General features: G+C 37.9%; 1 protein-coding gene across 1 annotated transcript; it reads right to left on the bottom strand.

The window, feature by feature from the left end:
- Window positions 1-432: 432 nt before the first annotated feature.
- LOC108393595 (estradiol 17-beta-dehydrogenase 11) lies at window positions 433-49,251 on the bottom strand. The gene is made up of 7 exons (XM_037021152.2): window positions 48,292-49,251; window positions 42,887-42,994; window positions 39,755-39,886; window positions 38,444-38,550; window positions 31,807-31,944; window positions 10,145-10,261; window positions 433-1,305 (listed from the first exon to the last, which is right to left on the bottom strand). The coding sequence occupies exons 1-7, from the start codon at window positions 49,045-49,047 to the stop codon at window positions 1,215-1,217; spliced, it is 1,449 nt and encodes a 482-aa protein (XP_036877047.1). The 5' UTR covers window positions 49,048-49,251; the 3' UTR covers window positions 433-1,214.
- Window positions 49,252-51,058: the final 1,807 nt, after the last annotated feature.

Genomic DNA, 51,058 nt, shown 5'->3' with positions numbered 1-51,058 from the left:
GACTAAATCAAGAATTTAGGACAGTACCTGATACATTATCGAATAGATAATAGTTTCTGCTTAGAAACAGGATCAAAATCCTTTACTATGAAGTTTCTTAACCTAAATGTGACTCATTCACTGAATTTCACAAGGGTCACTGATTGTGATTTATGTTTTCTGAGTATGACTTTCTGATGTAAGGACCAACATTCCTTACCGCATGTATGTGTTTAACATGATCTTGAAAATATTCTTTAATAGAAACCCAACAAACCTACTCAGTTTTTTCAATTTATAATTCTGATGTATAGTCTCATCTCACTGAGCCTCACTTACATCTGAGAAATTTCCAAATACTAAAAAAAAAAGGACCTTTACATAATCCATTTTCCTTTAATTTGAAGGTTAACTCTTGTTCTGCTCAAGACAAAAAAATGGCAACACCAAAAGTTTAGGTTTGATTCATTTATTATTGTTGCCACTTAGGGGTACATTTTCCCAATTCTGCCTCAAATCCCAGTGATACATTTTATACTTGCATTACATATCCGTCTCTAGTTTCCTTGTGCTGAAATGTTTGGATTGGAATGTGAGGTATCTCAGGAAATAGAGTGGTAATGCATAGGATGAAATGTTTGAGCTATATTTCTTATATTACATGAAATTCATTGTGAAACGCCACAAGATAAAATCCTTTATTATAGAGAGCTTGAAGTTTCTGTTTTTATGTAGAATAGAAAAGGAAACACGTGAATTATAGAAAATTTAAGTGTGATTAAAAATAATATATCTTAAGCATTTAGAATACAAATTCTGCAAAGCCTTCAGATGTGCTACAAAATCTTGGAAATTATTGTAAACCTGTTTTTGTTCTTTTTCTCCATTTTCTATAAGATTAGTTCCTAAAATATTTCTCTGTGTATTATGTAAAATTAGCTTTAGCTAAAGAACAAATGGCAGTAAGTGAAGACTGCCAGGGGCCTCAAAAGGTGCTATTGAAGAAAAAAAGATAACTAGGAAAAGCAAAGTACAAATGCTAAAATTCTGGTTAATATTAGAAGAAATCAATTTAAATCTGGTAAATTAGATTTATTTACTACTTATTATTTAGAGCTAATGTATGGAGAAGAGTCTAAGTTACATTATTCAGAAATAGAGATGTTTTGGAAAATAGGCATTTTTGACTCAGTTACTTGACATCAACTAAATGTAGAATATAGTCCATGTAGGACTTAGTGTCCTTTAGTTTTATATCCAATAACAGCATCAAACCTAACATTGATCTTTTGTTTTAAAATTGTCAGGAAACGCTCAGGAAGGATCCTAAAAGAAAGATACATAAAAATAATTAGGAAATTAATATTAAGTACATTTTAAAAATATATGTTTGTCTTAAACAAGATTAAGAACTTAAACTCTGAGTTGATACTATGTGTCTTTCCAATTAAATCCATTTCCTTTTCAAAAGGAAAAGGAAGGCTTAACCTTCTTTAGGGTATGAGTGACAAAGTATTTAGTTTTTGAAATAAATATACTCATAGTTTTCAAAAGATCTAAGAGAGTAGATGTATAGAACTGAATAGTTGCAAGCTAAAGGCTTTTTAAAAGAGAAACCTGACACTGGAAAGGAAGTGAGAATATGAGCTAATTTTGTACTTTATAACCCATAATATTAATGAAATGTTCCACTAAGAGACCAGGGAAGCAGAATTGCTAAATGAAAATGTAGACAATACCTTGTCTGCATAATGCTGAGCCAGTTATTTAACTTTTGAGTTTAAATTCCTCACATGTAAATGGAAAAATTAAAACCTACCCAACACTGTTCTTGTGAAGAACCAATGTATGAATATCAAATGCCTCAAACAGTCATGGGCACATAGTTGGTCTAATTTTTTTCTCTCCACCCTATACTTTAGACTATTGAAGAACTTGCCACATTCCAGTGAGTCTGAGAGAAACTAAACGTAATATGTAAGTCAGTGTAATTATACACAGACATCGGCCTAGACGGCATTAAAATAGGGTTTGGGCATTGATTACTAAATGTTCACAGTCAGAGCAAAGTCGATGCAATTATAATAATCGTGGTGCTTATAATAAAAGAGTGGTATATAACATTTATTGAGTAGTGTACTGAATACTTTAAACACATTATGTGTATTCCTGTAATTGCCACGTGACAGGTAAAGAAACTGCACTTCAGAGAAGTTAAGTAACTCATACAGTTCATGTTGTGAGCAAGTCACACAAACATAGCTTCATCTAACTCCAGAGCACAAGCTTTGAGCCTCAATGTTAAAGGTCTAGGAAATAGAATTCATTTATTCAATAAACAATTTGGTGCCTCCTATGTATACATTGAGTCTTCAAAGTCTGGTGGATAAAGTGATGAAAAACAGGCAAAACACCTTCCCTCTCACATTCCATGCAGTCACTGAGTGCTCACTTCTCTGACAAAGTAAGTGTAATGCTAAACACTTCACAGATTCTAACTCAGTTATTAACCAAGGAGATCTCTGAACTTTACTACCTAAACCTCTAAGGTATGTATGTATGTATATGTAACCATATTTTCAAACAGAAGGGACTGATGTATATTACTTATGATCAATCTTTTGAATTGTGATCAGTCTCTAGGTCAGTAATTTCAGTGTATGATCTTTGAACCAGCTGCTATGGCAGTTCCTATTAAAATACAGATTTCTGGGGTCCACCTCAAGCATCTTATATTAAAATCTCTAGAGGTGAGATAAAGGAATCTATTTTTTAAAATGACTTCCCAATTCCTGATAACCCACCATTTTGGAGAAGTCCGACTCTATGGACAGGTAGCAAGGTGCTTTTTTTGTTTTACCTAAGGCATCTCTTACCTCATTACTTGATCAGCCTCATTGCTACACAGCTTTCCCAGATAAGAAATGAGCAACACATTATGATGAAGTATTGTTTAAACCAATGATTTCCAATCTGGCTGTACACGACAATCACTGGAGAGCTGTACCTCTGAGAACAGGCCACACTCCAGATCAATTAAATCGGTGAGTAGGTCTCATGCACTAGCATTTTTGAAACTCCCAGGTGAATACAACATGCACCAAAGTTGAGAGTTACTGCTCTAAAGAAATGCTTCTCAATTTTGAATATGCATACAAATCACCTTACGGATCTTATGAAAACACAAATTTTGATTCAGGAGATTAGGAGATTCTGTATTTCTAACAAACTCCCAGTGACACTGCTGCTGCTGGCCTACAGACCAAATGTGAAGTAGCAAGGCTCAAGGATCTCTGAGATATAAAAGATTATTTAGCAAGTCCTATGCTTCAATGTGATTTAATACAACATAAGAGCTCCATGATTATCTTTTATATACTTTTTAAAATTAATTAATTTAATTTAATTTTTATTTTGGTATCATTAATCTACAATTACATGAAGAACATTATGTTTATTAGGCTCCCCCTTCACCAAATCCCCCCCACATACCCCTTCACAGTCACTGTCCATCTGTGTAGTAAGATGCTGTAAAATCACTACTTGTCTTCTCTGTGTTGCACAGCCCTCCCCGTGCCCCCTACACACTATACATGCTAATCGTAATGCCCTCTTTCTTTTTCCCTGCCCTTATCCCTCCCTTCCCACCCATCATCCCCAGTCCCTTTCCCTTTGGTAACTATTAGTCCATTCTTGAGTTCTATGATTCTGCTGCTGTTTTGTTCCTTCAGTTTTCCTTTGTTCTTATACTCTACATATGAGTGAAATCATTTGGTACTTGTCTTTCTCCACCTGGCTTATTTCACTGAGCATAATACCCTCTAGCTCCATCCATGTTGTTGTGAATGGTAGGATCTGTTTTTTTCTTATGGCTGACTAATATTCCATTGTGTATATGTACCACATCTTCTTTATCCATTCATCTACTGATGGACATTTAGGTTACTTCCATATCTTGGCTATTGTAAATAGTGCAGCGATAAACATAGGGGTGCATCTGTCTTTTTCAAACTGGAGCGTTGCACTCTTAGGGTAAATTCCCAGAAGTGGAATTCCTGGGTCAAATGGTATTTCTATTTTGAGCATTCCGAGGAACCTCCATACTGCTTTCCACAATGGTTGAACTAATTTACATTCCCACCAGCAGTGCAGGAGGGTTACCCTTTCTCCACAACCTCGCCAACATTTGTTGTTGTTTGTCTTTTTGATGATGGCGATCCTTACTGTTGTGAGGTGGTATCTTTTTGTGGTTTTAATTTGCATTCCTATGATGATTAGCGATGTGAAGCATCTTTTCATGTGCCTGTTGGCCATCTGGATTTCTTCTTTAGAGAACTGTCTATTCAGCTCCTCTGCCCATTTTTTAATTGGATTATTTGCTTTTTGTTTGTTGAGGTGTGTGAGCTCTTTATATATTTTGGATGTCAATCCTTTATTGGATCTGTCATTTATGAATATATTTTCCCATGCTGTAGGATACCTTTTTGTTCTATTGATGGTGTCCTTTGCTGTACAGAAGCTTTTTAGCTTGATATACTCCCACTTGTTCATTTTTGCCTTTGTTTCCCTTGCCCAGGGAGATATGTTCATGAAGAAGTCACTCATGTTTATGTCCATGAGATTTTTGCCTATGTTTTTTTCTTAGAGTTTTATGGTTTCATGACTTACATTCAGGTCTTTGATCCATTTTGAATTTACTTTTGTGTATGGGGTTAGACAGTGATCCAGTTTTATTCTCTTACATGTAGCTGTCCAGTTTTGCCAGCACCATCTGTTGAAGAGAATGTCATTTCCCCATTGTATGTCCATGGCTCCTTTATTGTATATTAACTGACCATACATGTTTGGGTTAATGTCTGGAGTCTCTATTCTGTTCCACTGGTCTGTGGCTCTGTTCTTGTGCCAGTACCAAATTGTCTTGATTACTGTGACTTTGTAGTAGAGCTTGAAGTTAGGGAGTGAGATCCCCCCCACTTTATTCTTCCTTCTCAGGATTGCTTTGGCTATATGGTGATTCCATATGAATTTTTGAACTATTTGTTCCAGTTCATTGAAGAATGCTGTTGGCAATTTAATAGGGATTGCATCGAATCTGTATATTGCTTTGGGCAGGATGGCCATTTTGGTGATATTAATTCTTCCTAGCCAAGAGCATGGGATGAATTTTTATTTGTTAGTGACCCCTTTAATTTCTCATAAGAGTGTCTCATAGAGTTTTCCGGGTATAGGTCTTTCACTTCCTTGGTTAAGTTTATTCCTAGGTCTTTTATTCTTTTTGATTTTATTGTGAATGCAATTGTTTCCCTGATTTCTCTTTCTATTAGTTCATTGTTAGTTTATAGGAAAGCTACAGATTTCTGTGTTAATTTTGTATCCTACAACTTTGCTGAAATCCGATATTAGTTCTAGTAGTTTTGGAGTGGAGTCTTTAGAGTTTTTTATGTACAATATCATGTCATCTGCAAATAGTGACAGTTTGACTTCTTCTTTACCAATGTGGATTCCTTGTATTTCTTTGTTTTGTCTGATTGCCGTGGCTAGGACCTCCAGTACGATGTTGAATAACAGTGGGAAGAGTGGGCATCCCTGTCTTGTACCCAATCTCAGAGGAAAAGCTTTCAGCCTCTCGCTGTTCAGTATGATGTTAGCTGTGGGTTTATCATATATAGCCCTTATTATGTTGAGGTACTTGCCCTCTATGCCCATGTTGTTGAGAGTTTTTATCATGAACGGATGTTGAATTTTATCAAATGCTTTTTCAGCATCTATGGAGATGATCATGTGGTTTTTGTCCTTTTTGTTGATGTGGTGGATGATGTTGATGGATTTTCGAATGTTGTACCATCCTTGCATCCCTGGAATGAATCCCACTTGGTCATGGTGTACGATCCTTTTGATGTATTTTTGAATTCGGTTTGCTAATATTTTGTTGAGTATTTTTGCATCTACGTTTATCAGGGATATTGGTCTGTAGTTTTCTTTTTTGGTGGGGTCTTTGCCTGGTTTTGGTATTAGGGTGATGTTAGCTTCATAGAATGAGTTTGGGAGTATCCGCTCCTCTTCTATTTTTTGGAAAACTTTAAGGAGAATGGGTATTATGTCTTCTCTGTATGTCTGATAAAATTCCGAGGTAAATCCATCCGACCCGGGGGTTTTGTTCTTTGGTAGTTTTTTGATTACCGCCTCAATTTTGTTGCTGGTAATTGGTCTGTTTCGATTTTCTGTTTCTTTCTGGGTCAGTCTTGGAAGGTTGTATTTTTCTAGGAAGTTGTCCATTTCTACTAGGTTTCCCAGCTTGTTAGCTTATAGATTTTCATAGTACTCTCTAATAATTTTTTGTATTTCTCTGGGGTCCGTCATGATTTTTCCTTTCTCGTTTCTAATTCTGTTGATTTGTGTTGACTCTCTTTCCCTCTTAATAAGTCTGGCTAGAGGCTTATCTATTTTGTTTATTATCTCGAAGAACCAGCTCTTGGTTTCATTGATTTTTGCTATTGTTTTATTCTTCTCAATTTTATTTATTTCTTCTCTGATCTTTATTATGTCCCTCCTTCTGCTGACCTTAGGCCTCATTTGTTCTTCTTTTTCCAATTTCGATAATTGTGACATTAGACTATTCATTTGGGATTGTTCTTCCTTCTTTAAATATGCCTGGATTGCTATATACTTTCCTCTTAAGACTGCTTTCGCTGTGTCCCACGGAAGCTGGGGCCTTGCATTGTTGCTGTCATTTGTTTCCATATATTGCTGGATCTCCATTTTAATTTGGTTGTTGATCCATTGATTATTTAGGAGCATGTTGTTAAGCCTCCATGTGTTTGTGAGCCTTTTTGCTTTCTTTGTACAATTTATTTCTAGTTTTATGCCTTTGTGGTCTGAAAAGTTGGTTGGTAGGATTTCAATCTTTTTGAATTTACTGAGGCTCTTTTTGTGGCCTAGTATGTGGTCTATTCTGGAGAATGTTCCATGTGCACTTGAGAAGAATGTGTATCCTGTTGCTTTTGGATGTAGAGTTCTATAGATGTCTATTAGGTCCATCTGTTGTAGTGTGTTGTTCAGTGCCTCTGTGTCCTTACTTATTTTCTGTCTGGTGGATCTGTCCTTCGGAGTGAGTGGTGTGTTAAAGTCTCCAAAAATGAATGCATTGCATTCTATTTCCTCCTTCAATTCTGTTAGTATTTGTTTCACATATATTAGTGCTCCTGTATTGGGTGCATATATGTTTATAATGGTTATATCCTCTTGTTGGACTGAGCCCTTTACATTATGTAATGTCCTTCTTTATCTCTTGTTACTTTCTTTATTTTGAGGTCTATTTTGTCTGATACTAGTATTGCAACACCTGCTTTTTTCTCTCTTTTGTTTGCATGAAATATCTTTTTCCATCCCTTGACTTTTAATCTGTGCATGTCTTTGGGTTTGAGGTGAGTCTCTTCTAAGCAGCAAATAGATGGGTCTTGCTTTTTTATCCATTCTGTTACTCTGTGTCTTTTGATTGGTGCATTCAGTCCATTTACATTTAGGGTGATTATTGAAAGATATGTACTTATTGCCATTGTAGGCTTTAGATTCGTGGTTACCAAAGGTTCAAGGTTGGCTTGTTTACTACCTTACTGTCTAACTTAACTTGCTTATTGAGCTATTATAAACACAGTCTGATGATTATTTCTCTCCCTTCTTATTCCTCCTCCTCCATTCTTTATATGTTGGGTGTTTTGTTCTGTGCTCTTTTTAGGAGTGCTCCCATCTAGAGCAGTCCCTCTAAAATACCCGGTATAGGTGGTTTGTGGGAGGCAAATTCCCTCAACTTTTGCTTGTCTGGGAATTGTTTAATCCCTCCTTCATATTTAAATGATAATCGTGCTGGATACAGTATCCTTGGTTCAAGGCCCTTCTGATTCATTGCATTAAATACATAATGCCATTCTCTTCTAGCCTGTAGGGTTTCTGTTGAGAAGTCTGATGATAGCCTGATGGGTTTTCCTTTGTAGGTGACCTTTTTCCTCTCTCTGGCTGCCTTTAATACTCTGTCCTTGTCCTTGAGCTTTGCCATTTTAATTATTATGTGTCTTGGTGTTGTCCTCTTTGGGTCCCGTCTCTCGGGAGTTCTGTGTGTCTTCACAGTCTGAGCAACTATTTCCTCCCCTAGTTTGGGGAGGTTCTCAGCAATTATTTCTTCAAAGACACTTTCTATCCCTTTTTCTCTCTCTTCTTCTTCTGGTACCCCTATAATGTGGATATTGTTCCTTTTGGGTTGGTCACACAGTTCTCTTAATATTGTTTCATTCCTGGAGATCCTTTTATCTCTCTCTGCATCAGCTTCTATGTGTTCCTGTTCTCTAGTTTCTATTCCATCAATGGCCTCTTGCATCTTATCCATTCTGCTTATAAATCCTTCCAGAGTTTGTTTCACTTCTGTAATCTCCCTCCAGACTTCATCCCTTAGCTCTTGCATATTTCTCTGCAGCTCTGTCAGCATGTTTATGATTTTTATTTTGAATTCTTTTTCAGGGAGACTGGTTAGGTCTGTCTTTGCAGATCTTCTCTCAGGTGTTGTCTGAACTATCTTGGACTGGACTAAATTTTTTTGCCTTTTCATGGTGATAGCGGTGGCTGTAGGCAGGTTGCGGGTGTTTCAGCTGGAAGAAGAAAGTCCTTTCCTGCTTGCTGGATGCCTTGCCCTTCTCTGCTGCCTGTGATGGTTACCTGCACTCCTGGAGTAGCCAGCGGGTTAATCCCCTAAGCTGCTGTGGGCGGGTCTCTGTCAGAGCAGCATGGAGCCCTGCGGGGAGTGGCAGGCATGCCAGGTGCGCTCCTCCGTGATAGCGCGCCCCTGCCAGGCAGCTGTGTACCAGCAGCAGCCTTTGGGTCTGGCCCAGGTTGGCTGTGTGTTGGGCTGGGATTCCAGTTGGTTACTGGGATCACGCCTGCTCCCTCTGGCTCCACTGCAGGTGCGTGTGGGGCTCTCCCAAGTGGGCCTCTACTGGGCTCCTCTGGCTCTACTGCCGCCAGTGCACGCGAGATGTGCCCAGGCTGTTCGGTTGCTGCCGCTGCGGGCTCGCACAAGTCTCTCCTGGTACCCTCTGGTGCCGTTGGCATATGCAACCTTCTGGCACCGCTGCCCCTGGCATGCACTGCCACTCTCCTGCTACTGGGTCGGTGTGTCAGGGTCTGTGCCATTTGGAGGAACGACTGGCAGGCTGCTTAGTGCCATGAGGGGCTTCAGAGCTGCGCTGCCTCCCCGGAGTTTAGGGTGCCTAAGGTTCCCCGGGATTCCCAGCTGCTGGCTAAGTGTGCCGGGACAACTTCGTCCAGCTATGGTGTCCCTTTCTCTTTAAGACTTGCAGAAAGCACTCGCTTTTCTTTTGTCTCAGGGGTGCCAGTTGTGGGAACCTGCCCACAGGTTTTGCTTTTCTATTTCTCTAATATCCAGCCCCCCGTGCGCTTTGTGTCTGCGCTCCGGGTGCGGATTTCTAGAGCTGGTTGTTTAGCAGTCCTGGGCTTTCACTCCCTCCCCGTTCTGACTCCTTTCTTCCCACCAGGTTCTGGGGTGGGGGAGCGTTGGGTATCAAACCCCTGGCTGCAGCTTGTATCTTACCCCCTTCATGTGATGCTGAATTCTCACAGATGTAGATGTATCCTGGCTGTTGTACTGCATCCACTAGTGTCTCTTCTAGGAATAGTTGTATTTATTGTATTTTCATAAATATATATGTTTTGGGGAGGAGATTTCCTCTGAAGTACTCATGCCACCATCTTCCTGTGATCCCTTATCTTTTATATACTTTAATAAATACCTAAGAATGTAACTAGTCTGCAATATCACTGTCCTATGATTACATTATGCAATAAAGCTTAAAAACTATCATTCTTCATGTTCATTCATTCAAAAGACAAGACTTCCAGAAATATGCAAATTTATTTGTTTAAAAAAGAAACTTGTGGAATTTATTCAGTTAGTTTATCTAATTGCTATAGCAATCTTGCTTTTTAATGATCAACAAATATGGTTTTAAAAATTCATGGATTATTTAAGCTTATTATTTTTATTAATATAATTCCATTTAATTGTGCTTTATGAGATGTCTGGTTTTAAATCTGAGTAAAAACATGTAATAGATACATTTTTTAACATATAATGCTGACAGACATAACTGTCACTTACCTTTCCATCACTGTTAAAAGGCTTATAACAGATGGAACAAAAATCATTTTCTGCTCAGTCAGGATTCCATTCATCAGCCTATTTACTACTTCCTCAGGTTCCAGGGTGGGTCCCAGGCTGAAATCAGAAGCAGTCCTCAGAAACAAAACAATTCACTGAGGCTACAGCTTGGTGCTAAACAAAAAGTTAAATTACCATAGGAACCATAACAGAGCTCACTTGTAGCATCCAGCACATCATAGGTGCTCAAAAATGGTAGATGCTTTAGCCTTAATAACAACAACTACCCTTTATTTAGTACTTATCATGTAGTGCATACCATGCTATACATTCTATGTAAGTTATGCTACTAAAATTTTACAACAACTCTATGAAAGAGCTAAAATTGTCCCTATTTTACAAAGGAGAATTCAGAAGTAACTAGGACTCAAAAATAATTTATCTATATTAGGGCTGATAAATTCACTTTGAAAACCTTTAGAAGTCTTGGGAAAGAAGTCAGATACCATTACACAAGTTTTATTATATACCAAGACTCTTTAGTGAACAATATCTAAATTGTCAGAGGAATTAAAATATAGTAATGTGCCTGGCTCTACATCTTGATCTCCATATGGAACTCTTATATTTTAAGGTCTTGACTTAATTTTCAGCTTTGTTACTTGGTTCCATATTACATCTTTACTCTGTGTAATCAGTTTGGTATATGCACTACTGAATAGCAAGTAGTCCCTAAAAAGTAGCTTTGTTGGAGCCATGAATATACAGTGGGGAAATGACAGCCTCTTCAACAGTTGGTGTTGGCAAAACTGGACAGCTACATGTAAGAGGATTAAACTGGATCATTGTCTAACCCCATACACAAAAGTAAATTCGAAATGGATCAAAGACCTGAAAGTCATGAAAGCATAAAACTCTTAGTAAAAAAATAGGCAAAAATCTCTTGGACATAAACATGAGCAACTTCTTCATGAACACATCTCCCCAGGCAAGGGAAACAAAAGTAAATGAACAAGTGGGACTATATCAAGCTGAAAAGCTTCTGTACAGCAAAGGACACCATCAATTGAACAAAAGGACATCCTACAGTAAGGGAGAATATATTCATAAATGACACATCCAATAAAGAGTTGACATCCAAAATATATAAAGAGCTCATGCACCTCAACAAACAAAAAGCAAATAATCCAATTAAAAAATGGGCAGAGGATCTGAACAGACACTTCTTCAAAGAAGAAATTCAGATGGCCAACAGGCTCATGAAAAGACGCTCCACATCACTAATCATCAGAGAAATGCAAATTAAAACCACAATGAGATATCACCTCACACCAGTAAGCATGGCCACCATCCAAGACAAACAACAACAAATGTTGGTGAGGATGTGGAGAAAGGGGAACCCTCCTGCACTGCTGGTGGGAATGTAAATTAGTTCAACTACTGTGGAAAGCAGTATGGAGGTTCCTCAAAAAGCTCAAAATAGAAATAACATTTGACCTGGGAATTTCACTCCTAGGAATTTACCTTAAGAATGCAGAAGCCCAGTTTGAAAAAGACATATGCACCCCTATGTTTATTGCAGCACTATTTACAATAGCCAAGAAATGGAAGCAACCTAATTGTCCATCAGTAGATGAATGGATAAAGAAGATGTGGTACATATACCCAATGGAATATTATTTAGCCATAAGAAGAAAACAAATCCTACCATTTGCAACAACATGGATGGAGCTAGAGGGTATTATGCTCAGTGAAATAAGCCAGGCAGAGAAAGACAAGTGTCAAATGATTTCACTCATATGTGGAGCATAAGAACGAAGGAAAAACTGAAGGAACAAAACAGCAGCAGACTCACAGAATCCAAGAATGGACTAAGAGTTACCAGAGGGAAAGGGACTGAGGAGGATGGGTGGGAAGGGAGGGATAAAGGGGTAAAAGGGGCATTATGATTAGCAGACATAATGTAGGTGGGGGGGCACAGGGAGGGCAGTACAACCCAGAGAAGACAAGTAGGGATTCTATAGCAACTTACTATGCTGATGGACAGTGACTGTAATGGGGTATTTGGTGAGGACTTGATGATAGGGGAAGTCTAGTAACCAAAATGGTGCTTATGTGATTGTAGATTAAAGATACCAAAAAAAAAAAAAAAAAGTAGGTCTCTGCAACTCTGGCATTTTTTCTCTGTCCTGGTCTTCCCTGATCATTTCCTGCCTGGGACCCACCTTGCTTCCATAACCTCTCACCACCATTCCAGAGCCATGGAATGCCTGCTCTTCAAAGTTAGGTACCAGTGAGCCCTGCCCAGGCTGACCCAATTAGCTCCTCATTAATCAGTACACACCCAAGTCCAGTGTCCGCATTCCCTCCTCTACAGCTCATCCCAGCTGAGTGTTTTGTTTCAGTGATTTTTCAGTCACTACCATCCATGCATACTCTGACTTCTACACTCTCCAAACAAACAAACAAACAAACAAAGAAACAAACAAAAAAGTGGCTCTGTTATCTGGGTATTAGAATAAGTGCACTTACTATAGAACTGCCCAAGCATAGGTCCTGAGTTTTTTTTTTTTTTTTTTTTTTTTTTTTTGAGAGGGCATCTCTCATATTTATTGATCAAATGGTTGTTAACAACAATAAAATTCAGTATAGGGGGGTCAATGCTCAATGTACAATCATTAATCCATCTCAAGCCTAATTCTCGTCAGTCTCCAATCTTCTGAAGCATAACGAACAAGTTCTTACATGGTGAACGAATTCTTACAGAGTGAATAAATTCTTACATGGTGAACAGTACAAGGGCATTCATCACAGAAACTTTCGGTTTTGATCATGCAATATGACCTATAAACCATCAGGTCAAATATGAATATTCATTTGATTTTTGTACTTGATTTATATGTTGATCCCACATTTCTCCTATTATTATTATTATTTTTATTTTTAATAAAATGCTGAAGTGGTAGGTAGATGCAAGATAAAGGTAGAAAACATAGTTTAGTGCTGTAAGAAGGCAAATATAGATGATCAGATGATCAGGTGTGTGCCTATGGACTAAGTATTAATCCAGGCTAGACAAGGGCAGCAAGACATCCACAGATGCAGAAGATTTCTCTCAAAGCAGGGGGGGTGAGGTTCTGAGCCTCACCTCTGTTGATCCCCAAATTCTCACCTGATGGCCCCCCTGCGACTGTGCCTGTCTTAGGTTGTTCCTCCCTTGAGGAATCTTACCCGTCTCTGGCTAACCAGTCATCTTCCGGGGCCATACAGGGAAATGTAAAGTTGGTAAGTGAGAGAGAAGCCATATTGTTTGCAAAGGTTAGCTTTTTACTTCTTTGCAGATTTATGCCCTGTGGCTTCTATGCCCAGCACTTGTCTCGAGGTATCTTTACCACCTGGAGGAATTATGATACTCGGTAAATTCGATATGAGGCACGAATTCTATTTAAGGTTTGTAATTAGGAAGGAAGAAGAAAAGCTATAGATGTAGCATATGAAGGAAACTTGGGAGGATTGATTATTTCTTTGACATATCTTCTTGTATAGTACCTTAAGTATGTATAGGTTTTAAACTACTAACTAATTTGCACACACATATTAACATAATAGGAATACGGTGACCTAAACAAAGCAAATCTATAATTACCAGCCATCTCCAGTGAAGCCAAGAAAACCATTTAGGCACCCTAGGCATTTGTGAAAATTTATCTATGATATGATGGATATTGTCCAACTGTACTTGAACCATCAGACAAATTAAAGCAGCCCATTTCTGGGATCTGTTCACTTCCCATATGTTCTTTTAACCATAGATAGTCTATAGTCATGAGATTTTGGGGTGCTACAACTTGCACCCCTCCCAACTCCTGGTTGAGTTCCAACAGTACAGATCCAGTCAAATTCGTTGTCAGGTCCTGAGTTTTTAACATTTGAGTATATGACTTAGATAAATAGACATAATTAAATACACTCATCAGATTTGCCAATGTCACAAAACTGTGTGACTAACATTTTGGGTAGGCAGATTTTAAACATGTGTGACTCATTAAGAGAAGTAAAACAAAAAGAAATGGATGGGATTCTATAGGAACAAATATAGAATAGTTCATTCAGAAAGAAAAACGTGCAGTAAAGTTAAATTGGGATAACTGAGAAGTGTACTATTGTATTCAAAGTGAGCATGGTAATTGGATACATGAAAGAGAGCAGAGCTTAAAATATATATAATACAATCTTTCATTCTTCACAGAGTCGATCATTTATTCGAATACTGTGTTCATCCCAACACCCTGAAGCAATAGTATTACATATGAAAAGCTTGGAGATGTGGGAGGAGAGGAAATATAATAATGAAAGCAATGGCTTTTGGCTGAATGGAGGTAAAAATAAAAGGCAATGGAAGCTTGAAGGAGACTAGACAGTCCTTTAGACTGTGGCACTGGATTAACAGGTGCCAAGTAGGATGAATAAAGAAGCCGACAGATGCTAGTATCTTGAAAAGTGTTGAGAGAGATTCACATTCTAGCATATTGCTACCAGATTTCAGTATTCCCTAACTCCATGGAAGCTTACAAATGTCTGTGTAAACAGTACAACACATTCCTCATTCACACTGTAGCCTTGCTAACCTATCAACCAAATGGTGCTGCATTGACTGAACTCTTCTTAGTGTACTCCACCTCTTTTCCTAAAAGGTCTTAGCTTCTCAGAGAAAGACAAGTTTCAAATGATTTCCCTCATTTGTGGAGTATAACAACAAAGTAAAACGAAGGAACAAAACAGCAACAGACTCACAGACTCCAAGAAGGGACTAGCGGTTACCAAAGGGGAGGGATGGAGGAGGGAGAAGGGGATTGAGGGGTATTATGATTAGTACACATGGTGTGAGGGGGTCATGGGGAAGATAGTGTAGCAGAGAAGAAAAGTAGCGACTCTGTGGCATCTTACTACTCTGATGGATAGTGACTGCAATAGGGTATGGGGGGAGACTCGATAATATGGGTGAATATAACAACCACGTTGTTTTTCATGTGAAATCTTCATAAGAGTGCATATCAACAAAACCTTAATAAAGAAAAATACAAAAAAAAAAAACGGTCTTAGCCTCTGTCTGAGGAACTTTCATTAAATTTAATGGCTGGCCAATATCACGATTTTAAAAGGACCAAAAGAAAAGGCTTCCAGAAAAATTCAGTTTCTTGGCAGAATAAAATCATAATCATTAAGATATCAGTACATGGGAATACTTTTTTTTTCCATTGTCTAATGTGAACAAGGGTTGAAAATCCTATTATATAAGTATTCATAAAGGATTTTTGTGGAGACTATCCAAAACACTTTGGGCCAATATGTTGGGGTAGAGAATGCATGAATGCATGTCAGGGCAAACTTAGGGAGAAGGAGTATTTTCAGGTAGAAGGACTGTGTTTGATTATTTAGCTCTACTGCTTAAGAAGCTGAGTAATTTTGGGGAAGACATTTCTACTCCTTAAAGTTCAGTAGCATTTTGTATTTAATATGACAAGTGGGGAGAACACAGCTGGTAAAAAGCAACAACTAGCTTTCCAGTGGACAGAATTACCAGTTTTGTAGCATTTTCCAATTCCTGGAAATACTCCCTTCATAGCCAATTTCAAGCTACCTATGTGGTGTCACAATGAGTCTAAGCCAGCTTAAGCACTCACTGGTAATGTGATGGTTAATTGGGAAATGCACATATAAGTACTTCATACAGTTTGACTATACAAATGTTACTTCTCAGCTTCTTACATAACATCTCCTTTTTTACGGTACTTGCCAATAGAAATGAGTATCTTTCTGTAGCACAAAAGAAACAAAATTCTTAGAGAAAACAAACTTTGTTACACATATTACAGATAGAGGAGTAGACATTTTAAAAGGATGGTCAACATAGTGCTTGGCTGTCAAAAAAATTAATCAGAACATCCCATTACACTTATTCTAATAATTTCAGACTATGCTGCATTGTTTATCACTACTTGGAAAGAATGAGGTAACTTATTTGAAGGTAAAACATTCAGTTAAAAGCTGTTCATATACCAGACTCTATCAAAAAAGTATTAGAACTAATAACTGGATTCAGCAAAGTTGAAGGATATAAAATTAATACACAGAAATCTGTTGCATTCCTATATACTAACAATGAACTAGCAGAAAGAGCAATCAGGAAAACAATTCCATTTACAATTGCATCACAAGGATAAAATACCTAGAAATAAGCCTAACCAAGGAGGTGAAAGACCTATACTCTGAAAACTGTAAGATACTCACAAGAGAACTTAAAGACACCAATAAGTGGAAATCTATCCCATGCTCATGGATAGGAAGTATTTATATTGTCTAAATGGCCATCCTGCCCAAAGCAATTTGCAGATTCAAATTCAATGCAATCCCTATCAAAATTCCAACAGCGTTTTTCAGTGAACCAGAACAAATAGTTCTAAAATTCCTATAGAACCACAGAAGACTCTGAATAGCCAAAGCAATCCTGAGAAGGAAGAACAAAGTTGGGGGGATTATGCTCCCTAACTTCAAGCTATACTACAAAGCCACAGTACTCAAAACAGTTTGATACTGGCACAAGAACAGACCCATAGAACAATGGAACAAAATAGAGAGCCCAGATATAAACCCACACATATACAATCAAGTAATATATGATAAAGGAACCATGAATATACAGTGGGGAAAAGATAGCCTCTTCAATAAATGGTGCTGGGAAAACTAGATAGCTACATGCAAGGGAGTGAAACTGGATTACTGTCTAAATCCATACACAAAAGCAACCTCAAAATGGATTAAAGACCTGAATGTAAGTCATGAAACCATAAAACTCTTAGAAGAAAACAGAGGAGAAAATCTCTTGAAGATAAATCTGAGCAAATTTTTCCTGGACGCATCTCCTTGGGCAAGGGAAACAAAATAAAAAATGAACAAGTGGGACTACATCAAACTAAAATGCTTCTGTAGAGCAAAGGACATCATCAGCAGAACAAAAAGTCATCCTACAGTATGGGAGAATATATTCATAAATGATTCATCTGATTAGGGTTTAACATCCAAAATATATAAGGAGCTCATACTCCTCAACACGAAAAAAACAAATAACCTGATTACAAAATGGATGGAGGATCTGAACAGACATTTCTCCAAAAAATAAATACAGAAGGCCAACGGGCACATGAAATGATGCTCCACATTAAACCACAATGAGGTATCACATCACACTAGTCAGAATGGCCACTACCCAAAAGACAAGAAATAATAAGTGTTGGCAAGGATGTAGAGAAATGGGAACCCTCCTGCACTGTGGTTGGGAATGTCAATTGGTGCAGCTACTATGGAAAGCAGTATGGAGGTTCCTCAAAAAACTAAAATAGAAAGACCATATGACTCAGTAATTCCACTTGTAGGAATTTACCTGAAGAAAACAAAATCCCTGAATCAAAAGATATATTTACCCCTATGTTTATCACTGCATTATTTACAATAGCTAATATGTGGAAGCAACCTAAGTGTCCATCAATAGATGAATGGATAAATGTGGTACATATATACAACAGAATATTATTCAGCCATAAAAAGAAAAGAAATTCTGCCATTTGCAAGAACATGGATGGACCTAGAAGGTATTATGCTCAATGAAATAAGCCAGTTGGAGAGAGACAAATACCATAAGATTTCACTTATTTATGGAATTTCAATACAAAGCAAAACAGAAGGAACAAAACAGCAGTAGATTCATAGACACAGAGAAATGACTGGTGGTTACCATGGGGAGGGATTGGGATGCGTGGGTAGGGAAATTGAGGGGGATAAAGGAGCACAAAAATTCTCAATAATAATAGTCACAGGGATAGTACTAGAGCATGGAGAATATAGCCAATGATTCTGTAACATCTTATATTGACAGATAGTAGCTGTACTAGTGTGGGTGAGGTTTTAATAATATTAGTAACTGTTGAACCACTGTGGTGTATATATGAAACTAATATAAGATTGTATATCAGTAAAAAACAAAGTTCATATGCCAAACAATAGAGCTCCAAAATACATGAATCAAAAATGGAGAGGACTGAAAGGAGGTAAGATAGTTTAAAAGTAACAGTTGGAAACATCAATCCCAGTTTCAATGATGGATTGAACAACTAGACAGAAGACAGCAAACAAACAAAAGACCTGCACAATAATATAAACTAATGAGACCTAACAGCATCTATAGACACCCCCCCAAAATAGCAGAATACATATTCTCAATGGTACAAGGAACACTCTCTAAGACAGGCAATATATTAGACCACAAAACAAGTCCATTAAATTTAAAATGAACTCCTACAGTGTATGTTCTCCAACCACAATGGAATGAAATTAGGAAAACTGGAAAATTCATAAATATATGGAAATTAACCAATGAGACAAAGAAAAAAACCACAGGAAATTAGAAACTACTTTGAGATGAATGAAAAAACATAACATACCAAAATTTATGAGATGTAGCAAAAGCAGTGCTTAGAGGAAAATGTGTAGCTATAAATACTGATATTAAAAAATAAGAAAGAACTCAAGTCAATAACCTAACTTTCCACCTTAAGAAACTAGAAAAAAGAAGAGCGAACTAAACCTAAAGAAAGCAAATTGAAGGGAATATTAAAGATTAAAGCAGAAATGAAAGAACAGATAGTAAATAGAAAGAATTAGTGAAAAAGTATCTGAGAAAATCCAACACTTTTTCATGGAAAAAAAAACATGCAACAAGCTAGGAACATAAAGGGAACCTCCTTAAAGTGATTTTTATAAGCACTTGTATAACACAATGGGACTTGAGTAAGCGGAGTGGAGTAAAGAAGATAACAAAGACTTATTAATCAAGAAAAGATGATTTTTACCTTATAATAATAAAAAAATTAATGTAACAAAGAAGTACTATTTTTTCCCATCATATGGGCAAGAATTAAAAGAGTGCTAATATTCAAAGCTGGCAAAGATGAAGGGAATGGGCACTTTATACCCTGTTGGAGGGAAGATAAATTGGGACAATCTTTCTGGAAGGCAATCAAATAAAACTATCAAAAATAAATAAGTTCCAGATGGGATTAAAGATTGCAGCATGAGAGGAGAGACAGAGGCTTCCTCCTAAAACTGGATACAATTAGAAAATTTAATTGGTGCAACTAATCCTGAGAGAGCAACAGGAAAGAGGATGCATCAGACTGCACACACCTGGAGAAAAGAGCAAACCTCCCCGAACAGGATAACATACCAGAGCTGTGGCTCCATGGGACTCGAGCCCCTCCCCCACCCCAGCTCACCGGCGGGAGGAAGACAAATGGAGTAGGGAGGGAGTGGAAGGCTTAGGACTGCTGAATACCTAGCTCCGGAGATCTGCTCTGGGAGCACAAACCTACATTTCACGGTGCTTCCATGAGACTCGCATGACTGCCGGGTTGGAAAGTTAATACAGGCAGAGTTCCTGGGGACACTGGGATTCCGGCTGCTTGTGGAAAGCAGGGATCCATATCTGGCTGCTCTGGGACAAAAAGTTATACCTGTGTGCCCGGCCGACTGGCTCAGGCAGTGGAGACAGGCACAGCAGCCAGCAGGCAGGGAACAGCTCTTTCCTACCCCCACACACAAGTACCGCTCCCCTGCGACCCCCAACATTGCTTCAGGGGCTCAGCAGCTCCAGAATAGAGCTTCTGGAAACTAGAGGGCACCATATACAAACATGAAATGCCAAAGGAACCTTGTCCAGAGTAAAATTGTTAATAAAACTCCCAAGAAAGATTTAAATGATATGGACCTCGTGACTCTTCCTGAAAGGGAGTTCAAAATAAAAATAATCAACATCCTAATGGAGGCACGGAAAGACATCCAAGAACTCAGGAATGAATTCAGGTCAGAGATCCAATCATTAAAGAACACGATGGAGGGTATTAAAAGCAGGTTGGATATGGTGGAGGAGACAATAAATGAAATAGAAACTAGAGAAGAGGAATACAAAGAAGCTGCGGCACAGAGAGAAAAAAGGATCTCTAAAAATGAAAGAATATTGAGAGAACTGTGTGACCAATCCAAGCGGAACAATATTCGCATTATAGGGATACCAGAAGAAGAAGAGAGAAAAAGGGATAGAAAGTGTCTTTGAGGAGGTAGTTGCTGAAAACTTCCCCAATCTGGGGAAGGAGATAGTCTCTCAGGCCATGGAGATCCACAGATCACCCTACACAAGAGACCCAAGGAAGACAACACCAAGACACATAGTAATTAAAATGGGAAAGATCAAGGATAAGGACAGACTGTTGAAAGCAGCCAGAGACAGAAATAAGATCACATACAAAGGAAAGCCCATCAGACTAACAACAGACTTCTCAGCAGAAACCTTACAGGCCAGAAGGGAGTGGCGTGATGTATTTAATGCCATGAAGTAGAAGGGCCTGGAACCAAGATTACTTTATCTGGTGAGATTAATCATTTAAATTTGAAGGAGGTATTAGACAATTTCCAGATAAGCAAAAGCTGAGAGAGTTTACCTCCCACAAACCATCTCTGCAGTCTATTTTGGAGGGACTGCTATAGATAGAAGTGTTCCTAGGGTTGGATAGCTGTCACGAGAGGTAGTAAAATCATGGTAGGGAGGGTGGAGCAGCTGATTGCGAGGCAAATGCAAAATTAAATTGACTATCCCCAAAGCCAATCAAGGGATAGAGAAAAAGTATAGAATCTGATACCTAATATATAAAGAATGAAGGAGGAAGAAAAAGGAGGAGAAATAGAAAAGAACCTTTAGATTGTGATTGTAAAAGCATACTAAGTGAGTTAAATTAGACTCTGAGATAGTAAGGAAAGTAACGTGGAACCTTTGGTAACCACGAATCTAAAGCCTGAAATGGCAATAAGTACATACCTATCGATAATCACCCTAAACGTAAATGGACTGAAGGCACCAATCAAAAGACATAGAGTCACTGAATGCATAAATAAACAAGACCCATCTATCTGCTGCTTACAAGAGACTCACCTCAAACCCAAAGACATGCACAGACTAAAAGTCAAGGGATGGAAAAAGATATTTCATGCAAACAGTACAGAGAAAAAAGCAGGAGTTGCAGTACTAGTATCAGACAAAATAGACTTCAAAACAAAGAAAGTAACAAGAGATAAAGAAGGACATTACATAATGATAAAGGGCTCAGTTCAACAAGAGGATATAACCATTTTAAATATATGCACCCAACACAGGAGCAACAGCATATGTGAAACAAATACTAACAGAACGAAAGGAGGAAATAGACTGCAATGCATTCATTTTAGGAGACTTCAACACACCATTCACTCCAAAGGACAGATACACCAGACAGAAAATAAGTATGGACACAGAGGCACTGAACAACACACTACAACAGATGGACCTAATAGACATGTATAGAACTCTACACTCAAAAGCAACAGGATACACATTCTTCTCAAGTGCACATGGAACATTCCCCAGAATAGACCACATACTAGGCCACAAAAAGGGCCTCAGGAAATTCCAAAATATTGAAATTCTACCAACCAACTTCTCAGACGACAAAGGAATAAAACTGGAACTAAATTGTACAAAGAAAGCAAAAAGGCTCACAAACACATGGAGGCTTAACAACATGCTCCTAAATAGTCAATGGATCAACAACCAAATTAAAATGGAGATCCAGCAATATATGGAAATAAATGACAACAACAACACAAAGCCCCAATTTCTGTGGGACGCAGCGAAAGCAGTCTTAAGAGGAAAGTATATAGCAATCCAGGCATATTTAAAGAAGAAAGAAGAAACCCAAATGAATAGTCTAATGTCACAATTATCAAAATTGGAAAAAGAAGAACAAATGAGGCCTAAGGTCAGCAGATGGAGATCAGAGAAGAAATAAATAAAATTGAGAAGAATAAAACAATAGAAAAAAATCAATGAAACCAAGAGCTGGTTCTTCGAGATAATAAACAAAATAGATAAGCCTCTAGCCAGACTTATTAAGAGAAAAAGAGAATCAACACACATCAACAGAATCAGAAATGAGAAAGGAAACATCACGACAGACCCAACAGAAATACAAAGAATTAATAGAGACTACTATGAAAACCTATATGCTAAGAAGCTGGAAAACCTAGAAGAAATGGACAACTTCCTAGAAAAATACAACCTTCCAAGACTGACCAAGGAAGAAACACAAAATCTAAACACACCAATTACCAGCAATGAAATTGAAGTGGTACTCAAAAAACTACCCAAGAACAAAACCCCTGGGCCAGATGGATTTACCTCGGAATTTTATCAGACATACAGAGAAGATATAATACCCATTATCCTTAAAGTTTTCCAAAAAATAGAAGAGGAGGGAATACTCCCACACTCATTCTATGAAGCCAACATCACCCTAATACCAAAACCAGGCAAAGACTCCACCAAAAAAGAAAATTACAGACCAATATCCCTCATGAACGTAGATGCAAAAATACTCAATAAAATATTAGGAAACCAAATTCACAAATATGTATCAAAAGGATCATACACCATGACCAAGTGGAATTCATCCCAGGGATGCAAGGATGGTACAACATTCGAAAATCCATCAACATCATCCACCACATCAACAAAAAGAAGGACAAAAACCACATGATCATCTCCATAGATGCTGAAACAGCACTTGACAAAATTCAACATGCATTCATGATAAAAACTCTCAGCAAAATGGGAATAGAGGGCAAGTACCTCAACATAATAAAGGCCATATATGATAAACTCACAGCCAACATCATACTTAACAGTGAGAAGCTGAAAGCTTTTCCTAAGATCAGGAACAAGATAGGGATGCCCACTCTCACCACTGTTATTTAACATAGTACTGGAGGTCCTAGCCATGGCAATTAGACAAAACAAAGACATACAAGGAATCCAGATTGGTAAAGAAGAATTTAAACTGTCACTATTTGCAAATGACATGATATTGTACATAAAAACACCCTAAAGACTCCACTCCAAAACTACTAGAACTGATATCGGAATACAGCAAAGTTGCAGGATACAAAATTAACACACAGAAATCTGTGGCTTTCCTATACACTAATGATGAGCCAATAAAAAGAGAAATCAGGAAAACAATTCCATTCACAATTGCATCAAAAAGAATAAAATACCTAGGAATAAACCTAGCCAAAGAAGTGAAAACTATAAGACACTCTTAAGAGAAGTAAAGAGGACACTAACACATGGAAACTCATCCCATGCTCTTGGGTAGGAAGAATTAATATCATCAAAATGGCCATCCTGCCCAAAGCAATATATAGATTTGATGCAATCTCTATCAAATTTCCAACAACATTCTTCAATGAACTGGAACAAATAGTTCAAAAATTCATATGGAAACACCAAAGAACCTGAACAGCCAAAGCAATCCTGAGAAAGAAGAATAAAGTGGCAGGGATCTCACTCCCCAAGTTCAAGCTCTACTACAAAGCCATAGTAATCAAGACAATTTGGTACTGGCACAAGAACAGAGCCACAGACCAGTGGAACAGATTGGAGACTCCAGACATTAACCCAAACATATATGGTCAATTAATATTTGATAAAGGAGCCATGGACATACAATGGGGAAATGACAGTCTCTTCAACAGATGGTGTTGGCAGAACAGGACAGCTACATGTAAGAGAATGAAACTGTATCACTGTCTAACCCCATATACAAAAGTAAATTCAAAATGGATCAAAGACCTGAATGTAAGTCATGAAACCATAAAACTCTTAGAAAAAAACATAGGCAAAAATCTCTTGGACATAAGCATTAGTGACTTCTTCATGAATATATCTCCCCGGCCAAGGGAAACAAAACAAAAATGAACAAGTGGGACTATATCAAGCTGAAAAGCTTCTGTACAGCAAAGGACACCATCAATAGAACAAAAAGGTACCCTACAGTATGGGAGAATATATTCATAAATGATAGATTCGATAAAGGATTGACACCCAAAATATATAAAGAGCTCACACTCCTCAACAAACAAAAAGCAAATAATCTAATTCAAAAATGGGCAGAGGAGCTGAACAGATGATTCTCCAAAGAAGAAATTCAGATGGCCAACAGACACATGAAAAGATGCTCCACATCGCTAGTTATCAGAGAAATGCAAATTATAACCACAATGAGATATCACCTCACACCAGTAAGGATGGCCACCATCCAAAAGACAAACAACAACAAATGCTGGCGAGGTTGCAGAGAAAGGGGAACCCTCCTACACTGCTGGTGGGAATGTAAATTAGTTCACCATTGTGGAAAGCAGTATGGAGGTTTCTCAAAATGCTCAAAATAGACATACCATTTGACCCAGAAATTCCACTTCTGAGAATTTACACTAGGAATGCAGCACTCCAGTTTGAAAAAGACAGATGCACCCCTATGTTTATCATAGCACTATTTACAATAGCCAAGAAATGGAAGCAACCTAAGTGTCCATCAGTAGATGAATGGATAAAGAAGATGTGGTACATATACACAATGGAATATTATTCAGCCATAAGAAGAAAACAAATCCTACCATTTGCAACAATATGTATGGAGCTAGACGGTATTATGCTCAGTGAAATAAGCCAAGTGGAGAAAAACAAATACCAAATGATTTCACTCATCTGTGGAGTATAAGAACAAAAGAAAAACTGAAGGAACAAAACAGCAGCAGAATCACAGAACCCAAGAATGGACTAACAGTTACCAAAGGGAAAGAGACTGGGGAGAATGGGAGGGTAGGGAGGGATAAGGGCAGGGAAGAAGAAAGGGGGTATTATGATTAGCATGTGTAATGTGGGGGGTGGGGGAAAAGGGAGGGCTTTGCAACACAGAGAAGACAAGTAGTGATTCTACAACATCTTACTATGCTGATGGACAATGACTGTAATGGGGTTTGTTGGAGGGGGGCTTTTGGGGTAGGGGAGAGCCTAGTAAACATAAATAAAAATAAATTTAAAATAAATAAATAAATAAATAAATAAATAAATAAATAAGTTCCTACTCTCTGACCCAGCAATTCCATTAAAAAAAATTATAACAAAATGGTTGGAAAAGTGAGCAAAGATACACACACACGTACATACATGTTCATATGTGACTACATACATACATGGATATATAACATGTGTATGTATACATAGACACACAAAGATATGCATTTATTACAGTAATGAAAGATTAGAGATCTAAATGCCCATCAATAGAGAGTATGTCCACCCAAAGATTGTCAGGCTAACATTAAAAAGAATAATGTAAAATACAAATACCATTTGAGCCAGTAATTCCACTTCTAGGAATTTACCTTAAGAAAACAAAATCCCTAATTTGAAAAGATAAATGAACCAGTACATTTATCACCGCCTTATTTACAATAGCCCAGTTATGAAGCAGCCTAAGTGTCCATCAGTAGATGAATGGGTAAAGAATATATGGTACAAATACACAATGGAATATTATTCAGCCACAAAAAAGAAATCCTGCCATTCACAACAACATGGGTGGATCTAGAGGGTATTATGCTCAGTGAAATAAGCCAGGCAGAGAAAGACAAATACCATATGATTTCACTTACTTCTGGAATATAAATACAAAGAAAATAGAATGAACAAAACAGCATTAGATTTACAGACACTGAGAAGTGGCTGGTGGTTACCATGGGGGAAGGCTTGGGGTGTGTGGGTGCGGAGGTTGAGAGGGATAAAAGAGCACAAAAATTCCCAATCATAGTATAGGTTGGTCACAGGGATGGGAGTACGTGGAGAATATAGCCAATGAATCTGTAGCATCTTCCTATGTTGACAGACAGTAACCGTACTAGTTGGGGTGAGCATTTAATAATATGGGTAACTGTTGAACCACTGTGTTGTATACTTGAAACTAATATAAGATTGTATATCAGTGATGCTTCAGTAAAAATAAAAAAGAGTAAGTAAGGTAACTCTTTATATATCAACACAGAAAGCTGACAACAGCACAGTATTAAGTAAAAAAGGCAGCTTACAGAATACGTGTTTACTTGTATCAGAAAAAGACATGCATAAAGTTAAGCAGGGTAGCCTCTTCAAATGGAAAGCTATAAATAGAAATCTAATTTTTCTATAACACGATTATCTCTGAAAGAGCATATTTGAAGGGACTTTTCTCTATATTATTTAAATTTTGTTTATAATCATCATACATTATGAGAAAAGCAATAAAGTTACTTCGAATGAAATATTTAATTCATGTTAAAAAAATAATGATTCTCAGGAAAAAAATGTAATCAAAATTTTATGTTAAGAAATAAAGCTAGGAATAGTAGGGTGTTTGAAGTCAGGGAGCTAGGTAGTAATGCCGGTGTGCCACTTTGGGGATGTGTGACCTTGGGCAATTATTCACGTTGCAGTTTCTTTGACCATAAAATTGGCATATTTGCAGAATTATTTTAAGGAGTAGAGCAGAGGTAGGCAAACTATGGCCTGGGACTAAATCTAGCCTTCCTGGATTAGAGATTAGAGGTAGTTTATGTAAATTATTTAGATGGAGTAGGGCAACTGGTATTTAGTAGACTTTCAATAAATGCTTTTAATAAAATGATTTCTCGATACTCAAGAATATTTAACAAAAATAATCTTTAGCTGTCAAAAAAATTCCTCAGAACACCTGATTACACTTAGTTCCAATAAATTTGGATTATGTTGCATTTTACCTTTACGGCAAACCAGTTTCTTTTCAAGGTGTTAGATGTTCAAATATAAGAACCAATAAACTACATCTTTGATGCACTTTATAAGAGAATTTAAGTTCTGACACTAATATGATAAGAATTTTTTGGAATTATTCATTTAGAGGTTGGTATATTTTACTTATTTCAGAAAGGCTGTCCTCTGTCTAAAAATGGAAAGCTTTGGCCTGAATCTCTCAGTTATGCTACTTACAAGCCAGTCATTTGATCTCCTTAAGCAAAGTATTGTCTGTAAAATTACAGATTTAGTACCCAAAATATAAACTAGAGTAAGAATTGTCTGTGTTCTAACTGGAAGAATTAAGTTTCTATATTAAGCCTAACTAACATCACCTTTGGTGTCTATTCTAGTATCAGTTTTTCTTCAGAGGGGTTCATGTGGCAGAACTGAGCCCCAGACCTTGGCTTAGCCGGGTTATATTCCTGTGCTTAGGCTGTAATCATGCCAGCCTCTATCCCTCCCCTATAGTAAAGTTCCCAATTACTTCTTAATTGTATTGGTAGAGCTTTGCCAGAAGAGGGCACTCTTGCCCATATGAAGGTAAAGGGGCACAGTTGAAAAATTTGGTTATAATTTTTAGGAAATATGGTGTCTGTTTTTAACTGCTGAAAGACAGTCTGAGTGAAAACCTGACTCAAATATATTATTCTTGTATCTAGAGCCTGAAAATAATAGAAGAAATTAGCAAATCTTAGCCTTGGGGATGGTACTCACCTCTTCCTTTGACATCCCCTTTCAGTTTTAGTGAGCTCTTTTAAAAATATTCATTACAGCAGATTCACAGACTCCAAGAAGGGACTAGCGGTTACCAAAGGGGAGGAGTGGGGAGGGTGGGTGGGGAGGGAGGGAGGGAGAAGGGGACTGAGGGGTATTATGTTTAGTACACATGGTGTGAGGGGTCATGGGGAAGACAGTGTAGCACAGAGAAGGCAAATAGTGAATCTGTGGCATCTTACTATGCTGAAGACAGTGACTGCAGTGGGGTACGGGTGGGGACTTGACAATATGGGTAAATGTAATAATCACATTGTTTTTTCATGTGAAACCTTCATAAGAGTGTATATCAATAATACCTTGATTAAAAAATATTCATTAATCCATTAATTTTTGTTGGGATATAATTAACATGTCACATATCACATGTAAGTTTAAAGTGTGCAACGTGTTGATTTAATACATCTATATGTTACAATGTATCACCACCATAGCTTAGCTAGTACCTCTATCACATCACATAATTATCATTTCTTTTTTGTGGTGAAAACAATTAAGATCTAGTCTCTTAGCAACTTTGAAGTTTGTGACACAGTATTATTGTCTATAATCACCATGTGGTGCATCAGAACTCCAGGTCTTATTTACTGGATACAAGTTTGTACCTTAAATCACATCTCCCCTGGTCCCCTACTCCTCAAGTCCTGGTAACCACCATTCTACTGTGTTTTTATGGTTATGGCTTTTTTAGACTCCACATATAAGTGGTATCATATAGCATTTGTCTTTCTCTGACAGTTCTAGTGAACTCTGATCCTCTTTCTACCACTTCTGATCAGCTCTACTCCTCTACCCCCAAAACTTATTTGTCCTTTATGTTTTCTCTTCAGGGTCCAGTTAGGGTTTTTTTTTTTTATTAATATAGATGAATTTAAGCACTGGCCTTCTGAAATAAACATACTCACTTTTGTTTTCTAACAAAACTGTGTCTTAAGGACACACTTTTAGGACAATTTGATAGATTTTTTGAGGGCTTGAGATCTTTGGATGGCTACCAAATTCCTGCCCAGTGTTGGCTTTTTACTCTGTCTACCTGTGGGGTGACTTGGATTAAGGTATTTAAATAGAATCTGCTGTCTTCCCAAAGTGGACACAATGAATATTCTCATTAATTTGAAATATATTTCCACTAAAGGCAGCTAAACTAGGGAAAAGAAAAAGTTTGAGAAGGCAGAATAAAACTTAAAAATTGAATCTCATCAGTGCAATAGAATAGAGAATTCAAAAGTAGATCCAAGAGAATATGTAAATTTATTATAAAGATGGCATTTCAAAGCAGTGGAGGAAATGTACTATTTAACAGATAGTGCAGAATAATTCACTAACATGGGGAAAACAATGAAGCTGATTTGTGACCTCACTTCTTAAAGTTAATTTGGGTATAGCAAAGATTTAAACATGAAAAATGCAACCATAGAAGTAGTAGGAAAAAATGTGGGCAGATATTTTTACAACCTTGGGGTGAAAAAGACTTTTCTAAACATTTCACAGAGCCCAATAGCCATTAAGGGAAAAAAATCTGAGACAGTTTAAGGCAAAACCAAATAAAGATCAGTTTAAGGGTGACTTGCTAATGGGTTTCAGCCCTGGAGAAGTTCTATGGATTCAATGAGACTGAAAAAAATGACAATGGAACATTCTTGGGGTAAAAGGATTTATACCCAACTTTATTCCCATGGTGGCAGGTCAATCACTAGAATCCCATCCACTCAGAGTGAGTCTGCGTGCAGCAAGCTGGTCTCTGCCTCTGGGCCTCTCTACCCCCGCAGCCGTCATAGTCTCTGTCCTCAGTGCGGCTACCAGTTCAGCCTCTGCTCTCCTGCAGCTGTGCAGCCCAGAGCACTGGGTGGAGCTCTTTATGAAGAGTCAGTAACAACGTATTGCCCACATGTGTGTAGTGAGCTAGCTGACCAGGAACCTTCACTTTTTCCACAAAGGGCAAAGAGCAAACTAGGAAAATATCTGCACCAGATATGACATATTAAAGGGTATCTTGAATACACAAAGAGTTCTTACATATCAGTCTAAAACTTGATAGCTCAATAGAAAAAAGTAAGGAGATGCCATGACACAGGCAATTCACAAAAGTACCAAAAACCATAAGGAAACATTTGAATCTAGCTAGTCAGTCATCAGAAAACAAAAATGATTTTTCATGTAGGGAAATGGCATAAAACATCAGCAGAGGGGATTCTCATGAAGCAGAGGAGAAGTTAAGGTGCTATCTGGCCCTTGGGTAGGTGTGCAGGTTGGTATAACACTTCTGGAGTGCTGTTTGGCAGTTACAATTGCATACTTAAGATTAATATACCCTTTGACCCAGTAATCCCTTTTCTAGGATCTACCCGAAGGAGATAATCACTGAAATGTGAAAATATGTGTGCATTAGGATGTTTTTTATAGCTTTGCTGTGTTAAAAATAACTAGCAGACATTATTGTTTAGATTGTGTAATCAATACCATTTATGATAAAGTTCTGTATCTACTGACATGAAAAGATGCCTGTGACATAAGGCTGAGGGAAGTAAGCAATTTACTTACTGCTTCTAGAGCCCCATGTGTAATATACACCAGTTACATAACATTTAGACATTTATGCTGAACACAGACATTGTAGGCAAGGACCCCCACCCCCCACTTTCTCTACTGTTCTATAAGGACAGCTGTCCACTGCTTCACCCCAAATATGTCTGCCCTTGTAGGGAGCCAGATGTGTCCTTGAGAAACCTGAAAACATGGCATGTTGTACCCATGAGAAAGGAGCTAGATAAGGGCCTTGAAGGCCAGACACCTGGCCATGAAGGCCACACGCATGTGTGTCTTCAAATACTTCTGTAACTATGAATTAGCACTGTAGCAGTTTAAGGAGTACAGCTTTATGCAGAATAGTTGCCTGTTTGAACACCTCCATGACGACTCCCGCCACCTTCTTTGCTTTTCGCATTGCCCGAAAACCTCAAAGGCAACCCCTGGACCCCAACAGATGTCTAGAAGGTTGTTCATCTTTGGAAATATAAAGAACTTTCTTATTTGTGTTTTTCTGCATATTGGAATTAAAAAAAAAGTATGCTGTGGATAAAGTGATTCTCACCTGGCCCTGGTTGGCTAGCTCACTAAATACATGTGGGCAATACATTGCTATTGACTCTACATAAAGAGCTATACCTACTGCTCTGGGTGACATGGTGGAACGGCTGCAAGGCTGCAGGAGAACAGAGCAGAGGCTGGAGTGGTGGCAGCACCAAGAACAGAGAGGCCCAGAGGATGGCTATGCAGGTAGAGAGGCCCCAAGAATGGCTGTGAAGGCAGAGAGGCCCAGAGGCAGAGACCAGCTTGCTGCATGCAGACTCGCTCTGAGTGGATGGGATTCTAGTGATTGACCTGCACTGTGGAAATGAAGTTGGGTATAAACCTTTCACCCAAGAACATTCTACTGTAATTTCTTTGGTCACATTGAATCCATAGTGAACGTTCCCGGGGCTGAAACCCATTGGCAAGACATATGCACCTTTATAAAGACAGAAAAGCTATACCTAAAGAGAGGAAGTGTTAAAAATTAACCTCAGAGCTGATTCTTAATAATTTTTATAATTTTTTAACTAAAAAAAAGACTGTGGTCTGGTACTCACTTTGGAGGAAAATCTCTAGATTCCCAAAGAAAAGTGTTTTTCACATTGCGGACTTGGGTTCTATCAGAATCACCTATGATGCTTGTTAAACACAAAGAGCTCCAGGCACTATCTCACTTCCCACCACAACCTTATCCCAAGCAAACCCAACAAAAACAACATCTCAGGGGGTGGGAGGCTTATGTGGCTCCCAAATTCTCCTGGTGAAACGTATGCATACCACTACTCAGGAAGAATAAGGGAGGATCAGCAAGTTCACCTGTGTCTTTCATATTTGTATTCATATACATTCTCTTGCTCTCTTTGTTTCTCCGTCTGTTTTCTCATAATCTACAGAAGCTGAAATTGAGATGAGCTAAGGGCACTGATATCAGGTACTTTAAGGATTAAAGTGTTTAGAATACCCTACAGAATGGCTGGTATTCACAGCAATCACCAGTCCTGTTGTCTCCATTTCTGTCTCATCTTACCTGGTACGTGGGTTTTTGATGAAGCCAGTGTTTATGAAATTAGGGCAGAGACACGTCGTCTTGACTCCAGGTTTTCCTAAGGCAGCCAGTTCTGCAGTCAGAGCTCTATGAAACCCAACAGCAGCAAACTTGCTTGAACTGAAAATAAACAGAGAGAGCTCACACAGTGATTCAAAAAAGATTTAAAAAAATAATTGTCTTTTAAATACAGGTATCTGTTCCCCTTAGTGAAGTGTGGTCCTCTGCCGGCAGGTAGGGGCATCACCTGAGTCAGGCCTCAGGCCAGACCTGCTCAATCAGCACCTGCATTTAGAAGATCCTCAGGTAAATTTACAGGCACATGAAGTCTAAGAAGCACTGACAAAGAACATTTACTACATCCCAGCACCATTTATCAGAGTGAGAACTGAGTAGGTTTAGATGTCTTATTAGGAAAATTGGTGGGCTGTTTTTGTTGTCACTACTTCCATAAAATTTAATGTTTCTGTAGGCTGTTCCTTATTTACTATAATATGTCCATGGAATTTTTGGGAAATTTCTCCTGGATAAGTCCTATTCTTCCTTTAAGTCTCAGCTTGACTTCCTCAGGAGGCCTTTCTTGACAGCTAGTCTATAAATGATCTCCCCCATTATGTATCTTCAGTTTTCTATGACAGCACATCTTTGATTTGTGATTAAATATTGATTTGGGTGGATTTTTTAAACATCTGTCCATCATACCTTTAGTAAGCTCCATGACTGTTTTGGTCTCTAATGAATCCTCAGTGCCTGGCACAGTGCTTGACTTATAATAGGTGCTCAATAAATGTTTGTCGAATGAATCAAAATGAAAAGCAATTCTTATTGTCATAGCTCCTTCATTTGGAAAGAAAAGGAAAACCAATCATATTATAAGCAGATATTATTTTCCCACTTAGATTTTTTTGAAAAACAACTTTATTGAGATAAGAATCCATGTACCATGTAATTCACCCATGTAAAGTATACAGATCAATGATTTTTCGAACATCACATTACTTTTTTACATTGTACAAAAACATATATAAAATTTGCCATTTTAAGCATTTTTAAGAGTGCAATTCAGTGGCATTAGTTACCAAGTAGATTGTTTTTCTGTAAGTCTATATGGATTAGCAATTACATAAGGTAGTTGTAAATTCTTGCCAATTAACTGGTGCTTTGAGAAATGCAAAGCTGTGGAAAGTTCTTTCAGTTTTTTTTTAAAGTTTAGACATCTACTGAAGATTTAAAAGAAAGATTGCTATACTCAATTATATAAAATGTAAATCTTCTGTATCTTGGAAAACAATACAAAAATAATCATATCTGAAATTGATTACTATACACTAGACACTGTCCTCGATTATTGAGATTTATTATTTCATGTAATCCTCACAGCTCTGAAATAGATATTATTATGATCTCCATTTACCAAAAAGGAAACTAAAGCATAGGGGTTTGTTGGTTGGAAATCTTGGGAGCTTCCCGGGTGTAATCTGAAACTGGCCCCTGTACACAGGGTGGAGATAGACCATAGAACAAGGCTAGCCACTCTGCACTGGCAGGTGGCAGGTTAGGTAAGCAAGGGATCTTACTTAGGAGGCTTGCTTGGGCGGTATAAGACTAGATCTCTGCACCTGTCAGTGAGATCATAACATTTATGAAGGCTTTAACCGGGTTCAGTCATGTATACCGTCCATATGATCTCAACACTGTATTCCTTTCTCAAGGTTGTACCTTGGGTCAGCTCCTGGGAGAGGGGAAGGCAAACTCAATGCACATTCCAAGGGAGCCTCTGATTGCCTGGGACCAGCTTGTGGGTCAACTGCTGTTAATGTCTTCTCGATGACCTCCCCCAACAGGGTATAGGACTTGCCCAAGGACATAAAACCAAGTGGTAGAACCAGGCTTTAAACTGGGGCAATAAATCAGGCCTCTGAACGGTAAACGCTAAACTTTATTAAGTCCCAACCAAGTTAAGAAGTAACGGACAAACTGATAAAGCATTATCAATACATAAAACAAGGATAAGGGTTAATATATGGCATAATATAAATGAATAAGACAATACTCTAATGGATAAACAGCTAAAGTATATTAGCAGAAGATTTGCAAAATTAAAATACCAATTAAGCATGGATACAAAAATGTTTTATTTCAGGAGTAAAATAAGATAGAATTTTTACTTAGCAGAAAGGTTGAGGATATAAGGGAATTTTTATTTGTTTGAAGAGTTTCTCAACATACAGAATATTTTCATTTTATGTCATTGAACTATCAATCTTTTCTTTTTAAGCCTTCAATATATGTCTAAGTTTAAAAAGAAAAAAGTGAGAAAGAATGTCCCACAGCTATTTTCCAAAGCTGTGCCAGGTTAATTGGTAGCCTTTTCTGCAAGGCAATGTGGCAAAAGGTATAAAATTCATTAAAAATATGCTCTTACATCTAGTAATTTCTCTTTTAAGTATTTAACTAAAGTAAATAATCAATCATGTTTTTAAAGTACTATATTCCAGGATAGTCTCTGGGGTATACAGTTCATGAAGGCAAACAGCTGGAAACAATGTTAAATGTCTGTAGTGGACAGCTGTTGTTTTTGTCCATGCTCCCTTATTCTGCCTGCCTCTGATTTTGCCAAGTAACATTCCCTCTTCCCCTCCCCATCCAGTGGTTGGATCCAGGCTGGTTTGGTTAAAGTACACTCCAGAACTAGAATGTTTAAGGCATTACTGGGGAGTCATGGCTTTTCCCCCACCTGCTAGTCTTGGAGTTGGAAGGGTTTTACTCCAGAACCGCTGGTAGCTAGCTACCTTGCCAACAGAGGAGGAGAGCCTGCCTGAGACTTTATTGCAGAGCCAAAAAATTCCTCTTTTGGTCTGGGGCCATCTAAGTTTTGTGTTCCTTGCAAATGAAAGAGTCCTGACAAACAAATTACCCACACTAATGGGTAAATTGAATAAATAGCGGCACATGTTCAGTGTCATACCATGCAGGAACTGAAAATGATGTTGTACATATGTATTTATTAACATACAAATGTTTATTTTTAATCAAAAAACAGCAAGATTATTTATGCCAGATTTTTTTTTTAATGCATGACTAGATAGCTGTATTTAAAATGTTCTAAAAATTGTACCAAATGCTTACCATGGTTATTTCTGCATGGCAAGATCATCAGTAAATTTTCTTTTTTTCTCTTACTAAACTATATTTTTTGATTTTTCATAAGTGAACCAAAAGTTCACAAAATCAGGTATATATTAAAACTCAGAGTTAATGATCCTGAGTGTGTTAAAGAAATTTTACATTTTTGAACTTCAGGGTGAATTTGTTTTTAGATACATATATATGAAAGCTAATAGTGAGTGGATTATTTTTGGTGCTTGGTAACAGTACACCAAATTTCTTCTTATTATTAATAATATGAGTTAATATTTCTTATTCCAAATGATTCTTTTAAATAGCATTTCAAGCTGGTGATCAATTTTGCCATATACTCTGCCCCTACTCGTGACTATCATGTTTTTAAATTGGCTATTTGAGGTGACAAAATATATTTCCAGAGTTTTGTGGCACCCTAATTGTTTTCTTTTTAAAATTAAGATAGTTTTGGACAACATGCTGAGTAAGCAGCAAAAAATTTTTTAGAACAGAATCAAAAGATTAATCTCCCTCACATGGAATCAAGTCCTTTTGCCTTAATTGAATTTTTCACATTAATCATTAAAACTGTTGAACTGTAACTCCAAAAGAAATTGAAATTTTTATTCTAATATAGGTGATAAAAGCTATAGGAGATTCTTTTGCCGTGGCTGTAACTCAGGACAGTGACAGCTGAGGACTCGATTATGAGGAAAGGAATGGTGACGCTAGGTCCCCTCTCACTCATTCTACCAGTCAGCCAGTCAGGTGCTAGGGCACAGGTGAGCCATTCCACTGGGACAACACATTCTGGCTGCCGAAGAGAGAAGGGGAACCTTACTAGTTGTACGAATACAGGGAAGTGGAATTGGAATTGGAAGGTAATATTGTTAGGTGCCCTCCTGTTATTGCACACTTGCAGGATTCCAGATTCTATGCTAAGTGCATTACATATGATTTGAACTTTACAGCATCCTGATGAGTGAGTGAGTTGATATTATTAGCCTGTTTTATGGATGAGGAAAATGAATCATAGAGAAGTTGAATGACTTGCCAAAGGTCACCTAAAGTTAGTCAGTGATTAAGTCAAGATTCATAACATCATTAGTCATAATAACCCTATGCTGGAAACAACCCATATGTTCATAAACAGTATATAAAGATCAAAACCAGACAAAATTAATTTAAGGCATTACAAGTCAACAGAGGGTTACCTGTGGGAAGGAAAGAGGGATTGGTGATTGGGAAGAGTTCTCAAAGAACCTTGTTGCGTCTTGTAATGTTCTATTTTTTCCTGCATGGTGGCTGTATAGATGTGTCCACTTTGGATGTAACTCAATAGATGTAACTTATAATTGAGCTTATGATTTGTTCATTTTTATAAATGTATGTCATACTACAATAAAAGAGTTTATGTTTTAAAAACCAGTATCTTAATTTAATTGCCCAATTGTTCGTAACAACACTGATAAACATTGCTTTCTGCTGGGAGAATCCTTCAGTGTGTCCCTCTGGAACTTTCTACCGTTGACTGGATGCTGAGCAAAACCCAGAGAGCCACACAACTTGAAGATAATTGTGGTCAGTAAGGACCACAGACTGCAGCAGCTCAGGCCCATGAGAGCTGAGAACCCAGGAGGAGTTCTGTAAGGGCAGGCAAACCGCAGATCTGTCCCAAGGCTGAAAATGCACGAACCGCTTGTGTGGCTGCAACCCTGCCTTCTAGCCCAAAGGGCAACTGTGTGAATTAGAAAAAACTACTTCTCTTCTCACACTACTTCCCTGCCATCTGCTGGAAAAGCATTCAAGTTTGAGAGGATCTGCATGTGAACAGTGCACCCTAGGACTATGTAGGGCACAGTCTCCACAACTGGGCGCATCACACCTGCTCTGACAACCCTTGATGAGAACCTTTACTTCTGCTGAAAGCACCACCACCAGTCACCAAAATAAATGTTTCTCACACAAAGCATGTTTTTTCTTGGTTGTCGCTGCTGAACACTCAGTGGAGTAGAATCAAATCAAAATAAAATGAGCTCTAGTATGCACTATGGCAAAGGGAAGCAGAAAGTGTGATATCACTCATAACTATGTTGGACTCTGATTCTCTTTGTTTGCCTTGTGCCTGGGGACTAACAACTGGCAGGGGAGGGGAATGTCATGCAGTAACCTAGCGGCCGCACCGGCAACCATCTTTCATCCAGGAAGTGAGAGAAGTGCCAAACTGTATTAGCTTTTGATGGCTAGTGGGGCTAATTGCCTGACTTAAACTGGCTCTGAAAGAGATAATACACAATATGGACACCATAGGTCTGTTCTGTGACTGCTGCAATGGTTATCTGATCTCTTTTAAAAAAAACAATAACTTAATGGAAGACTGTATTTACTTTTTTAACTAGAAACAAATACATGGTCAGGAAGGAAGGACAGAAGGAAGGAAGGAATATTTTACTTTTTTAACTAGAAACAAATACATGGTCAGGAAGGAAGGACAGAAGGAAGGAAGGAAGGAAGGAAGGAAGGAAGGAAGGAAGGAAGGAAGGAAGGAAGGAGATGAAAAAAAAGAAAAGAAAATTATTTATCTTGCCATTACCAAAGAATAACCACTCTCTAGCTCTCTAGGTATGATTAGAATAAATCAGTTTGGTAATATCCTTGCACACTTTTAAAACTCAATATACACATACACACATTTATATAAAAACAAGTTACCCACCCATCTATGCCTATTGCATATATTTATACACATATCTATGGCTACATATAAAACTACATGTATGTTGTTTCTACAGTTTAGATACTTTATTCTAAAAGAGTACTATGGTAGAAAACAAAATTGAGCATCATGTGTATTCATATTTATTTGCATAATTATAATTCAACATTTTAAGAGCTATTATTTACTAAAATATAGAAATGGCCAACAACTTTCAGGGTGTGTACAACCAGTAGGATTACCTTGGCTCTGGTGGCCTCACTGACCAATTCTTTACAGCATACAGTGGAACATACCACTTCTGTGCTCTGCTTGCTATGTAAGTTCTTTAATTATTGCAAGGCATGTATTTTTAAACAGAAAACGATTATACTTCCTTTTTTTACAACAATTCCATTGTTCAGATGCTTTTAACATTTGGAGTCCAAGATTATACTCTTTTTCTTTACACTGTTTTGTTTCCACAAAATTACTTTACTGAAAGTTATTAACTTTTGTTCATGGTACAAAAGTATTATTCTTGCTTTATAATTCCTTGCTGCTAAATGGAATGAGAAATGCTTTAAGCACTTGGCTTCTAACTGGATAATTTCCCTGTAGCCACATCTTGAATGGTCAACCTAGGAGGGGATTAATGGTTTGAGTGCTGTTGTACAAGAGACTTCGTGCTACTTTCTGCCCATTTTAGCAACTTCAAGTCTATAGTTCTCATTAGACAGGGTAAGAAATCACACACAAATTAAGCATAGAAGACAATGATGGAAACACACGTTCACTTACCAATAAGCCAGTAGGAAGGGGACCACAGTATGCCCAGCTGCTGAAGCCACAGTGACGATATGGCCATGATTATTATTCATCATTGCTGGAAGAAACGCCTTTGTAGTCTAGGAATAGTTTTTATTAAGAGAGAAAAAAATACTGTTATTTCTGATTAGGAGACCTACTGGGAATATTTTGAAACAAAGATATATTTTGTTAATATTGTTCCTACATAAATGAAAAAACCTAGATTAATCACCCAGTGTGGCAACATGGGGCAATTGTATAGGGTGCCTAGATTAGACAAACTAAACCAATCAGTGGATATTGGATATTGAAAACTTTGCGAACCCATGTCATTTAAATTGTGAAATTCTTATGACCCCAATTCTCCACTTTTTGTCATTGATGTCTTCTATCATCTTGGATACAGGTGTAATGAATCAGTATAATAATTAAGAGTTATCAAAATAATTTACATTTAATGTGAAACTGTTAGAAAATAGTATGGTTATGCCATCAAAATAGTGAAGTGCACAGCAATCTTCAGCAGTCATTGAGTGACTCATGCAATAAAAATGTATTGAGCACTATTATATGATTGGGATTCAGCAACAAGACAATAACCTATGTTCTAACGGATGCAGAAAGATAAACTTGTAAGTCATAAAAATACAAAGACAGATGCCAAAAACTTGGGAAAATTGACATTAAATAATATTTTACTTTCACCAATTCCAATATTCTTTTGAGATTACTCATCCCAGAGTCACAGTCAGGAAAACTTTGGGGGACTCTTTTAGGAACTGGCTATTTGGACAGTATTTGGACTCTTCAGAAACACACCCTTTCTCTTTCCTCCCTCTTCCTTTTCCTACTTACTGCCCCCCAATGACCCCTTATTTATTATTTAAGACTGAACAGTGAGTCATAATAATGTTTACAACTTTGGGGCCAGGAAATAACATGAGGTCTGGGTCACATGGGCATGTGAAAGCAAACTGGGTTCACCTTTTATAGAATCACAGAAGATAATTCGGTTGACCCATAATCCCTTCCTTCAACTCTAAACAGGATCACATAGAGACATGAGGATCTGACTGAGAACCCAAACACACATAACACCTGATGTTTATTATTAATTAGTTAATTAACATTGTTAATACTTTTTGAGGAGGGAGAAGAAGAATTGATGAGATTTGGTTGTAGCATGAAAAATGATCTCTTGGTATCTGGAGAAAACTTCAGTATTGACTTGATATGTCCTTATGACTGCTAGAAGTTCTTAAATTTAATATTTGGATTTTACAAAAGGGAAATCATACTTACCCAGAAATGTGCAAGCACATTAACTTCAAACGTCTTTTCAATCTGAGGGTCTTGTGTAGCAAACAAATCCGATGTGTAGACTACACCAGCATTATTTATTAAAATACTAACATCTCCAATTTCTGCCTGCACCTTTAAAAATTAAATAAGAAAAGTATTTGTATCATTAAGAAGTAGGGGGGTAGATTTGCATGCAATGACTATTAAAGAAGTGTTTTTCTATTAGACTTGGAAAAAAACAAATTTGTAATCTATGTGCCAACATGGAAAAAAAGAACCTTTTAATTTCAGGTACTTTATTTCAAAAGAAGCTCACCTACAAATCTATAGGTATAAAATTTCCTCTGCAATTCAGTCTCTTGACTTTGCTCTATTGATTATAGCCCAGGAGGCATTTGGCTAAGAAAAACTAAGTGACAAATAAGCAACATTTATTTTTTTAAATAGTACTTTCAAAGGTAAGCAGAAAAAAAAGTTAAATTCATTGGCAACTGCAGGGACTACTATGGGAAACTATGTAAAACTGATTATACCATTAAGCTGGCCACATTTTCTCTGTCTTTATTTTTGTGGTTGCTCCATTCTTTCACTCATCAACTGTTCTCTGTTGGACAGGATGGCACAGGAGGCCAAGGGGCTGTGGGCTTCAGGGCTGGCGATGCCAGAATGTCTTACTCAATATTTTTACAGTTCTTTGAGTATCTAACCTTCTTGGTGGGTGGACTCTAGAGTAACTATGCATTTTGTTATGCATTGTGGTGCAAATAAAAGCCAACTAGAATTATCATTATTTAATTAGTGCTGTCGTGTGTTGGGCGACTGAGAGCGGTGGCGAATAGCCTATTAAAAGCTTTCTCACTTAATTCTCACAACAATTCTATGAGCTAGCAACTCAGTATGCTCACTTTAAAGATGAGAAACATGAAACTTAGAACAGCCAAGTTTCTTGTCCAAGATCACACAGCCACTAAAGGCCACATGTAGCTGGGACTCTCCCAGACCTTGGGACCTCAGAGCCTAAGAGAAGCCACAAACCTCAAACGCAAAGGAAAAACCTGTCAGCATCCCAGTAGGACATCGGTGTGCCGTCACTAAAGGCTGTCAGCCAAAACTTAATTTTATCAGGTTAATTTAAATTATTAAAGAGTCAAGTGAAGTTATTTGGCCCTTGATCAACACTATCTGTATTATATCCACATCTCTAGCCCAAGATGAATACTGTTGTTTAGAATAATGTTCCTAAGTTATTGAGAAAAACAGGACCTTTTATGTGATTGAATTGATAAAGCTGATGTATTGTCTCCAAATGAATGACTCAAAATATAAATTACTGTTTTATATTGCCAAACAATTTGCCCAGACACCCTTGGTCCTTCCTTCATCCTTGAGCTCCTCAATGTCACCTATCATCTCCCTAGGATGTGAATGTATGGTTTACACCTTTCTTAATAGTGAAAACAGGCCATACGTTTAATTGTTTAGGTGTATAAAAATATCCTGATACCAAAATAACCGCATCAAAATATCTAACAATCACAGGTCATTCATTGTGTATACTCAGTGTGAGCATATAGTTTATCTTAGAAAAATTTCAGTAAAAACACTATGGTTAAGGGAGGGATAAGGGGAATAAGAGGCATTACAATTAGCACACATAATGTAAGGTGGGCCTGGGGAAGGCAGTATAGCACAGAGAAGACAAGTAGTGACTCCATAGCATCTTACTACGCGAATGGACAGTGACTGTAATGGGGCATGTGTGGGGACTTGATAATGGGGGAAATTTAGTAACCACAATGTTGCTCATGTAATTGCATATTAATGATACCAAAAAAAAAACCCTACTATGGTTAAAATACATGGAATAGCTTCAAATAATAAAATTATGTTTTCCAGAAAAGCCCATTCGCAGATGATTCTAGAAATGAACATTTTCTATTTAGGTAACAGGATACTAGGCTAGTAGATCCCCCTAATAATGACTAATAACAAAATTTTATAGATAATATTGGCATTTATAATAAAATACTAATAACTAATTCTTACAAAGTGATTACTGCATGCCAGATACTGTTCTAAGAACTTCACCTCATTAGTTCACCTAATCCTCATAAGAGCCCTGTGAGTTAGGCACTGCTGTTACCCACATTTTATAACTGAGGAAACTCAGGCACAGAGAGTTGAAGTGACATGCAGGGACATAGCCAGAATTCCCTGGAAGAATGCACATATCTATGAAGGAAAATCACGGCTGATTTAGGTAAAACAGATACTGTTAAGTACAGATGTTTCTTGCTTACAAGCCTTGCTCTTATTGTACCCTCTTTCAGGAAAGCGATTTCTCACCACTGACTTGGACAATCCTACTTATTCTTTTGACTTAGCTCAGGCCTCACCAATAATAGAGGCATCAATTTGAAATATACGATTACAATTTAATAACAAGTTAAAAATGCCCTTGATCTAAGATTCCCTAACAAGGAGGTTCTCAAGTCTAGCTGAAAAATCTTCATATTGTAGTGAACCAGAAGACCCAGGGGTTACAGTCCAAGAATGTCTATTTTAAGGAATTTGCTTAGGTAATTCTACTGACCTTTTTACCATTACAGTATTTAGTTACCAAGTACAAGTATGAATGTGTTCAGAGTAAAACTCCACTATACATAGCACGTCTCAGTTATATACAAAGGAAAATAATGCTTTATAGAAATATAGATCTATTTATGATCAATGCCTGATAAAGTCAGGTTTACCCTAACTTCCCAGCCCAGTTCTCTGAGTAGATTTCAGAAGACCCTGCCGGTGTCTTCCAAGTACTGACCTGTATCAGCTTCAGATGGCTGAGGTGTGGGTACGCACGGTTCTAAGCACACAGATTTCTAGGCCCAGGCCTTGACCTACTGAAAGAAAACCTCTGGGTACCTATTTTTCAGTAAGCTTCCTGGAAGATTCTGGAACACACTGAAGTCTGGGAACTTCAGTTCTAGGTTCTAGTTCTGGGTCTGTCACTATCCGGCTGTACAACCCTGGGCAAATTGCCAAACTTCTGTTACTCTGCATCATGACTGGGTCATTTCCAAAATCCTTCTCAGCTTGAACACGATATAATTCTAACCACACGTAAAATCTCACCTGCTTTGCGCAGCTGTAAATATCTTCTCGGTTACTGCAGTCTACCACAAAGGCATGGGCCTTTGCACCCAGTCTCCTGCATTCAGCAGCTGTTTCCTCAATTCCATGCTATGAAGAGCAACACAAAGGGCAAGGCCAACAAAGAAAATAACATGAGCATATTTTATATCAACAGCTGAAAATAATTAATGGTAGGCAGATTCTTTGAACAAGGATTGGGCAAGAATTTAGCTGACGTATTTTTGGCAGAGATAGAGGCATACTTTACTCTCAGTGCTTTGACTAGCTTATGTTACTTGGAACTAAATTCAAAGCAAGCAAAGTATCTTAGAATACTAATTTTGTATTCATGGATTTTACATATTTTGCAAATGTATGTATGTGTGTGTATTCCACATGAGGTATTAAAAAATACCATTAAGCTTTTTTTTTGTCACTAAAAACTACTAATGGACATCAATTTTGGGGCTGCAAAATAAATCAGGAGTTAACCACAGTTAACTTTATTCACAGTTCCTTCATTCACTCATTCCTCCAACACTTCAATGTGTAGGTTGTATTTATGGTGCTCAAAAGACCCTTGTGGGCACAAAGATTAATGAGAAAGAGTTCTGACTATAGCAAGCTCAGAGTGTTGCAGAAACAAACATAAAATAAGCATAATATTTAGGTAGGGAATTGCCATTGTTTCAGAATAAAGGATTGAATATTGGCAGTTACATCTGGTTCAAATTAATATGTTTGTACTAAGTATAGTAATATAGCTATATACAGTTAGGGGAACACAGAGCAGCAGCATGCAGTACAATTCTAGTAGAAGAGGCACCTGAGTTAGGTCTTAAGTGTAAGTAGAACAGCTGGGTAAGGAGAGGGGACAGCACATGCCAGGCAGAGAGCAAGCAAAGGGACAGGAAGGAGAGACATCCTGTGGGAAAGCAGCACCAGCCGACTGGGGATGCTGGGTCATAAAGGTCAAGGCCAGCAGGAGTCCCGATTAAAGGGCATTTTAAGCCACGTTAAGTTTTATCCAAAAAGTTGGTGGGGAGCCACTGATTAACTCACAGAATCAGATCTGTGTGTTGTATTGATTACTCTTCCTAATGCATGGAGGGCAGAGTTTAGGGGTCAACACTGGATGAAGACAGAAAAATTAGGAAGCAGTTACAGTGATCAGGCAAGAGATGACCAAGTTTGAATTGTGGCATGAGAAGAAAAAAATGTGGAGAAGAGAATAATCTTTAAAATTTATCTTTAGGAGGCAAAGTCAGCAGGACTTGGTGACTGGATGAGGAGCACAGGCAGGAACCAAAGCTGACCTCCTTGCTCTTTAGTTTTGGTAGCTGGCCACATACCAGGAGGAGAACACAAGGAGAGAGCAGATTTGAGAAAAGGAATGATGAGCCCAGCTGGGGGCACTGCTTTTGAGTCATCTTAAATTTAGGATCAGACCTTGGGTTTCTGTTTTTATTTTTTGTTTCTATTTTTGCTTGTTTGTTGACTTGCTTTTTACCAATTTTTTAGCTTTTTTATTTTAAAGGATATCTCAAATAATACCTTGAATTGAGGCTTAGTCTGTGAACCCTGCAAGCCAAAAAATTAACTAATGGAGAAGCAGACATGTTTCCCACAGTAAATGCAGTAAGAGAGCTTACATTTATCTGCAGAGAAAATGATAAAACAGAACACTAGTGTGCAAATTTGCTAGTAAACAACAACTGCTTTTGCAGAAAACCCAAGTCTGAACAGTCATGGAAAAAACTAACAGTTTGCATGTTGACCTCATTGGGGCAGTAAAAGAAAATAGGGTATTTTCCCTTGGCTGAAATCTCCCCTACAAAATGCAGTACACTCTGGTAAGGAGCCCTTATTCCCCTAGGACCATCAAAACATCCACGTGAATCTTATGTTGTCCTCCTGTACCTAATAAGCACCTCTTAGCACTTCCTTTAAAAGTATATTTTTAATAATGTGGTATATACACACAATGGAATATTATCCAGCCTTCAAAAGGAAAATTCTGACACATGCTACAATGTGGATGAACCCTGAGGATATTAAGTGAAATGAAATAAGCCAGATACAAAAGGACAAACATTGCAAAATTCCAGTATGTAAGTACTGAATTTAGGTAGTCAATCAGAGAGACACAGAAAGTAGAATAGTGGTTTCCAGGGACTGGGGGAAGGGGAATGAGTAATAATTGTTTAATGGGTACAAAGCTCAGTTTGGGATGATGACAAAGTTCAGGACGTAGAAGTCCGGTGTAACAATGTGAATGCACTTAATGCCACTGACCTGTACACTTAAAAATGCCTGAAATGAATATATATATATATATTATTACCACAATAACAATTTTTTAAAAGTATATTGTACTGATTCTTTGGGTCTTATCTTTATGAAACTCAGTCCTTATTTGGAACAAATTTTATAATAAAAAACCATTTACTACTTATTCCATTCTCAGAGATTTGCTTATTAATGGCTGACTTTCTGTGTCAAACGACTGAGCATGTAGAGGTAAAGCTGTTCGTCCTTCACATCTGCAGTCCTGCTGTTGCTATTTGCTTGGTCCTCTGAACTTAGGACTAGGGTCTGCTTTCCACATCCTCTGAACTGCGCAACAAATTTAAGTTCTAAATTCTGCCAGGAAAAATTTTATACAGTTTCCATATTGATTTGATAAGAAATAAAAAATAAGCAGACCTTCAGGAGAGAATGGATTCCGCCTTTAAAAATTTTCTCAGCACAATGGAATTGCTCATCATTCTTTAAGATCTTCTTTGTTAACTTTTTTCCCAGTGTGCTGGATTCAGTTTCAAATTTTAATCCTGGGCTCTCCTTTGATCTTTACTTATCATTCTTTGCTCTCTATCCCCACAACTAAAACTTTTTGCCCATTACCTAGATTACAAAAAATCTAAATGTTTTTCTGAGATCTTCCATTATGTTTCCCTAATTATTCATTAATTCACTTTTCCATCCAATAAGTGCTTTTTCAGCATGTACTATGTGCCCTCCACTAACTGTAAATTTATCTTTCTGAATTTATCTAACCAGGCATGGGAGTGAGAATGATCAAGAAACAGGGGATTATCTATACAAAACAGAATGAATAATTCATGGCATCAGTCTCAGTAGAATAACAAAGCTGAAGCCACCACCAGTCTCTCCTAAATTCATGTTCCTTTTCTGTAGCCTTCATAGTGAACAGGGAGACGTCCATCCTTGACATCCAGAGATGATTGTATTTGGACACTGCTCTCCTTGCTGCTTGAGTTAATCTGAGCCATTTTCTCTGGGGACAATTTGTCTTTGCACCCTAGGTGAAAAGAATTATTTGATCTGGTCCCTCCCTGCCATTCCAGCTTGATCCGTCTTAACTCAACTTCACTTTCTCACTCATTCTCCACATATCTTCTAGTCCAAGAGTTTTACATCTCTAGGTTCTGCTGCCTGGACTTCTTGAAGTTTCCACCCTACTCCCCTTCCCCAATCAGGCATAGTGCAGGTATAGTGGTTCTCAGACTTTTATAATTTTTAAATCTGTACAATTCCAAGAAAAGTTGACTGGGGTGTATATACTGAATGAGGACTGCCAGCCTTTTATTTGACCAAATAAGGACATTAAAAACAAACACAGCAACTATCATTGTAATTTCATTAACCAATATACATATATTATCCACAAAAAATAGTAAGGGCATCATCTCAAAATAAACAGTGGATTATTTAAATTAAATGAATTTAGCATAATAAAAATTCACTACCTCATCCTTAATTTTCGGGCCAGTTCCACTGTTCTGCCAAGCCTGCATCATCTCTTACCTGGATTATCACACTAGTTTCCAACTGCTTTCCCTGCAACCCAGCGGCTGGAGGAACCTCTTCAATACAAACTGGCTCAGACCTGCCACTGGCTCTCCCAGGAAAAGCTGAATGAAGCACAGTGAGTATCCTAGAGGAATCTTTATGATCGGGAGACACTGTTCCTTAAGTCTCAAGACCAGCATTGTCCCACAGAAATAAAATGCAAGCCCTATATATATATATTAATTTTTCTAGTAGTCAAATTAAACATTTTTTAAATTTAGTAGTATATTTTAATATATCCAAAATATTTGAAATATCTGAAATTTATTATTATGAAATATCATTTCAACATGTAATCCAAAGAGTAGTTATTTATAAGATATTCTACATTCCTTTTTTCATACCGAGTCTTTGAAATCCCACGGAAATTTACACCATATGTCAATTCAGACAAGCCACATTTCAAATGTTCAATAGCCACAGGTGGCTAATGGCTACTGCCTACATGTATTTGGACAGCACAGATCTAGACCTTTTTAATTATTTCGCTCCCTTCCCTCACTCTGTGCCAGGCTCTGCATTTGCTGCTCCCTCTCTGCGGAGATGTGTGAGGGGCTCACTATACCCTCAGCCTCTTCTGTTCTTGACTCAATGGTCATATCCATCTCATTGAGGCCTTCTGTGTAAAATCAACTCTCTCACACCTGTCCACCCACCATACAGAGTCCCCATCTCCTTTCATATGATACTTTTTCCCCTGTACTTATCACCACCCAACATTGCATATTTTCTTAGAGCCTGTCTTATTTATTGTCCCTAGCTCATGAGGTTCATGTTTTCTTCGCTGCTATATCCTCAGTTCTGCATCAGAACAGTGCCTGGCAGAGAGGTGTGTCCAATAAATATTTATTAGGTAAATGCACTTCACTCTGAGTCAGAGAAAAGTTTGGACAAACTGGGTATTGGGTGTCAGGTGCCTCCTGGAAACCTCTTCATCAATCAACCACTGACCAAATAAAAGGTAAGATTCTAAGTCCTTCTCTCTTCCTTAAGCCTATACCTATTCTGCTAAAATATTACACTGAAGATTTTTTCTTTGTTATTATTTTTTAACTAAGAGATGATTTAAAATTTTACTGTTGGCAATTACTATGGCACAGCAATGTTGCTTTCTGTTGAATATCTTTTAAGCTCACCTCAGTAACTGCAAGTAGGATTGTTTTTCTTAATAGGAACAAAACTCTTCCTCTTTTAATATACTAGCTAAAACTATTACTTTTTCTGTATGATTAAGATAGATGAACCTAAGAAATCAGGTTCAGGAGACTACAAATTATTTTCAAACCAAAAGTGAGGCTAAATTTACAATGTCAAATTAGTTAATGGGCAGTAACTGGGAACCTTCTATCTTCTAGATCCGTTTATCATGTGATCATAAACACATCAATCAATCCAAGTTTTCCCCCTATAAAACGGCAATAGTAATTTTTCGACCTACTCTACAGAGATGCTGTAAGGCGTTGCTGTCTGCAAAATGCATACGTGCTTACAGATTAAAGGTGTCAGGAAGTAAAACACAAAAGCACTATTACCTTGTTTATATCCCACAGAACCAGTTTGCTTTTAAGTTTGGCAAATTCATAGGCCGTCAGTCTCCCAATTCCATGCCCAGCTCCGGTAATCAACACAATTTCTCCGGTGACTGATTTTCTCTTCTTGGGAATAAAAAGCTTCAGTAGAGACTCTACGGTGAAGACGATCAGTAAGGGCAGAAGCAGGAGGCACTGCAGAAAGAATTTCATCCTGTCGGTTGCCGCTAGCTTTTGTGTTGTTTTCTTCTGCCAGTCACAATAATTGCTTCTGGGGAGTTGTTCCGTCAAACACCAGAGAGAATAAAAAACAAGAGCAAGGAAGGGCAAGAGCAAGAAACAAACAATTCTGAAACCGTTCCTTCCGCTGGGCTGGACTTGGTTTAGGTCCTTTGCAATTGGCTCGGGCTGCAGTGCGGAGCGACCGCACGTTGGCTCAGAAATCTGGGAGGGACAAAATCCCGGGCTGCAGGGCTTCCTAGTACGAGCAGCCCGACGGGGCAATGCCCCGGGCGTTCTTTCCTCACTCTCTCCCAGTCCCGTGAGCCGACCTTGGAGGGCTAGTTGCCATTTGCTTTTACCTAAATTCGATAAATTTCTCGCACTGTTAGGTAACTGACTGGGTCCGCAGTCCAGATGCTTCTTTGAAACTTGATGGTTGCCCATCACTAGTACGGGGATGCAAATAGAGTTTTCTGCCTTAAGGAAACCTGGGGAGAAGGCCAATTGTGCAGCTCCCTCCCAGCTGATAAATAACATAGCGTCGCATTTTAGTTTGGGCTAGGCGGATTTCTGGAGGACAGAGAGAATTTTGTCCTTTTAAGGACAGGGAATATCAAGCTCCGGGAAAAATCTGATCATATCATAGGGGATTGTTTCCACAAGGAAGAGCAGTATATTTGCATAAACTTTTTCACTCAACCTCTTAGAATGTGCGAAAAAACATATACTGCACGTTAGTAATTGTGTCTTCATCCAAGTAAATACATGTCTGCCTGCAGAAAGAAAAATACAATGGAAAGAAAATCAACTTGTATAAAGATTACCTATGTAACTTCTGGTTTAGTAGCCAATATATGTTGCGTATTCAATAGATAACTAGTGATCTAAAAAAATCCTAGAGCTGGGTTACTGAAAGAAAAGACCCTCTGTGGGTTTGTGTGCATTAAGAACTTAATGATTGTTACATGTATTTTTTCAATTCAGTTCTTGACAGTAATGGACCTGGGGCTTTTTGAGAGACATAGTACTTAGAAAGAGACTTGTCCGGTGAGTGACGAATGGCTACCCTTTATATTTAAGAGAAGATCACAAAAAAATTGAAGTGCATAAGTAATTCATGAGCACTTCCTCCTCTTACTTAAGCAGCCCTATTGTCTGCAACTTCTTACAATCCTCAATACCAAGTTCACAGGAGTACAAACACTTGTATAGAAAGTTTCCAATTTCCAGGGCTTTTTCCTATGTATGTTAAATAATTTGATTATCAAAAATCCTCCTAGGAAGTAGAGAAGCAAACTATCTCCCTGTTTTGTAAACAAATAAATCAGACTTTTTAAAGTTCCCATAACAAGTTAAAGTGTTACTAGTAGAGTCAGTGTTGGTTAAACTTTTCTGCCCAACACCTTGTGAAAGAAAATGAAGTTCTGTGTTTCCCTCATGGCGGTCCCATAAGCAATGAGAGCTGTGCATGCTATAGAGACCCCAAATCAGCCAGGTTGGCTTGGGCAGTGCTGTGAGGATGTCCTGCAGCCATTCTTGCCTCTGTTACAAGACACAGAGACTCTTAACCTTCACCCATGGCTGGAACAGAACCAGCCTGGAATGCTCCAGAGAAGAAAATAAACCAGTCTGGTTCTTGTGTCCCTAGTAGAATCCTTCAGGAATAATCAGCAATCCTAATTATTGCTTCCTTTCACACATACAGCATTAGAATATCCACTGTGTGTTCCTTTGGGACCCTGCCCTAGTGTACCAATTGATAAAGCCTCATCCCTGCACCCACCCCCAGCTGTGAAAGATTGTTAATGTCTTCTCAAAGAAAGGTTTTGAAACAGTTTCTCAGAACACAGTGGTAAGCTGACTTCTGGGTCAGGATCCGCAGTAAGCCACTGAATAAACTTTTCTTAAACCCAACAACAGTGTTGATTTCAGTCAACAATCTGTAGGGAGAAATCACATTTTACAGGGTGGCAGTATGTGTATGTGTGTTTGCTTTCATATATATTGGAGGCTCTGGCTGTACTGTTTTTCCATTTAAAAAAATTGTAGAACCTGGGTAGTTTTGACCCACTAAATTGACCAGGGTTCCATTGGTCTAGGGAAAGAAGCCAGTGTTTGAAAGTAATCATATCTGGTCCCATACGTGTACGTGACTTCACCTTCCTGAGCATGCTTCCTAATTCGTACAGCTGGAATTTTACTAATATTTACCCTACAGGCTTACTGTGACATTCAAGTGAGTTAATATGAAACACAGTGATTTATCAACTATTAAACTATGTAAATTATAATTAACACTAATATAATTGTAAAGGGGATGGTTTTATGAGTGATGATTAGCTACTAATCTGACACAGTGAAAGTGTGTGATTTTATATATTTGTAGTTTTTAAAAATACCTTGCATTGGGAGAGTTTAAAATGTTTGATATGTGGAGCATGTTAGTTTCACACTGCCTTCCCAGCTGTTGAAGTAGCATTAAAAAAAAAGAAAAAAGTAAGGGTAAGGGGTCCTTCAACAATGTTTTGAAAACTTAAAATGGCCAGGT

This window comes from Manis javanica, chromosome 5 (genome assembly GCF_040802235.1).
Source record: "Manis javanica isolate MJ-LG chromosome 5, MJ_LKY, whole genome shotgun sequence".
NCBI classification, from domain to species: Eukaryota; Metazoa; Chordata; class Mammalia; order Pholidota; family Manidae; genus Manis; species Manis javanica.
The sequence above is the reverse complement of the archived record's forward strand: the minus strand, read 5'-3'. Positions and strand labels throughout refer to the sequence as shown.

Coding starts and splice junctions, on each gene's coding strand:
- LOC108393595 (XM_037021152.2), bottom strand. CDS start 49,047: ATGTTATTTATCAGCTGGGAGGGAGCTGCACAATTGGCCTTCTCCCCA. Junction 42,995..48,291: donor TTCTGTGGGATATAAACAAG/GTAATAGTGCTT, acceptor TGCTCTTCATAG/CATGGAATTGAGGAAACAGC. Junction 38,551..39,754: donor ATGTGCTTGCACATTTCTGG/GTAAGTATGATT, acceptor AACTATTCCTAG/ACTACAAAGGCGTTTCTTCC.